The 72,089-nt window shown below is 27.7% G+C and overlaps 5 protein-coding genes across 8 annotated transcripts; 4 read left to right on the plus strand and 1 right to left on the minus strand.

The window, feature by feature from the left end:
* The first annotated feature begins 16,465 nt into the window (after positions 1 to 16,465).
* LOC111276006 (ethylene receptor) lies at positions 16,466 to 22,392 on the plus strand. Of its 3 annotated transcripts, none has more exons than XM_089754735.1 (8): positions 16,466 to 16,577; positions 17,396 to 17,542; positions 17,622 to 18,561; positions 19,487 to 19,855; positions 19,945 to 20,211; positions 20,300 to 20,427; positions 20,566 to 20,763; positions 21,720 to 22,392. In XM_089754735.1, exons 3-8 carry the CDS (start codon positions 17,659 to 17,661, stop codon positions 22,054 to 22,056), a joined length of 2,202 nt encoding a protein of 733 aa, XP_089610861.1. In that variant the 5' UTR covers positions 16,466 to 16,577; positions 17,396 to 17,542; positions 17,622 to 17,658; the 3' UTR covers positions 22,057 to 22,392. The 3 variants fall into 3 exon arrangements, with proteins under 3 accessions (XP_089610861.1, XP_089610860.1, XP_089610862.1); XM_089754734.1 differs by having other exon boundaries at positions 17,396 to 17,524; XM_089754736.1 differs by lacking the exon at positions 17,396 to 17,542.
* A 6,046-nt stretch (positions 22,393 to 28,438) lies between these two features.
* Positions 28,439 to 34,540, plus strand: LOC111276005 (polyadenylate-binding protein-interacting protein 9-like). Its single transcript, XM_022861704.2, has 10 exons — positions 28,439 to 28,941; positions 29,490 to 29,600; positions 29,695 to 29,739; positions 30,162 to 30,234; positions 30,328 to 30,440; positions 30,607 to 30,666; positions 30,811 to 30,858; positions 30,966 to 31,034; positions 34,073 to 34,134; positions 34,219 to 34,540. Exons 1-10 carry the CDS (start codon positions 28,675 to 28,677, stop codon positions 34,274 to 34,276), a joined length of 906 nt encoding a protein of 301 aa, XP_022717439.2. The 5' UTR covers positions 28,439 to 28,674; the 3' UTR covers positions 34,277 to 34,540.
* A 1,551-nt stretch (positions 34,541 to 36,091) lies between these two features.
* On the minus strand, positions 36,092 to 39,071 carry LOC111276338 (Pectin lyase-like superfamily protein). The gene is made up of 4 exons (XM_022862082.2): positions 38,931 to 39,071; positions 38,507 to 38,812; positions 37,005 to 37,520; positions 36,092 to 36,788 (listed from the first exon to the last, which is right to left on the minus strand). Exons 1-4 carry the CDS (start codon positions 39,069 to 39,071, stop codon positions 36,561 to 36,563), a joined length of 1,191 nt encoding a protein of 396 aa, XP_022717817.1. The 3' UTR covers positions 36,092 to 36,560.
* A 12,059-nt stretch (positions 39,072 to 51,130) lies between these two features.
* On the plus strand, positions 51,131 to 51,774 carry LOC111276588 (VQ motif-containing protein). The gene has a single exon (XM_022862341.2). It carries the CDS (start codon positions 51,318 to 51,320, stop codon positions 51,621 to 51,623), a length of 306 nt encoding a protein of 101 aa, XP_022718076.2. The 5' UTR covers positions 51,131 to 51,317; the 3' UTR covers positions 51,624 to 51,774.
* Positions 51,775 to 59,089: 7,315 nt separating this feature from the next.
* On the plus strand, positions 59,090 to 65,042 carry LOC111276004 (E3 ubiquitin-protein ligase DA2L-like). 2 transcript variants are annotated; one of them, XM_022861701.2, is made up of 8 exons: positions 59,090 to 59,525; positions 59,748 to 59,799; positions 59,883 to 59,928; positions 60,028 to 60,109; positions 60,214 to 60,358; positions 60,467 to 60,557; positions 61,447 to 61,513; positions 64,221 to 65,042. In XM_022861701.2, the coding sequence occupies exons 1-8, from the start codon at positions 59,334 to 59,336 to the stop codon at positions 64,806 to 64,808; spliced, it is 1,263 nt and encodes a 420-aa protein (XP_022717436.1). In that variant the 5' UTR covers positions 59,090 to 59,333; the 3' UTR covers positions 64,809 to 65,042. The 2 variants fall into 2 exon arrangements, with proteins under 2 accessions (XP_022717436.1, XP_022717435.1); XM_022861700.2 differs by having other exon boundaries at positions 59,199 to 59,525; positions 59,883 to 59,940.
* The last annotated feature ends 7,047 nt before the right edge of the window (positions 65,043 to 72,089 follow it).

The following is a 72,089-nucleotide window of genomic DNA, read 5'->3' on the forward strand; positions in this document are numbered from 1 at the left end:
GGTGTTATATGCACTCATTTCTCACATTCATTTTTTATTTTAGGAATTAAATTAAAAGTATTACAATTTTAAGGGACTACAATAAAATTTTAAAAATTTATATATTATCTAAGCGTGTTAAATGAGTGTACTAGATGAGCCTATATAGTCTTTTTCTTTTGTTAAACATTGAAAAAATTTTACTTTTTTTTTTATTATATATGGGAATAAGATAGTTTAACCACCTAACTAGGGCATCTTTCTAACTTCCTTATTTATTCGTCAACATTTTTTCTACCATTTTCAAACATTTGCTTTTTCCAAGTCTACATTTTGATTAATTTAATGCAACGTGAACACTATGTTTCCCAAACTTATAATCATCTACTTGCTTAATTAATTAAAAAGAATTAGCTAAAATAATGTTAATTGCCACCTAAAACCATGTTATTCAACCCACCATATCTACCTTTTTCACTAACTTATGTTACCATTTGATATAGCATCAATTTATAATAATATATATGTGCACATGCACGTACACGTCTGTAATTTTGGTGTTTTTGTGTAAACGTGTACGCATGTTAGATTTTGACAAACATTTTTTAGTAAAACTTCATTATATAACCATGACTTTATTATATAACCATGTTTGTTCTTTTTTTTATTATTTAAAATCATAAATAAACATTCAAACATACGCGTGAAAAAAGAAAAAAAAATGAGAGAAATTACCTTCCCCAATTGTATAGCTCATTCATATAAAATTAGCAATAATTATAACTAAGCCATTAAATATTTGCATTATTGATTGAATTCATGTTTGAAATCTTCTTACATAAGGATTTAACCATAATCATAGACGAAAAAGTTGATCATAAGGACGTCCATGATCACAAGAGGTGGGAAACTCTCATGGTTAATATTATATTATATTAATGTTGTTTTGTATATGATAATTTAACTTGGACCTTTGTCATACTACAAGGAATAATTAGTTAATTAACTATATGATTGACATTAAATTACAAGAAAATCAAGATTTTAGTTATTTGATTCTATCATGTTACAATTTCAAAATAGAATCCCAACCATGAAAATAATTTTGAACCCAAAGTAACCTAAAAAGAAATTTCATCTTGAATTTCAAGATAAATTTACAATCTTTCATGTGAAACAAAAGAGATCTTTTTAAATAGAGAAAATAATTGCAATTTTCTTTGAAACTTCTTAATTTAAAATCTTTTCAATTGATGAATCATAAGATTAAGAACTTATGCATATATACACGTATATGCATTAATTCATGTTAGTGTTAACCGTCTATGCTAACCCCCAAAGATACACATAAATAGGTCAAAGGTTTTTTGCTGTTCCCAACATCGTACTACATATACTTTTTGTGTACTTATTGTACTACATATACTTACTTTATACATTACAAAAAAAATTTTAATACTTGAATTTCAGGTCATTTATATTTGAATAAAGCCATGATTGGTTATTTTAGAAAGAACTGGACAAACTTAATTGAAGAAATTTTATCTGAGTTTTGCTACATTATTATTATTACCTTAAGATTATCAAGATTTGAATCATAATTACAAGAATTAAGAATTAAACACTTTATTTACAAATCATATGATTGTTGACATAAGACAATAAAAGCAAATTAAAAGATAAGAGAAAATTCAAGAACAAAAACCAAATAATTGTTCTTGGCTCAAAGTTGGATTTTATTTAATCCTCTTTCTTTCCATAAAATTTTTTTTTAAAGAAACATGTAAATCAGTTTTGCAGATGTAGTAGTTAATGTTGCACATGTAAGAGGCACCTCTCTTAGTTATAAGAGATGCAAAAGCAACCATTGGATCACATGTACACATGGTGACATGTGCTAAAATGCTATACTTCAACATAATTATTAGTCTTTCAATTATTGTCAAGTGGAAATTATAAGCTTATATAAGCATGTTAAATCCCAAATTGGGGTGGGTAGAGAACTAAAGAAATTCAAATGAAAAAAAAAAAAAAAAACGAAATCACATGAAATAGTAATTTTTTAAATAAAAAATTACTAGTGTACTTAGCTACAAGATAGTTTAAATCTCTAATCTTAACCTCAAGACAAAGTTCATTAACAGCTATGTTAAGATTAAATCTATGTTACGATTAAATCTTTTGGTTGAGAAAGTTACATCTGATTATCAAAAAGAGATATTCATAGGTCGGATTAGATAAATTAGGCATAGTTGGCATTTGGAAAAATTTCTTTAAGACCCGGTTAACTCTGAATAGACTCTAAAATATTAAACTATTAAATTTTTAATATTTTAAATATATTTTAAAATTAAAACTAACTCATAATATTTTATTAATTAAATAATATTTTGAGTTGGTTCGAACTCGAAAAATCTTATCTAGGGCTTTACTTGAGTACTCAAGTGAGCCTGACCTATGGGTCCGGTTCACCCTGTGCGGATAGGTCTAATTTTAAATTAAAATTTCATTATATGTAAGTTTTGTTCCATTTATATTGATTTATTTAGTTTGTTTATTATTATTTTTGTTAATTATAATAATTATGTATGTGTTGACTGATACTTCAATTAATTATAATTGTAATCTCATAACAAATTATACTTGTCTTCAAATAGATATCTCAACTTTTTAATTTCTAAACTTTTAGTTTTTTTCAACCGAATGTCTCATTTTCAAATATTAAAAGGAGGAAGGATTCATGAAAAGAAAAATAAATAACTCAAAGAAAAATAATCAAAAAATTTATTTTGTTGCATTATAAAGGATTCGATTCGAAGAAAACTCGAATTCAGTTCGATTATTATCGAGTCGAACTTAAGTTCGAGTAGTTCGTATTATCGATCGAGCTAAATTCGAGTATTTTTATATCCGATTCAAGTAGTTCGCGAGTCTAATCGAGCTTTTTATTTAAATATTTTTTTATTATTTTAATTAATAAATTATTTCAAATTCGAGTTCGAGTATAAATAATCGAATTCTTATCGAGTATACGAATCAAGCTTATTTTTACATATTAATCGAACGAGCTCGAGTAACTCGAATTCGATCACTAATCGAACTCGAATTTAAAAAATAAAACTCGATCGAGTTCGAATTCGAGTGAAATGTCGAATCGTAAGTTGTAAGTCGAATTCAAACTCGAACTTTTCATTATATCAACTCAAATCGATTCGATTACGTCTTAACTCGACTCGATTACGTCTTGACTCGACTCGATTGCGTCTCTATTGATAGGTCATTGAAGAGATTCGTCTCACACGTACTATTTCAAGTTCACTCAACAACTCTTCAACCAACCGACTTTACCTGAAAAAACTGCCAACTGCCAAAAGGCCACCAAACTCTCCATTTTTTTTTTTTTAGTGTTGCCTTTAATCTATCAAATAATTAAATTTTGTTTTTTTATATACCCAACAATGGTAAGGCTACAAGCTTCAAGAAAAACACTGACACAAACATTTCTTGGATTCTTTTAGCAAAGTGCATGCACTTTAATAAAAGTTAATAAGCATTAATTATGATTAACCCAAATTTTAAATTAAGGGATTTGTTAATGGCGGTGTTCTAAGAGCATTAAGATAATTAATGTACTATTGCTAATAATAATTTTACTTTGAATGCAATAGCACACACTTAATTTCTTGATTTTCAATATATTAAATTAAGATATTATTAAATTTAATAATCTCAAAGAATGCTTTTAGTCCTCATTACTTGACTTAATGGCTAAAGGGCTCTCTCGCCCCCTTTCTCATGAGTTATACCGTCTTATATACCAAAAAAAAAAAAATTTTCTCTTAAGATTTTCATTAGCAAAATTCTTAAAGTATTTTTTACTTAAAATTGTGAGGATTTGAATCCTAATTACTATTTTTTCGGATTACTTTATTAATTTTTTTAAATGTACTGTAATATAAGATTAAAAATTATATAAAATTAATTAAGAGAGGGGAAGGCTCCCTGCTTTGATAATTAGTCACTTTTATATGGCCCCATATGAAAAGGATGTGTTGAATTGAGGCACATGCAGGGCACATTCAATGGGAGCAAAACAGAGGTGGTTGGGTATCTCAAACAAAAATGGTGGGCACTCTTTTGTGCTAAATTTTGTAGCAATGCATTGAAGGGGGACAATTTTAATGAGAGAGAACCTTCATTTTGTTTTTGCTGCTTATGCAAAATTTACTGAATCAACTCAAAAATTAATGACCAATAATTAATAAGAAAGTGATAAGTTATTATTCATTGAGTTAATTTTATTTTAGAGAATTCAAAACAAAATCAAAGCTAAAATTAAAGCTATTGAATGCGTGGCCAATAAGATTTTTATTGTAAAAAAATATAAAGAAATATTCATATTTAAAGTTAAAAAAAAAAAAAAAAAACTAAAATTAAAGCCATTGAATAATTAACAATACTTTTTGTACCATAATTGAAAAAATATTTAAGATTAAATTAGTCTGTAATTTTAAATTTGAAATTTGAATTGTTGATTATGATCTAAATACATGACATTATTTGACATATTCATGCATAAAAAATATATAGACTTCTTTCCTTTTTTTTTTTTTTAAGTTAATATATTGAAGTTATCTTTTGTGTGTTGTGTGTGTATATATGTATATGTATATATATATATATATATATTAGATTATTCTAGCAAATTAATATGTTTATATAATCATAAATAATGATTAGTAAAAATGTAAAATTATTCATGATTAATTAGCTTTTTATTTAAATTTAAATTTTTTAAATTTAATGTAAACAATGGATGTCATAAACCTGAAAGGCTCTTATAAGGGATCAATTCTTTGTTGCATGAAAATTAAAATATGCAATTAAGAGTTTAATTTAATTAGTTGAAGTAAATTTATGATTTAAATTTAAATATTTATAATTTTTTTATCTTTAAATTATATTCTCCTTTATAAAAAAAAAATTGAAATATGCATGTCAAAGAGCTTGAAACATGTGCATATAATTGATGTGGTAGACAAAAACACATATAATATATCCTTGTCTAATGCGTGAGGTGGAACATCCAGAATGTACCAAGTTAAGGCCACCGTGCAGAGTGTAAGACAAGTTGACATGGTCCAGGTGACGAGCTATCACATGTCATCAATGTCCTTTTGGATTGCACATCATGTGAACACTTATTTTAATATATTTATTAAGATTATTATAATAAATAATTTATATTTTTTAAAAGAGAAGAATTAAATTATATAAAAAAGCTTTATTTTTTTATTTTTTTTAATTATTAATTTTAATAAATTCAAAAGATGAAAGAGAAAAAAATAATTTAATTTAATTTTTTGAATTTATTAAAATTAATTGTTAAAAAATATAAAACTAAATATTTTTAAATTGATATAAGTTTATTTTTTAAAAAAATATATATTATATATATTATAATTTAACATAAAATTGATATATATTAGCATAATGTAATAATCATTTCATATGATATTTTTTTCATATAATTTGGGTGTGGAAAAGCATGAGAATTTAGACAAAAAAAAATGTGTACGATAAAGTGGACCATTAACTAGTAGCCAAATGGGCTTTAAAAGCGTGGGTCCATTTTTTTTGTCAAATATCTGTCGGGGGCCTTACCAGAATCTGTTGACCCACAATGGACGCCGTCCTACCAATTGTTAATGAGAAGGAAATAGTCATACAGGTTATCAGTGGTTATCTCCGGAACATGTTTGGAAAGTGTCAAATCAGTCGACATTTGAGGCAAACCAGGCGGCAGTCTCCGTAAGGATAGAAAGCGTGGCAGACTCAACTCAATGCTCCACTTTCTTCTTTCCAAACCGGCCGCTATTGTACGTGTCTGAAGTGATTTTGGGTCGTACACTCCATGACCAATTATTTGAGGTTTTACAAACTTTTTCACAAAAAATCATGCCACGTGTAAAATGTATTACTTGAGTCAGTTTCCTGGAAACCTTCTATTGAGGGGATATTTGCCGATTCCACCATTTTTTAATTCCCATCTTGACCTTAGAAGACTTGAATTTAGCTAAATTTAGGTAAATTATATACTTATTTTAAAAAATAACATTTAATATTTAAATTATAAAAAAATTTAAATAAAATCATGATGACCCAACTTTAAATGGAACAATATACTTTACAGTTGAATATAGTTCAAAGATTCCAGCATTAATATTTATATATAAATTATATTGTAATTGTATAATAAGGATAAATTAATGATATCTAGGTTTATTTTCTCCAGTGATATACACATGAACTTTGACGTTTAAGACGATTGATATACCAATCCTTTTAAAAGAACCATTTTTATAAATAAGAGAATGTTTCTACAAACAATAGACATGAAAATAATGTGAAGTAGACAAGGTGGGGCAAGTTTTGTATGGATAGCTTTTAAATTTCAAGGAAAATAATTGTCTATTGAACACCGTCAAAAATTTTGCATGATAAGCCAAAAATCAAGGATTAGATCAAATCAAAATTTCTTTCTTTTCTTTGTTTTTTTTTTCCTTTTCCCATGCAATTATGCAGTCATTTTACCGGATGCAAAAAGAAGAAAACAAAAAAAAAACAACGACCATCTTCAATGTGACTCCGAGTATATCTTGCCGATGCCAATCTAATAAGGAAAAATGAGGACACGTGGCACATCTTCTTCGAACACTTGTACCTTTCTCCAGACAAACTCATCAGACTTTGTTGTTCGTGGGACAACGTTAATAAACAATGGTCAAAGCCAATTTATTTTTTTGGAAAGAAATAGTAAGCAGTTTGATAGGTAATAAAGAAAACGATTATCAATGATATTAATTTTTAAAATAATTGTATAAGTTTTATTGAATTAAATTTTGATTTTTTTTACTCTAATTACTACTTCGTAGTAGATTTATAGAATGATTATATTCTTCGTATAATGTAAAATAAAATGTGTTAAATAATTTGAATTCGAAGGTATATAGTATAATTTTAAGGTTAAAATTAAATAATTTATGTTCGAATTATTAAAATTAATATATTTTTTAAACTCTTTAACATCTTTCTTATAATATAACACTACAAAATTTTAATAAAAATACGATTACTTATAAGAGAACTCCTAGAAATCCAACTTCTAGAGTTCCATTCAACATTAGTTTGTGGGTGTTGCACGTCTTCAATGTTAGATAATCATGAGAATGTCTACTAGAATTTTAATTTTTTATATTTAATATATGAATTTGAGATTTCTAAATTAAAATTTACAATATTCCTTTGTAAATTTATAATTTAGTTGCGAATTATAACTATAAATATCTTACTACACTTTGAGAATATTTTAGTGACTTTTTCTTTTAGTGTTGAATTTGGTCACTCTAAGTATATTTTCAAATAAATCTTATAATCGAAATTTGAAATTTAATTTAATTTATTTATATAATCATCGTTAAGAGATGACATTCAACAAATTTAAAATTTTAATTTCAATACTTACAATTTTTTTGGTATTATCTTCCTGCGACATCCTATGTATAAAAGGAATAGATCTTACAACCATAGTTATATTCACGGTTGAAGTTTCACTAAAGTTTTCAATTAGCCTTTTTTATATATAATAAAAAATACATGCATTCTATGGACTCTCAGTTTTTTTTTTTTTTTTTTTTTTTTTTTGGAAAAAAAGTGCATTCTCTGGACTGTAAATTTGAACTTTTAGTTATAAATTTACAGTAATTAAAATTCAAAATTTAATAATTTCAGACAAAAGAAATACATGCATCCTAATTCTTCAGGTCCCAGATATTGATGATTACAATTAGATTTTAGTCGGCATATAGGATCATCATTCATTGTACCCGAAAAAATCACATGTGAGAAAACGCGTGAGCTAACATTGGCTAAACCTTATCTTAAAAAAATCGAAAGAATGAAATTGTTAATTAATTATTTCTATGCTATTGCCATTCCACTAAAAGAGCAACAAATTAATTATAATATAAATATTTTGTACCAAACCCTAATTCCTCCAAATTGAAGTTTCCATTAGAAAATGTGTGGAGGGAAATTTAGGTCGTTCAAGTGATCACATTCCACATTTGATGACACGGTTTAAGCAACAAAGGTGTTGAGATTTAAGAAGCTTTGCCTTTTGAATTAATTAATTATTTATTTATTTATTTATTTAATGCATTTTAACTTTAATTGGATTAGAAGATAAAATATTGAAGAAAAAGACTAAATGATAATGTTTATACAAGCCGTTCAAGTTTAAAACTTCTAACGTAATCAATGACCAAAGTTGGTAAAGATATATTTAAAGCACATTTTGTTCAAACTGTGAGCTTTTTGACGCAATCATCATCTCCACATTCCGATGATCGTCAATTTAACATATATAATACTTACTAATATTAAATTCTCCACTGAATTGCTGTCACAAGTTAACAGTCTTCAACTCTTTGATAAATTTACATAAAAAAATCCAATTTTACTTATAATTATGAAGTTAATAATATGTATGTAATGACATTTCAAATTTTTTTATGCAAATACATTTTATAAAAAACCTATCCAAATTTTTTTTTTTAAATACCACAATGGTAATCACATCTTTTCTTTTTTAATTTTTTTCAAAACACCCACTTAATGAATGACCAAGTTCTACCATATATAATGTATTTAAATGGATTTGGTATCTAATGTATTTAACTAGATTTGGTGTAACGTGTCAAGTAGAAAAACTTCTTAAAGGCAAAATTAAAGGAAAAACAATATTTTCTTTCTATTTTTTTAATAGAACAATATTTTTTTTCTTTCACATGCATTTAAATAAACTTGAGAAGCCAAAGCATATGGATCCCTTGTTTTCCTTTTTATGATATGTTAAATTTTAATTTGTTTTCACATGAGCAAGTCGTAGGATGTGTGAGTATTTATTTTGCATGATTTTAACAAATAATGTGTTTTATCTCTAACTAAAAAAGAATAAAAAATTAATAGGTACTGTAAATTTTTTATAAGAAGAAAAAAAAAAAAAAATATATATATATATATATATAAAACTTGGATAAGTTAGTTGTTTTTTTCAACCGAAAGAAGCAGATCAATCATAATTTAACTTGAAATGACACAAATAATCCCATCAAAGTTGTTTTCTTTATCCTTTTAAGTTCTTAGTTTCTTCCTATTTTCTTTAATCATTTTCTTTCATCGATCCTCGTAACATTTGGAAGATGATGATTCCAATCAAGATTCGTCATTTTTATTTCTTGGCATCGAAACATGCCTGTAATTATCGACATTATTCCTTTGATTGTCACGTTTTACTGCAGAAAAAGCAAATAAGGATAACCTTAGATTTTTTACTCCAACGTAACAGTTGCAACAACCTCAAAAACTGCCACGTAACCCAAGTTTGGATTTTCCGACAAGATCTTCCACCTGATACGTGTTAATTCTTTGTCGTTGTTCAGATACCGTTTGATACGTGTCCGACACCGTGCTTTTGACTCGGTATAACCGACTCCTTCTAGCAGTCAAAAGTGAGAGCTTTCGGCTTTCCCTATTAAACCAACCGCACAAAAAATTTTTTTTTCTCAATTGCATGAAAAAGTTGATTATGACAAAAACGAAAAAAAACGTGTTTCTGTATCCTTTATGGTTTTACCTGACTCAAAGAGTAGTCAATTGTTATCTTTTTGTTGATATTTTTTTTTGTGTATTGGAACTACATGGTTATGGAAATTTCTAAGAAAGAACATATGGGAAAAAAGAAGTTGGAAATTAATGTCGAATTCCATTCCAACTTTTGCTTTGGGCGGAAGATATGGAATTGTGGTTGTTCATTTCGTATTGTAAAAGTTTTACAAACATGGGTGGTCGTCTTTCCACTTTCTTTTTGTCAAACTTCATATGTTTTTCCTTTCGTTGGTCAATCCATTATTTTTATTTGACTCCCCTTTTATTATCGATATTAAACATTAATTATGTTAATAATTATATAATGATGTATTGATAAAGTATTTAATTAAAATTTTAATTTTAATAATAAGAACTCAATTTTTAAAAATTTTAAATATAAAAAGTTTATGAATTCAAAGAGAAGTATCAATTACAACGATTTCATATTTAATTTATTAAGGCATGCTTACCACACCAATTTTCGTTTTTACATATATATTTTCTCCCTTTGACCAAAGCAAAATTATAAGGAAAAAAAAAATACCTTTTGAACCTAAACTTTAATAATTTTATAAGAGTAAGGATGTGAGTTTTATCTCTTTTTTTTTTTTTTTTCACAATTAAATTCATAACTAACTTGAATCAAAATAATATTTTAATATTAATTATTTTGATCCAAAATTTTAAAAAAAAATTTATGCATGTGTGTTTGTAGAATTACGTTAAAAAATGAGATGTTAATCCAATTGTCAATAACATTATGATGCTTTGGCTTAGTAGCAAGGATGAAACTCTGGAACCTATAGGTTTTAGATTCAATTTTTATAGTGTGCGAATTTACTTCAATTTTATTTTATATGTTCTAGTAATTTGTTAGTTGATTTAATAATTTCTTATATATGTATGTAATGCTTAATTATGATTATACTTCTAATTTCATAAAAGAAATATTCATCCAATTATTTATTTATTTATAATCTATAATTTATATTTATAATTTATAATATATATTTAATTAGCGTTAAAATTACTCAAAAAAAGTTCTGTAATTCTTCTTTCTTCGATTTTTAAAGGTAATGAATTTCATTAACATACGTAATAAATAGTCCAATGTGGAAGAATTAGATGTTCAAATCTTAAGAAAATCAGGCTGCATCAATGTGGAAGAATTAGATGTTCAAATCTTAAAAAATTAGGCTGCATCCAATTGAATAATTTAACAATGGCAGAAATTGGGGAAAGAAAATTCCAACTTTAAATTTCTTTTGTGGAATTTTTGGGATTTGGATTATGATTAATTAGGTCGGCCATTTATTATAAAGTAGTTTAATTTTGTCGCATATTTAAGGGTTCTTTTCCATTTGATTTTTTTTTTTTTTCTTCTATATGGCTGAATGAATCCAAGGTCGGTTTGGAGAATAGATGTATGAACTTAACACACGCAAAGTTATGTGGTTGATGATTCAAACTACATAGTTGACTCCAAAACCAGTTCTCTCTTCATTCATCATTAATGCATAAAAATTCTGAGATTTGCAAGAAATTAGAATAAAATTCATATGGTGATGTACCACACAAGTTGATGGGTCATGCCACGTATCTCTATCAGGTCACATGGACTGACAGATGGAGGTTGCTTGAACATTTTTGGTAGCTTTTGATGTTTGATTTACAGAGAGATAGTCAAACTTTTTACAATGTCATTTTTGTAAATAATTTTTTTTTAGCTCATGAAAGGAAATAATACATTTATAAAAGTTATGGATTATTAGTGAATTTTACTCAAAAAATTAAGTAACAAAAATTTTTTTTTTTTTGCTTATATCTTATTCCTAAAAAAATATATATGGTTAAATCTTTCACTAGAAATGAAAGGGTTGAAAACACAACCAAAATGAGAAAAGCCCATATATAGTGTTTGGGGATTATCTTTATTTTTCCTTTATTTGATAAATAATTTGTTATCATAATTATACCCTAATAAGGAACTTATTAATCTTTTTACTTGTTCAATTTAAAAATTTTCACTGGCATTTTACAACATAAATTTTCATTTTGGTAACTTTTTTTTTTGTCTTTTAAAAAACTTGGGTCACTAGTTTATAAAGTTAGGCCCATAGACTGATTTACGGTGTGGCAACTTGCAAGGAAGGGGTTATTGTCGGGCTTTTCTGGCCTTAAATTGTAGTTTTATGGGTTTGTTTTGCTGGGAAAATGGGCCAGTCTTTGCCTATTTCTTATGTGTTAAATCTAAAGCCCCCAAAAAATTTTCACTCATTTCTTGAATTTTTCTCCTTGGTGTGAATACTTGAAAACCAAAGATGCCGTTAAGATTTACATAAGATTTTAATCATTTAGTTTTTATACGTTAAAAATGTAAATTTTTTTTTAATTTTACAACCGAGAGACTATCATAAATCCCATTTTTATAATTTGTTTTTAATTTTTTTATTATATTTTAAGAGGTATGTGTGATTCTATTAATTTTGAAAATAAAATTTTAAATTGTATTATAAGTGATTATGATAATTTTTTAACTATTATACATTTTTACAAATACACCAACATTTGATTCAAAAATTAATAAATAATTGTTTACCAAAGAGCACTTGCAAATCCTCTTTCCTCAAATAAAAAAAAAAAGATTTTTATGATACTATGTTCTTAGATGTTATATCTACTTATGTTGAGGAAAATTGCATAAAATTTTTTTTTTTTTATTTTGTGTTTTTTTAGATTTCCCTTTCCCTTTGTTTTATTTCAAAGAAATAAGAATTCTTTACTATTCACATCATTTTTACTTTTCTTTTTCTATAATGCTTAGTTCATTGCACTTTGATTTATTCTTTAATCTCTTATTTTCCTTCTCATCGGTTGCTTATAGTTATTCTTATAGTTCAATTAAAAATTTTAACATAGTAGCATAATAAATTTCATAAATCTTTTACATTTTATAAACCAAATTTATCTATAAAATATATAGATAGATAGATAACTAATAACTTAATTATTGATTCGAGAATAATTAAAATGTATAACTATTCCGTTACTTATAAGACATAGACATTTATGATTTTTTTTTTTTTGCCCTTAAATTTTTTTTTTGGGTTATAATTAGAGATGTTAATAGGTATGAGATGGATTATATTATATCTATTTTTATAATCAAATCTAATGGATATTTGAAATCTATCTCCATCCTCATCCCTACTAATATTTAATTGGTGTAGATAAAATTTGGTATGTGTAACTTTTTTTAAAAAATAAAAATAAAAATTATTTTTTAGCTTTTTTTAATTTTCATATTTATGTAATTTTTTTATAAATATATATTAATATATTTTAAATAAAAATATATTATTTTTAATTAATTTAAAATAATAATTTATATTATTTAATAAAAATTATTACTAAATATATATATATATATATAGAAAGTATAGGTAAAAATACAAAGCAAGTGCCATATTATTTGTTCCTATTTTCATACGGATAACATAATTTAAAATTATACTTATCTCATCTCCATCTCTATAATATAAATCCATTTGCATCCACATTCATATTCTAATAAAAAATCAAATTTTCTATTAGATACGAAAAAAATTAACATCTTTAAAATTATTTGTAAATAGTTAGACAATTTAATTCTTAGACCCTAGTAATTGATATTTTGAGTTCTAATCTTCTAGATTTGATTTCATAACATTCAACGCGGAATATCGAAATAACTTAATCAATTAATTAGAGTGACAAATTTTTAACTGAATCCAAAATTTTAATAAAAAAGTATATGTATTTAATTAAACTATTTAAAATAAAATTTATTTATTTATTACTAATTTTAAATCCATACCATGCACTGAATAAACAAACAAATTGTAATTTTATTACATCCAATAATTTTATTAAAAAAACTCAATATATTAAAAATTTCTATAAAATCAAAATTTTGTTTTCATAATAATATAATTTGAAATCTAATTTCAACAATGGGTGATAAATCAATGTAACAAGCAATCTTTGACTTGTTTTATAATAAATTTATAAATTTATTAGGTACAACTGGATTATCAATTTGCATTTTTAACCTTTGAAAATAATATAGTACATTTTCAAAGAAACTCAATGTGAAATAATTATTATAAATGCAATTAACCATATTAATTTCATTGGTGCACTTTAAGTCATAATACGACAATCATATTTGTGTGGCTTTGGAAGGATTTATTTAATTTTTTTTTTTAACTTTAAGTATTGTTTACAAAATTAACTTTATTTCCTAATGTTTAGAATATGTTTCAATTGATAAAAAGGAAAAAAAAAGAAAAAGAAAACTATTAAGTTTTCATGACCATTTTAATTGTTGGGAGTTTTACCATTGAAATATGACATTATTAAATTTATTTATTACTAAAATATTGAATAAATTTATTTACTATTTTACTTTCTTATTTTAATGCATTATTCATTACAAAAAAAAATCAAACTAAAACCAAAATTAATTAATTTAGAATGTAATTATGCAATCTTATTCCTTTTCGAATTCAATTTTCACACCCTAAACCATTAATATAAACAAATAAAAAAAAAACCATTAAAATCAAAATCATAACCGAAGTGCATAAAATAAATATGAGTATAAAATAGTGAATTGATATACATATAGTACAACCATCCAATGCAAAGAGTTTAGGAACAAAGATTATCTAATTTAGCAATTGGAAATTATTTTTTAAGCATTTTAGGAGCGGTTATAAGTAGAGGCACATACCATGAAATTTCTGTTGTCAAAGCTATTACCATAAAAATAATAAAAATTTTTATACAAAATTTTTTAAGTAAAGTTTGTGAAATTTTTTATTGAAAATGATTAAATAAAAACTAAATTCAAAAATAAAAATTGATAAAATTAAAAAATTTTGTTACCTAGATTAAGTTTACAAAATTTTTTTAAAAAAATTACTAAATTTTAATATATTTTTTAAATAATCATTTTTAGAAAAAAATTTTTGATAAAACATTTACTGTTGAATAAATATTGATTAAAATTAAATTATAAAAAATATTTTAAAAATATTTTTATATATTATTGATATTCTATTAATTCAAATTATTTATTAAAATTTTTTGTTAAATTATTTTTTTTAATTTGACAATTTTTACTTAAAATTTTCATTTAAATTTTATTGGAAAGTAATTTTCTTTAAGCAGTAAACTAAATTCAAGGAATAGTTTTATTTCCAGCCCATAATTACTTTATCACGTAAACACTGAATATACCCCATATTTAAAATTCAAGAAGCAAATTTTTTTATTTACACTCCATTCCCCAAACCCTAACACCCTCCCATTCCCCGACATGAAGGCGTCAAATTTGACAATCACAAGGCCTTCCTGGAAAACGTGATATGATGACCGACAACCGCCGTTAACGCCAAGATTATGAAAAGCAGCAGAGTCATGGTATTGATTATTCGTCAGTAAGGGACAAAACTCATGTTCGAAGTAAAATATATTTTTTATAGGCGGTAGTTTACTTACAGGAAAAATTATAAGTTCTAAAAATTAAATTTTAAATATATTAAATCTCACATTTTAAAAATAATTATAAAAATCAATCGATATAAATTTTAAATTTCAAATTTTTATTTGATAGAATGACAATTTTGAAATATGATTTACTTAAATTTTTATTAAATGTACACATTTAGAGATGATAAATTTATCCGTGATCGACAAGTTTCAATTCGACTTGATTGGTTAAGATCAAATTTTTTTAAATTAAGTTTTGAGTTGAGTCAGATTAGATAATAATAAAAAAATTTTAAAATCAAAATTTAAATAAATTCATCCTAACTCGATATATATTTTTTAAAATTATTTTTAATTAATTATTTAATTTTATATTTTTATATATTTATATTAAAAATAATATTTTATATTTAAAAATATTATTTTATTAATTTCAAATTAAATCTGATTATGTACAGTTTTATATAATATCAAATCGAAACAGATTCAAAGCGAATAAAAATCAATTTTGATTCGACCTGTTATTATCAATAATATATCAAATGTAATTAATTTGAAATTTTAATACTAATTTTAAAAATTTTTATTGTAACTTATTTATAGAAAACAAACATATTAAATGTAAAAAAATGTAATTAATTCAGTCATGTAAATTATTTTTAAAATAAATAGTATTTTAATTCAAATTAAACAATTTAATTAAAAATACATGCCATCAACTTAAGTAATTCATATGTCAAGACGATAATTTGTCAATTTAATTTTATTAAAAAACTGATTTTTTTTAGTATTTATATTAAATAAGCTAAATTTTATGATTGTAATTAAACCACATATAAATTTCATAATAGTTTTTCCAATGGAATCTTAATAATCAAAACTCATTTGAGAAATGCTAAAGCATGGATAATTCAATTTATTAAAATATAAATATCCATAAAATTATTACCTGAAAGGTTAGACATTACCCTCTTGATATTTACACGCAAAAACAATAAATAAATACAAGTTATCATCCACGTTGAGTGGCCTTTTACTGTAGGCTAGACTGAGAGAGTTACCCATCTGTAATAGTCAACATAATCTCCATCGTACATCATGTCATGAATGGGGTCCCACTTCAATCAAGAATAAGTAAGTGAGTTATAGCCAACTTGATTGGACCGTCTGTGTCTCAAACAAAATTGACAGACATGTAAGAACGCAACATAAACCCCCCATGTGTTTCTGGTGTCTATTTTCTACTCCCTACACTAAAGGAAAAACAAAGACAACCCCCGAAAGGGCAGATCGTCAAAGGTTGTCTTAATAGAAAAAAAATAGCAATTAACCTGCCATAAAAAATCAACAAGGTAAGTTGCTCTTGCTTTCCTTTTTATTGTGTTTATGTTCATGTTTTACTTGATTTTTCTAAAAGTTTTTTTTTTTTTTAATTTCGACTTCTATTTTTTTGTGCCGTGGCAACTTGTTGGGGAAATTTATGTTGATGTTCCAGCTAGTAGTTTTCCTAGCTTGATTGGTTTTTTGGGCAAGTTTCTGTTTTTGGAAATTTGGGTTTTTGCTTTTTGTCTAACTTGACTGAAGATTTGTTTATCATTTTCATGATATGGTTTTCATTTTATGTTGTTTTTACAGTTTCTGGAACTTGGGTATGTCTTTTTAGGATTGACTGATATAATAAGACTTATGTAAATTGCGTAATTGTATTGGCCTCTGCTTGTTTTTACCTCTCACTTTGTTTGTTGGAAGGGACCCTTTTGTTTTTTTTGGTATTTGTTATCATAAAATTTAGGTTATGAGAAATGGTTTTCCTTTGGGTTGAATTTATTGCGTCTTTCACTGCATAACGTGATAATTTAGTGTGTTTTTGTTTGGTCTTGCAGAATCTAACTTGTCAGAGTCTCTTTATCGTGATTCTATTGCTCGGCTTAATCTTTACTTAACTGTTTTGTTTATTTTCGATTTCACTGTTGTTTATGCTTAAGGATTGTTTGGTAAGCAAACAATGGGGAGGATTCTTTGATCATATCTTTTGTTTATGAAACCAAGATTAACATTAGGATATAGTAGTAATTTTTTCATATGTCACCTTTGGTGTAATTTTGTTATCAAATATAAGATATGATGATTTTTTTTTGTAATCATTAGTCTAAATTAATCAACATTATAGGGTAACATCAAAATGAAAAATTTTGGAGAAAGATGCAACTTCTTAGGGTAAAGCGGGAAACATAAAAATAGAATTTAATCATCCTACACCTGGAAGTCATCCAATTTCACATCTTGCATTCCCCTCCAAGTAAATATCAAACACTTTGTGTTTTATTCTATCTTCCTTGTTATCTTGTAAACCAAACGGATTTGTAAAATTTTTATAATATACCTTTTTCCTTCAGATAGTTGAAGAAGCAAGAGCTTGGTGTTTCAGTCAGAATGGAGTCTTGTTACTGCATTGAGCCACAATGGCCTGCAGATGAGCTGTTGATGAAATATCAATATATTTCTGATTTCTTCATTGCACTTGCTTATTTCTCAATCCCTTTAGAGCTTATATACTTCGTCAAGAAATCTGCTGTGTTTCCATATAAATGGGTCCTTGTGCAGTTTGGTGCGTTTATAGTACTTTGTGGGGCAACACATCTTATTAGCTTGTGGACTTTTACAATGCACACAAGAACTGTTGCAGTAGTAATGACCACTTCAAAGGTTTTGACTGCTGTGGTATCATGTGCAACTGCCTTGATGCTTGTACATATTATTCCTGATCTGTTGAGCGTAAAAACTAGAGAGTTATTTTTGAAAAATAAGGCTGCAGAGCTTGATAGAGAAATGGGCCTGATTCGTACACAAGAAGAAACAGGTCGACATGTTAGGATGCTTACTCATGAGATCAGAAGTACTTTGGATAGACATACAATACTAAGAACCACTCTTGTTGAATTGGGTCGAACCTTGGCTCTAGAAGAATGTGCATTGTGGATGCCAACACGTACTGGGTTAGAACTCCAACTTTCCTACACTCTTCGTCAACAGAATCCAGTTGGGTATACCGTACCAATCCATCTTCCTGTGATCAATCAAGTATTTAGTAGCAGTCGTGCAGTAAAAATATCTCCAAATTGTCCAGTAGCAAGACTAAGGCCTGCAGGAAAGTACATGCCTGGGGAGGTGGTTGCTGTTCGTGTCCCACTGCTACATCTTTCCAATTTCCAAATTAATGCTTGGCCAGAACTTTCAACAAAACGATATGCTTTGATGGTTTTGATGCTCCCTTCAGATAGTGCAAGGCAATGGCATGTACATGAGTTGGAGCTTGTTGAAGTGGTTGCTGATCAGGTAAAAATTGCCCTGTTTACTTCTTAACTATGTGTTAAATATTTTCCGCCACCCCTTCCCAATTTATAATGTTTTTCAATATTTTGTCTGGTGAATGTTAAATTGACTTCAGTTTTTTTGTGCATATCCATTTGTAGTATTCCATGGTCATTTTTTTTTAAATGACCTATTGTAATTGACTTGAGGTAATTATAATCACTATATGCACTAGTTTCGAGAATTTATTGTAGTTGACGAAGCTTTCCCTTTTCTTCTGTAATTTGTTTTCACTTTACCAGAAGCGTAGGTTTTCTACTGTTAGGAATGCATTCATACGGGAATATTTCTGTTAATTGTGCATGTCGTTTGACACTGTTGTTGCAGTAGTCATTTATGGATTTTGGAGAGCTGGGTTGATCTTGGGGTTTATTTCTAAAAACCGGACCAAAAAATGAAAATGTGTTTATGTAAATTATTTTCTAGGGTTTAGTTATTTGCACGGTGTCTCAAAATGACTTCAAATTGACTGGTTTACCATAAAGGGAAGACAGACTATTACATAAGAAAATGCAATGAAAAGCCTTTGTCAAAAGATTTTACATGCACTTATTTTAGAAGAGATATTTTGAGGTTTTGTTATGGGTGTGCTTATTTGTTTTGGAGTTAGTCTGCAAAAATACTTATTATTGTGATTAGCAAACGTTAGATTTAATTATGGAATTCAAAATCAGAGATTCTTTCTATCTATATTCTTCATCTGTTACTTTTTGCTCCCTTAGCTCTTCTCTGTCTCTTTCCATTCTGTCCTATCACTTGTTGCTGCATTCTCTTGTTTTTCCTTATAGCTACCTGCAGTAGATAAGTTTCTCCCTCTTGATTTCTGCTTATGTTTCCGATATCAATGTTGGTAAAAGCACTTATTTGTGAATTTGTGTAATCAACTCAGGTGGCTGTTGCTCTTTCACATGCTGCAATTTTAGAAGAGTCAACAAGGGCTAGGGATCTTCTTATGGAGCAGAATGTTGCACTTGATCTGGCCAGAAGAGAAGCAGAGACAGCAATCCGTGCTCGAAATGATTTCTTGGCTGTTATGAATCATGAGATGAGAACCCCAATGCATGCAATTATTGCTCTATCTTCTTTGCTTCAGGAAACTGAGTTGACACCTGAACAGCGTTTGATGGTTGAAACAATTCTTAAGAGTAGTAACCTTCTTGCCACTCTAATAAATGATGTATTGGATCTTTCAAGGCTGGAAGATGGCAGCCTTCAACTAGAACTTGGAACTTTTAACCTTTATGCTGTATTCAGAGAGGTAGAATTTCGTTTTCCTGTGGCTTTTGGAAATTTCTAAAGTGCTGCCGGTGTTTGTCATTCTACTGAAGTGCATTTATTGCGTTGTAGGTCTTTAACTTGATCAAGCCCATTGCGTCAGTTAAAAAGCTTAATGTTTCATTAAATTTGGCTCCAGACTTGCCAGAATATGCCATTGGTGACGAGAAGCGCCTGATGCAAACAATTTTAAATGTTGTTGGTAATGCTGTGAAATTTTCAAAGGAAGGCAGTATTTCTGTCACTGCTTTTGTTGCAAAATCAGAGTCAACGAGAGATCCACGAGCCCCTGAATTTTTCCCTGTGCCAAGTGATAATCACTTTTATTTGCGTGTACAGGTTGGTTCCATTGTTGCCAGTTGTATTTTCTGCCTTATTCAGCTATCACCTTATTGATAATGTTTATGCTTCTTTGCTTCTGGTGTAGGTAAAAGATTCTGGTTCAGGGATTAGCCCCCAAGATATTCCCAAGTTATTTACCAAATTTGCACAAACTCAATCAACAGCAACACGAAATTCTGGTGGCAGTGGACTGGGCCTTGCAATTTGTAAGAGGTACTTTTTCTGTGTACTTGCCATCTCAGATGTTGTTGTTGTAAGTTGGCTTCATAGGCAGCTTTGGACCGAACTTTATACTGGTGTTTTGAAGTTTCAGCTGTCCTGATGTTTTACTTTTTTTTATCATATGATCAGGTTTGTAAATCTAATGGAGGGACATATTTGGATTGAGAGTGAAGGTCTTGGTAAGGGATGTACTGCTATCTTCATTGTAAAACTAGGTATCCCAGAACGCTTGAATGAACCTAAACTTCCCTTCATACCTGAAGTGTCAACAAGTCATGGTCTGACAGCTTTTCCTGGGCTTAAAGTTCTGGTTATGGATGAGAACGGGTCAGTTCCATTGTGTTCATTTTAATCCTTATTTATTTAGTTCATATGTTTTCAACCATATTTCTAATTACAGATAATAAGATCTTTCTGTTAGTCATGCTTCTTTCTTGTTTAGTTACATATTCTTTTCATGTATGTTTATTTTATGCATTCATTATAAATTTGTAATGTTGAAAATCTATAGTTCTGCATGCTATTGTTATGGTTTGCACATATATAGTCTTCATGTGAGAACAAGCATGAAAGAGTTTAAAATATCTGACAAGTAGGTTTATAATGATAAAAAAAACGTTTATATCACCAAGCCGATAAAATCATTACCATAAGTGGGATGGGATGTTTCAGAATTATCAGTGATTATGAATACTTTGTAACGACAGAATAATAAGAAATCTATTGAACACTTTGAGTGTGGGATGCCTTTTGCTCTCCACCTAAAATGCAAGGTCCATACACTCCTTAAAAGGGAACGTCTCCTAAGATATATGATTATATGCCTAATATAGAGCAATATGGAATATTGGTATGCAGTTCATGTGACAAAGCTTCTGTTAAGAGTTGAGGTTGAACTTTCATATTCATTTTTCTCCCTTTTTCTGCTGAGCATATCGTGGTAAAACTGTTTGACTGCACATATTAACATATTAACTTTTTGTGGTAACATTTTCATGAGACTATTCATTTTATAAATCTAAAAATACTATTAGCTTATACATATGATTCAGAAGTAGGATTCGCCTCCTAATAGGAGTGTTGTTTCAAATAATTATTAGAGTCAGTTTTAAGTCTGAGAATATATTGATTTAATTTTTTTTTTTTTTTTTTTTAATATTCTTCTATCCAACTTGTGAATGCTTATATAATGTAGTTGTGGTAATGGTAAGTAAAGCTTTTTCTGGATTTTTTTTTCCTGCATGCCTGTGAATGAACATTGAGCTGTTTATGTGGTAATGCAGGGTTAGCAGGATGGTGACTAAGGGGCTTCTTGTGCACCTAGGGTGTGATGTAACAATGGTAAGCTCGAGTGATGAGTGTTTGCATGTGGTTTCTCATGAGCACAAGGTTGTTCTCGTGGATGTTTGTGTTCCTGGTATTGATGGTTATGAAATTGCTATCCGCATACATGAAAAATTTACAAAACGCCATGAAAGGCCATTAATAGTGGCGCTCACTGGATATACAGACAAGGTGACGAAAGAGAAGTGCATGAGGGTTGGTATGGATGGTGTTATATTGAAACCTGTTTCACTTGATAAAATGAGAAGTGTTTTATCAGATCTTTTGGAGGAGTGAGTTCTTTTCGACGCAACATAAACACGAAGAATATCTCATGACCAACCGTGTGACCGGGAAATGAATAAAACGAGGAAGGCGATGAAAGAAATTCTCTGGATGGTGTAGTCTGTGTATGGAACCAGGCGAAATCAGAACACCACAAGGAAAGGAGCAGTTGGTGCAAATCGTAAGGTATGTCAAATGAATTTTTGTGTGTTCTCTTGTGCAACAAACACACTAGTGAATGAAACAACAGATTTATGAAATGGTTTTCCAATAGGTGGTAAGGAACACAACTTCTTGTGATTTTATTACATTAAAACAGAATCTTGTAAATGCTTTTATTGTGTCAAAGTCGTGCGATCTCTTTCCTATTAAAAAAAAATTGCAAAATAAAGCTAATGCTAAAAATAAAATTTCCACTGTCATTTCTACGACCTTTTATTCTAATGAATGAACAAATTAAGAACACTAATAAGTATATATTCATGCATAAATTTTGCTTCTAAAAGTTTTTAGTTTAAAAGGTGCCTTTCATCTAACCAATATTCTTATTTTATATTATTTAAGTATATATTCATGTGTGTACGTATTACACGCGCATACACACATATATATATATATGTATATATACATTTCAACGCATCACATGATCTCTACCTACCAAATTTTACAAATGAATACAATATATAATAACCTTAAATATTTGTTGAATACATATGCTGAGTGAATATAATATTTTAACTTCAACCTTGAAGCACCTTCTGAGAAAGACGAATGAATCATTTAGATTAAATTTTTACTTTTATAACATTTTTATTTATGAACAGTGCTATATGGTTAGTTTTGGATCGAAAAGTACTTTTGTTTATTTAATTATTGATATATTTAATCGAAAATGTGCATCACATGGTCTCTACCTAATTTTTAAATATTAATTCTAATATCTTACTAATTGATCCAAAAATCAATGGACACTTATTAATTTATTAGTTATTAATGCCTATGTCCCCTGATTCCACTTGCTTACTCCAATTATTAAGAATAGGACTTTTTTTATCAATCAAATTTTGATTTTTACGAAAAATATTTTTAAAATAAAATTTTGAATATATTATATTGATGTGGGAAAGTGTATTGTTAAAATTATTTAAAAATTAAATTAAACCCAAATAAAATTTGAAGATACAAATGATCGAATTAAATAAAAATAAAATGTCCAACGAAAGGGAAAAGAGTTATGATCCTTGGGCTTTAATCAAGCCTCAATTGTTTTCGTACTTTCGGTTGTAGCATCTAATTGTAAATTTATTGTTGCATTTGTACTTGATCCTGTGTGTGTGTGGTAAAATCATGATATTCAATCAATTAATAACAAAATTAAATATTAAAAGTTTCATTATTATTATATTATTTTATATAATGAAGTACGTACAACCGACAGAGAAAATTGAATAAGCATTTGTAAATAAATAAATATATAAACAAAGGTTTATAGTAAAAGTGAAGGTGCCTGAACGTATCTTACCAATATACAATATAAGCGGATTGCATTAAGAAGAAAAACAAATCATTTCTGCTATCTTTGGTACGAAGGAAGAAAAACTGAGAGAAAAAAAAAAAAAAAAAGAAATGAAAGAAAGTTATTTCATCACTTCAAATCATGGGGTTGGGATAGCCATTCAAAATTTCCTCATCCTTATAAACCACATCCATGCTTCCTTTCTGAGCTAACTCACTTTTTTAAACAAATTAGATTTTTTTTTTCACTTTTTTTTAGTGACGACTTTTAATGAGAAGTGAAGAGGAAATTTTAATTATGTATTTTTATTAAAATCTTAAAAATTTTCTCATCAAAGGTTTATTAGATTAAAGGATTATGCAATCGTCAAATTATATTAATTTAATAAAATGTATAAAATTTATATATAAATAATTATTATTAATTATTTCATTTTGCATTAATTAAATTTATCAATTTATTTTATTAAAATTATAAAATCATTAATTAATAATAGTCCATATTATAAAAAATTATACTATACATAACTCACCTTATTTTGCTTTTGTTATTTGTATCCACACCACAAGACATATCAAGTCCATCAATTCCCGTTTTTTGAATTGAATAAGAACATCAACAACTACGATTTTTACAACATTGTTAATTCTTGATTTGATTAATGTCACTTTAGCTTAATTTTATCTTAATTATTTTCTTATGATCCTCCTTAATTTACTTATAAATATAAAAATTTAAGCACCATAAAAATAGATTCATCCCACTCTCTTTTTTTTTTTTACTTTCTTACAAATTTAATTTTTATTGATTTATGCATTGAAATATAAATAAAAAAAATATTTTTACATTTATCTCTAATTAGTTTTTTTTTACAATCACAAAAATATTCTTATATCGAAATTCAACACCAACAAAAATAATTCTAAATCATAATGATATAAATTCTATATATCCTAATTTTAAAATAATTTGAATTCAAGACAACCACTCAATGTCCACTCTACATAAAGTGAGAGTGCCTTTATTATATATATATAAGGAACAAAATAGTTATGGAAGACAAGAAAGAAGAGTATATATAGAATGAGAATCTTATCTAGCTAAAGGTAGCCTGTGTAAAAGGAGGTGTTGTTGGTGTGTTATATTTTGGACAAGCACCCAACGAGTACAAAAGTAATGATAAAAAGTGAAACAGAAAAGATATCAAAAACTGAGAAACTTGATGCTAATGGAATAAAATTTCCTTTACGTTTTATTTATGGCCCTTGAGATAATATTGTTGCTTTCATTACAATTTGCAAGATTACAAGTGAATGATGCTTGTTTATTTGTGCCCGACCATCTAAATAACACAGTTCGCACTCCATTATTCAAGGCAAATAAATAATATAATAATCATATAGAAAATATATATATATATATATAATTTATTTCTAACTAACACCTTTGGGCAATGCAAACTATAATAAAATATATATATATATATATATAGATGCTAGTAGATTTTAATATTATGCTATTTAATAATAAATGAATTAGTGACAACAAAATTAAATTTAGTGCATGAAAAGCAAACCCTTACGAAAAAGACAGATGATTCTCGATGTAAGCCCTTCTTTTAATTATCTTTGGCAGCTGCATCAAAGTCCCAATTCTAGCCCTCTAACCACCAAAACTTTTTGTATTTTTCTTTTTTTTTTCTTGATTAGAACTTTAAAATGTTGAAAATCAACATGTTTTTAATTTGAAAATATTATTTTTTTATTATAGAAAATATATACTGTTCATATGTTTTAAAATGTTGAAAATGAAGTTGATGTGATGCAGAAGCTGCAAGTGGAGTTTGATTAAGAGGGGATTTGATGGGAGCCGGTGTTTGTAAGTTTAATTACCAAAAAAAAAAAAAAAAACAATTTAAGCTTGGATGGAACAAGTCAAACGAGGAGAAAGTTGGTCAGAAAAATCAATGTTTAATTTTTATAGTTAGATTGAATAATTTATTTATTTCAAAATTTTTTATAAAATAATTATTTTATGTAAAATATTAATATAAAATTATTTTTAATATTTTATTAATTAAATTAAATTAAACAAACCTAAATGAATTTATACGACGAGCAGAGCTAAATTCCAAACGAAATTTCAAAAATATTGATATGATCTATGGACATCTCTAATTTACATTAACAGTGATTTTTTTTTCTTTAATAATATTAATTTTTTTTAAGAATATTAATATATTCATTTAAAGCTTTTAGGAATATTAAATAAAACTATTATTTTTCTACACTATAATTCAATCAAGTATGTGATAAAATTCATCTCGAATCCGATTCGATTTAATGTTTTATTAAATTCGAATTTGATTTTATTCGAAATTTTTTTTAATTTTTTATACTCGAATTCGACCCGATCTTGATATCATGTAAATCGTACTCGACCTAAAATTAATAAAATATTATTTTTTTAAATATAAAATATTATTTTTAAAATATAAATATTTAAAAATATTATTATATAAATATATATAATAAAAAATTAAATAATTAATTAAAAAATAATTTTTTATATAATACCAAATCAAATCAAATCAAATCAAATTTTAAATAAATTTAAATTCAATCTAAATTTAATTATTTTTTTATTTTATTCGATCCTATTTAAAATTCGAATTTAAAAAAAAAAATCTATTCCGTGGGGTCGGGCGAAACCCATCAGGGACAGGTTAGTTCGCCGTCCCTATATGTGATTTTCCATGTACTGTGCAGAACTTGTCAATGGTAGGCTCCAAATTTTCCACTCAGTGATTTCGTAATAATTTAGCATTTGCCGCTTTGTTTACTTTTTCCCCTTTCAAGAAAATTGCTTCATCAATTGATAGCTCAAAAGAAAATTAAAAAAAAAAGACACAAACCTTTTTTAAAAATATTTCAATAAGATAAATGTATGAACTTTTTGGTTTTTAAAAATGTTTTAATTAATCTCCTTTTATTTTATACTGTTTTATTTCAAGAATAGAAAGTGGAATAGTTTTGTCAATAAATCTGAATTAAATGATTATGGCAGACGAATTGACTTTGTGGAGATTGAAAATTTTTTAACCACTTTTGAAGACAAACATCAGCATTGCATTAACATAATCGAATTGTCAAACACACCTAAATCACGTTGATTTCTTCTTATCACATGCCACCAAGCACTAACTACGAGAAAACAATTACAAGTTTGATTTTAAAATTATTAAATTGTAACAACAAAAATAAAATAAATTATTTTCACAATGATTTTATCAATAGGGTTCAAAGTTAGAGACCATTTTGAAAAAAAAAAAAATTAAATGCATCTATGAAAAGTTATGCTTTTAAAATTATTTAAAGGGAGATTAGACTCAAATAAAATATAAAAATACCCTAATCATATAAAAATAAGAAAATTATAAATAATATTTTGCACTTATTTTTTTAAATATTATAATAATCAAATTAATCAACACGATTGATCTAGAATTAGCATTAAATTGCCCAGTATGCAAGTTTTTTTATTGATAGTATACATCTTTAAAAATTTTTCAATCGACTTTTAAATCAATTGACATATAATTAGAGTTGATATTTAAAAATTATGAATTTAAAAAAATTTATGTATTTAATTAAAATAAGTATTAAAATAAAAAATTTAAGGGTAAATTAAAAATTAAAAAAATACTTAAAAATTTAAATCTTGTAATAATTGACATAATAAATTGAGGTATTTTGGCACAATAACTATTAATAAAACATAGTCAATGTTTGACCCAATTGAGCAAATATGTGAAATAATTAAAATTATCTTTTGCTATTTAAATTTTTTATTATTAAATTTGTCCATCAATTTTGTAATAAAATTTTTTACTAAAACTTTAATTAGGAATTTCAACCCATTAAACCCTACCTTTTTTTTTTTTTTCAGTTTTTACAAGAGCTAAAAGCTGTTTTTCAAAATTATATACCAAAAATGAAATTGAAAACCCATAATTAAATATGATTTATTAAAACTTTAGGCACAAGTACCAATTCTTTAGTAAAAATTTAAATGTCACCCTCAATATTTATAAAAGTATGTTAAAAAAAAAAAACGATGTGATTACAACTAAAATAAAGTTGTTTCATGAAGTTAAAAAAAAAAGATATTTTATTATTTTATTAATTTTCAAGTCAACATTGTTAAAAGAAAATTCATATATATATTTATATGATATTGTTTAAGAAAGAGTAAAAAATTAGGAAAAAAGGGGACAATATTTTTCTCTTAATCCTACCAAAATTGAATTTTTAAAATTGACTCTATTTATAATAATAATTCATAAGAAATTGAGAAGGTTGCTTCTAATATAATAAAAAATGAAAAATAAAAATTAAGAAATTGTGAGATTTTTGAAAAATAAAAAGAAAAGAAAAAATGTGAAAAAAAAGATTAATAGGGATTTGTAATCCCAACAAAGCCTAAAAAATAGTAGCTGGATGATGCTGACATATCCAAATCTACCAATTATTATAATTATAAAAAAGAAAATATTTTGAGAAAAATAGAAATTAACAAAAAATCTTAAGTCATTTTTACGTTATAGACCGTCCTACCCTTCCCTAGTTTTGACGTTCCTTACTTTATTACTCTCTACCAAATTCCTTTTTTTAGTTAAAAAGATAATTAAAACCCCCAAAAAAACTGTTGTTCTTTTTTCCAAATTTCTCCCTAATTTTTCTCTTTCTTTGATCATTCATTTCAGTTCCTTCAAAACCCTAATTCTTTTACTTTCCTTTTCCCTATCTTTTTTTTTTTTTTTATAAATAATTTGAGATAATTTTATCTATTTAATTTACACATCCAAAAGGAAAAAAAGGAAACCCAATCTGCATTTTCACCATATTTCCGTTTATAGACAAATTGTTTATTGTTAGGCATCAGCAATCATAAAAAAATGTTCATATTTTCCATCTAAAGCTCTCAACTTTCTTGCTCTACAGTAAGAAAGAAGAAATAAGAGAACAACTTTACAAAAGCAAATTCCCAGTTCTTCTTATCATTTGCTTTTTTTTTTTTTTTTTCTTGTGTGCCGGGTTTGGGGCTTTGATTCTATGGCTGCAGTTGCTGACAAGTCAGGTGAGGCAGCAGCAGCTGCTGCTAATAACACCAACAACAATTTGGTGGTGGAAACAGCTAAATCAGAAGAAAAGGAATTCAATGTGCAAAAGCTGGTTGATATGTTCACTAAGTTGAATCCTTTGGCCAAAGAATTTTTCCCATCATCTTATCATCATAATCAGACCAAAAATATTGATAATTTTAATCAGGTTCCTTTTAATAAGCAATCAGATGGGGATGAGAATTACTCCAACAGAAGGGTATTTTCTTTTCACTGATCATTTACATTTTCTAATCGCTTTTTTTTTTTTTTTTTTTACTTTTATGTTTTGAACGATGGGTATTTGCTAATTTTTTGTTTTATTTGTTTTATGGATTGTTTTTGTCTCTTGGAAAAATGGGTTTTGGGGGTTTTGATGAATATGATTTTGATTCAATAGCTAAATTGGGGTTCTAGGATTTACTTCGTTTTGTATCTTAATGGGTTTAGATTGACAATTTGATTCCTGTATCTTTGCATATTGAGTTCTGCATTTTGAATTGGTCTGTGATTTTTTCCCTTTGGATTGAGAAAGTGTTGGGTTTTGCTGGCGTTTATGATTTTAAGGGCTTGAGTTGGCCTAGTTATTGTCTAATTATTTACTTGATTGACTTTTGGGAACTTTGATGCAATTGAAGTTAGCTTTTCTTCCTCTATTTGTCATATTTGGGATATGCTATGCTGAATATCGACACGTGACCATCTTGTATTTGTTCTTTTCTTTTTCCTTGATTACATTTGGTAAATGGTTATAATTGTGCTTTTCAGAAAAGAAATAACTTCAACCAGGGTAGAAGAAGGCTTAATGGTAGAGCTTTTCGAACTCAAAGAGATGATAGTATTAGGCGAACAGTATATGTTTCCGATATTGATCAGACTGTAAGTTTAAACAGTGGCAACATTTAGTGATTTTTGTTGTTTAATTCTGATTTGGAGAAGTTACTTCTTAAAATCATTTCTTTCTTTGTTTTAGATTACTGAGGAGCGACTTGCTGACTTATTTAGTAATTGTGGACAAGTAAGTTAAAATTTTGGCTTTAAAGCTTTTGTTGTAATTTTGCTTTCTCCTGACTAATGCTGCGACTTGCACAACTTCATTCCTTAGAGTAATTTACAATAATATTCTAGCTTTATCATTTCCATCTATAGATCTCTCTCTTTGTGCGATACACACAAAAGACTTTGATTTTCCATTTTCGTATCTTGTTAAAGCATGTTTCTTTATTTCTTATTTTGGTTCTTCATTTAGAGCCCCCTTAAAACGCCAAAAGAGCTTTCAAATTTGATTTTGAGAGTTTGGTATCTCCTTTCTCGTTGAGAAGAAAAGGATGTTGTGGCTTTGGTTGATACTACTTGATTCGATAGCTTTCTACTTGATAGCTTATGTGACAGATTAATGTGTATATGACATTTCTGAAATTTTGGGAATGATTATTGAAGGTTGTTGATTGCCGAGTTTGTGGTGATCCACATTCTGTTCTTCGCTTTGCATTTGTGGAATTTGCAGATGAAGGTAAGCAGCTGCTATGGACTGAATTTAAACTTCTTTTTATATCGATGTACATTTATTCACATGTTACATTTTATATGAACCTTGTTTTCACAGAAGGAGCAAGAGTTGCTTTGAACCTTGGTGGGACAATGCTAGGGTTTTATCCAGTTAGGGTTTTGCCTTCAAAAACTGCCATCCTTCCTGTGAACCCTACATTTCTCCCTAGGGTATGGATGAATAACTTTCTGGCTCTTAGCTGTCTCAGTTTTGCATAAGGCTTCACCGTATCCCATGCTGTTTCACCATTACTAAATAGCTCTGGGAGTTTCTCTCTGATCTCTATAGTTTTCTTTCTAGCCTCACTGTTGATAATTATAATAACTACAATTGCAGTCAGAAGATGAAAGGGAAATGTGTTCCAGGACTGTTTATTGTACAAATATTGACAAGAAGGTAACCCTTGAGTTTGCTCAGATGAATTTTTGAGTTCTGGACTGTTATTACTGAAGTAATTGGTTATCATCACTTCCACAAGCATGTACATTATTAATGTTACTTAGTTGATCTAATACTCAAGCATTTTCACTTTTACTGAAGGTTTCTCATGCTGAAGTGAAGACTTTCTTTGAATCAGCGTGTGGTGAGGTTAGTACAGTAAAAGTTATATGCATGCCTTTTTCTAATGGTTTTAAACAAGAAGATTAAAGGTAGATAGCTTTTGAAGGTTGACATCATTTTCTTTTAATTCTCAGGTCACTCGTCTGAGGCTTTTAGGGGATCAAGTGCATTCAACCCGTATTGCTTTTGTTGAATTTGCCATGGTAAGTTTATGTTTATAGGATTGATGTTGAAAAAGATTTGGGTTGAAAATTATTTGAGATAATGTTATGATGCTTTGTAAACTATGTTTCTGGCTTTGATTCTAATCAGTATAACATTTTATATTGTTAAAATCATTTATAATAATATGTCATCCATGTCTGTTTGTAAACTATTTGCGCAAATGTAGCCTCCAATTTTTCCCTATATGCTTTAAATCACGTGATATGGTTGACTAAAATTTGCCTTCATTTATAATTTCTTCCTAAATTTTGAACATATTTGCAATTGCTTTTTAGTTTTTTTTTTTTTAAATCTCTCTCTCTCTCTCTCTCCCTAAAAACAGCTGCCACCCATTCTGCTAATTCTTGCCAAATGTTCGTGCTATTAGTGAGCTTCTTGGAGTGAAAACTTCATCTCTATCTTCAAGAAATTTACATTAAAAATAGAGATGATTAGTAGATTAAATGAAGTCTATATAAAACTTGAGTTTTTCTTGGAACAAGTCTTCTATCTATATACAGATTTGTTGCAGCCATTGAGCATATAAAAACATGTTTAGTAATAGCAATAGCACATTACAGAAATTTATGCCAATAAAATACGTTGAGGCTTGTCCTGACCATATGACCCTACCTGGTCTTTTCAAAGGAATGTTTTTTTTTCCATCACTAGGCAAGATAGGATCCTTCAAGTAACTTATTTTATGGCCTTTTATATTTGGCTGTAATATGTTTAGTTGGGGAAAAGACATTACAATCTTTTCCATGCAGAAAAAACAGGGGTTAGTTCTCATTTTTAGCCCATGAATTCACCTTTGTGATGATAGTATTCGGACTTTGGCTTTGAGAAATAATAATCTTACTTCAGCTGTCAGATTCTCTGAAATTAGTTGCAGACATCTGGAAGCTGTTCTCTATTATTTACTTACTAACAAAAAAGAGTTTACACTACAAAATCCTGAGATTGAGCACGCCATGCAATAGGCTTTGCTTTGAAGTATTTTTACAGGTTGACATGTCTTCGCTTCTAACCTTTCCTTCTTAGCCTGTGCTGATAAACATGAAGAGTAGCCTAGTAGTCTATCTTTTCATGATCTATTCCTTTGTTTTTGGTATATCTAACTGCGGATTTAATCCATCTATCTAATGGCAGCAGGCAATTGAGCATCAGTAATGATATGAAGAAGATTAGATGGTTGGGTCTCCATACTAAAAAATATTCTAGTAGTGATAGTTGTATCACCTTTAATGTCAAGAAGTTTTACGGTTCTATATTTTGCTTTGTTGGATGGAATCATGTGACTGTTTTGGACAACGCAAACCTTTTGAGTGTTTTCTATGATTGTATCTCTGGGTTTAGGTTCATAATCTAAAACCTGGCATATGTGTCTTCAGGTTTCTTACGTAAAGCATTTTAGGGATCTTTCTTTTAGCCTAGAGATAGAATTTTTGTAGATTATGGCAACTTATGTCATGCGTTGAACCACTATTGACTGAATGGAGTGGTGTAAGATATATGATATGTCTTTTTTTAGTCATGTTCCAAGCGGAAACAAAAATAGGAGGATAAGCCATTTTAATGTGAAAGGAACCGAAAACAAGTTAAATAATATTGAGTATTGAGGGGATGCTACTGCAATTGTTTCAGAATGATGTTTAACTTTCCCATAGCTAATATTCATTACCAGAGCTTCCTTATTTTCCTGAATATTTATTTTGAGTGATTTGCATTTAGAATGTGACAATAGGTATTATTGGATTGATTAATCCTATAACCTCATGTACTTTTTTGGATTTTAGTTTGGCCTTCGAGATTTTTGCTACAAAACCTTTGAGCATAACATGTTTGATGATTATGATGGCCATATACTTGTCATAGGAACTAAATAAAAAAGGTGAAGATTCAAGTGGCTCAGTTTAGTAAGTCTTATGTATGAGATTATTGTGCTTTGCCTATGAAATTGTATCTGCGTTACCCATTAAAGAGTGCTTTATGACAAACTAAATTACCGGCATCATTTACACAAGTGAATATTAGGTTATTTTTATATCCTTTTTGAATCTTGATGTAACTGTTGCTTGCTAGACATGAACTATTCAACTTTAGAGGACGGGAAATCAATTGGATCAATTTGAAGTTTTCTAGAGGATATGAATTGACAAATTTAACAGCTTTGAGCTCAGTGCAGAGTTACTTATTTCTAAACTTAGTGAACATATTTTCAGTTTATATCTTGCTATGTATTTACATTTTGTTTCTCTTCTCTTGGTTTGCTTGCATGTGAAAGTCAATTTGCTTGTAAGTAAGTCTGCTTCCATAATAGAAAATGGATTTAAACTGAGTCGCATTCTTCATAATTTAGCTTTTCCATGGGTAATCTCCATCCCACTTCTTAAGTATGTAATTGCACACTTGATATTTGCTTTGCTCAATTAATACTTTTCTTAAAACTCTTTGACTTTTCTGAGATCAGCTAAATGGAGTAGGAAGTTTCTATCTTCCTTGATTTTCTTTTGATTTTATATACTTTTGTAAATTTTTGGAATCTTAGAAATTGTCTACTGTAGTTACTAAGCAGTTGTGCATATATATATATATATATATATATATATAATTCCAATAAGCATTTTTTTTTTTGTTTTGCTTGTAAGGGTCGTTTGATCATGTGAGTTGAGTGACTTCTTTCTTAGTTCATTAAAATATTGCAGATCATCTCCATAGATGTTGCAGGAAATGGTTGCATGATCAAACTGTCTGTTAACGATGGAGTTCTTTTGCCACATAACAGCTTGTTTTTGCTATGATATGCAACTGTCCATCCACTTTTGCATTACATCAGCTGTCCATTTATACCAGATCCATCATCATCAGCAGAAAGCATGATGCCTTTATGCATGTATTTTTGCATATATGACATCCGTAAAGATTTGATGATGCTTGATGAGTTAATGAAACCAGTATTCTATTACTTTTACTAGTTACTTCTATGATGTTTTATGCCTTGCCATGGACTGATAATTTTCCCCTTTATTGACAGGCGGAAAGTGCCATAATTGCACTGAATTGTAGTGGGATGGTGCTAGGAACCCAGCCCATCAGGTGTGTCCCCGAATTGTTGCTCTAAACTCCATGCTTGACGTTCATTAAGCTAATGCTGCTATGTTTAAATTCTTTAACTTTCAGGGTAAGTCCTTCAAAGACACCTGTGAGGCCGCGAGTTACCCGTTCAACATTGCATTAACCGATCAACCAAGCCTTTTAAGATCCTAGGATGGAATTGGGTGACTTCCCAATGGAGAGAAACTTTGTTGTGTTGAAGGGATGGTGAAACTTTCCTTGTTTCCTTATCTCCATCTTTTCTGTCGCAACAGTTGCCTTTTTTTTTCTTTTATATATCTTTGACTGAAGATATCGTGACCATGCTTCGGAATGAAGCTTGACCTTGAGAATTTTTTTACCTTATTCCATCCCTTTGCTTTGACAATGTCATGTTGAGTTTCTTCGATTCTGGTTTCCATATATTTCTAATGATGGTTATAGGCATGCTGATTAGGTGGAGAATGGAGATAGCTGGCAAGTTAGCTAGAGAACTGGTGCAAGTCTACTGTCTTTAGGAAGGACACCGGATCAAATTCCTCCAAAAATACTAGAAATTTGGAAATAAATTCTTTTTTTTTTTTTTTGGGTATAAAGGCCGCAATATGAGAATAAGGTAACGGTTAAAGGTTTTAAAATTTAAGTTTAGATTTATTAGATGTTATTTTTTAAGGACAGTTATATGAATCATTTGAATTAAGTTTTAGATTTAAAATTTGAAAATAATTTAAAAAACATCAATAGTTTATCATTATATTTGAAAATTATTAGTAATTAATGAATAATGAATTTTGAATCAACTAAATTATTTTTTAAATAATGAAAATGATTTAATAAAAAAATTTTATCTATGCATCGGATAAATCTCATTTTATTTAATAATCATTATGTTTGAAAATTTAGAACTAAAATGAACAAAAATGTTTAACCATGAATCCATGGGAGACGGCAAATAAGGCATTGCCTTGTGGGTTGATGGGGTTCTTTCTTGCATGTAATGATCAATTTTTTTTTTTTCTGTAATTATATCTCATAAACAAAGAAGGAAAGAAACAATGTCTTGATTTACGTTTTGGTAATGTGAATGATACAATTCTTTTCCTACAAATCATTAAAAAAATTTACTAATAAATTTAAAATTTAACAATTTAATATGACTCGTATTATTGGTTTAAATAAATTTTTTTATCTCTTTTTCTGTTCTATCTAATTTTTTTTTTTAATCTTTGAATAATGTATTTAAATAAGTAGACTACTGAGAGTCAATATATCTGTACACTTCGAATTCAGCAAGACCCAAAAGGCCGTTGTTTGGTTTGCCCAAGAATGTGCCTTTTATTGGATACAAATGCAAAAGAGTTGCACAAGACCTGAGAAGGCCAATACTGTTTACCGGGCTTTTATTAGAAAAACTTAACAGGTTTAATTCTTATTCTCTCGATGTATGTCTCATGGAAAATCTCATCCGGGATGATAACTGGTTGGGTTTTAATTCGATTTTGATTTAATTTTTAAAAAATATATTTGATTTTGATTTGATATATAAATGTATAATTTGCGTTTGACTTGCATTTGATTTAAAATTAATATTATATTTATAACAATATTATTTTTTAATATAAATTATATTTTATTATATATAAATATAATATTTTAACAAATTAATATTTTAAGTTAAAATATTAAATAATAATTCTATTAATATATAAATATAAAATTAATATATAATAAAAAATATATTTATATATATTTAAGACAAATCTAATAAAATATCTTAAAACTTGCTTTCAATTCAATTTTTTTTTTTTTTTTAAAAAAGAACACTCATTTTCAACTTGATTTCAAATTAAAAAAAAACACCTTATAAAATCGTTGAATACAAATTATTTTATTATCTTTAAATTTAATTGATATTTTGGTAGTATGTCCATTATTTTTTTTGGGTGTACATAAGAGCGGATTAACTGCTTTAGTTAACAACAGGCCGAGGCCTAAGTTTCACCGAATAGGTCATCTAGCAAATGCCGAACCAACTCATCGGGGGATAGAGGAGTTTGGTTACCTCGAATGCGCGACTACCTCTATCTCTTTAATGACAAGCAAGTGATCTCTTTAATTTTATCATCAAGAGGTTATTTTTTCCCACTGATAACTTGTTTTCCTTTCTTTCTTGCTGAGTAAAATAATTTATTAGAAGCAAGTACTTAATTTTAAATATAAACCCAAATTTTTTATGGGCAAAACCAAATTCTAAAACAATCACAAGTACAATTTTCTAATTTTATAGAAAAGGAAAATAAAGAAAGCTAGATGCTATATTTACTGAAAAATATTTGCAACCAATTCTCTGAGGACAGAATCACATGTAGAGAGTGATTAGAAGAGTAATCCTAAAGAAATTATGAAATGGAAATGCTGCAAGAGTAGTACTAGAAACAAGGGGGAGGATTCTGTCGGCCATAGACACGGCCATCTACATTGGAGCACCAAGATTTTAAAGGTCCTTCGTTTCCAAGATGAGCCAAATCGATGTCCTTCATCACTATGTTTTTGCATGGGAAATTTTTGCTGCATTGCATAGAAACTGCAATCTGTGAACTGGATGTACCCCATATGTTTCTGTATGTGACATCTTCGATTTGGACATGAGAGGCTGTCTGCAAACCAACAGCAAGATTAGTTCATTGAATTTTGATGCAAAAATATATCAATTGGCAAAAAAAAAAAAGCATCAGGATTAGCCTTTGTTATCCCTTCTCTTTCATAGGCAACAATAATAATTTTGCTTACCATAAATTGATGTATCTCATTTTTAAAGTATCCAATGAAATTTTGATACATTTAAGAGGGATAGAAGGCACAAAATAAATTACCTGTTGATTGCATGGAGGATGAGGGCAATATGTCTGATCAACAATAATTGGATTGCGAACTTTGTGCATGAAAATTTCTTCAAATATGAAATTGGAAGCAGAGCTTCTCCAGGGAGATTCCCAAGTTTTTATTCTAACCCCATTGTCTGTTCCATTGAAAGTACAATGCCTTACAGCCAACCCATTGACATTGTCTTCACCTTCAGACTTGCCAAGGCTTCCTACACTGATTCCATGTCCAGGGCCACAGTAAACGTAGGAGATATCGATGTTTGTGCTTCCAGGGAGGATGGCTATGCAATCATCGCCGGTGCTTATTCTAGAGCTGGCAATTCGGATATTAGTCGAACTTCCAATCTTGATTCCATCTGTGTTGGGACTTTCGGCTGGGGCTGATAATTCAATTTTTGACACATTTACATTCTCACAGGCGAAAAATGAGAAATGAGCATTCTTGCTATTGATTGATCTTATGTTCTTAATCCTGGAATTCGTCACGAAGTCGAATGTCATTGACTGAAATCAGGGTATCAGAAAAAGTTAGATATCCATTTTTCTATCAGCAAAGTAAAATTACTAAACAATTTCAAACAGTTGGCCCAAAAAAGTATTTGAATGAAGTGTTATTGAACCTAAAAATAGTTTTTAGCATGCAATTTGGGATGAATCTATTCATCTAGACATATATGTGTAAATGGTTTGCTTGATATCAAAATTTTTTAGGGAATTTAGTTTTTCCTTTTTTTTTATTTGTTTGGAATGATTTATTTTTGAATACATTTCAAGTGATTATTAATTTTAAAATATTTTTTTAATAATTGAAATTAACAGAACTTTAATCACTAGAACTAAAAATCAAGCACTCTAAGAAGATAAGAGTTAATTTTTTTTTCGAATACATAATAAGTATAATAGATATTAATTTAAAATGGTTTTGTTTTAATTAAATATGAGTTTCTGGTCAGTGGTCATAATTAATTTATGAATAGTAATTGCTATATTTACATTTGCACTTCTGTTACAAATTTATTAATAATAATTGCAATATTTACATTATTATTTATTTTTCTGTTACAAATAAAATACTTCTATATTCTTTGTTAGGAATGAAATTATGTTCTTGGAAATAATGAGCAATTACTTCCTTTTTCATCCTAAGCGGATCCCAACTGATTTCTTCCTTTTCAGCCTCTCCTACCACTAAAATTTTTTACTTAGATTGTTATTAGGCATAATGAATACCTAAATTATTTTTTTTCAAAAAAAAATTAGTCAAATTGCACACAAAGACAACAGTATAGCAATATTTAAAAAATGCAGCCAAAGGGAAAATAATTAAAAACCTTCCTCTAAAAAATAGTCATTTCAAAAAAATTCTTTAAAATTTTTCATCCAAACTGAGGCTACAAATCCAAGAAAATATATAATAGAAAAATAAGTTTCAACAAACAACAAATAAAGAACCAACGATAGAAAAGAAATGTAGTAAAATTTATACTTACAATAGGAAGAGACTGGCAATTAGTGTTCTTGTCACAATCATTGAAAGGCCAAGCAGAGGCTCCTTGACCATCCAATGTTCCACCACCTTTCACTATCAACTTGTTTAAATATCGAAAAGCTATCCATTCCTCAGTATTTAAAGAAGGTCCCCCTGGAGCCTTTAAATCTCCTGTTATCAAAAATGTTATTGGACCTTTGCATGGACCTGAAAATTCCACTGTTCCCAACATGTAAACTCCTTTAGGGATATATACTCTTGAAATTCCTTTCTGGTTGCAAGCGTCGTTCCATGCTTTCAAAAAAGCCTAAACACACATGCGTATGCATACACATGTAAAAATTACTCAGAGAAAGAGTGAATAAGAAGAAATTGCAAAAGAACACATAAAAATGCATATTAATATTTCCGGCATTAATACTTACCTTTCGGTTGTCTGTCCGGCCATCGGCAACGGCACCATAATTTCTGACATTGAAAATCTTTGCATTGTAAGCTCTGGTGAGGGATACCAACAGGAATAACATTGCAAAGAAAACTCTAGCACAACCAAACTGCGGAGCCATCTCTACCAATGTCCCTATGTTTAATTTTGATGTTCTAATAACAAAATGGGTCCAATTTAAATGTGGCTATTTGTATGGAGTTGACAAAGGAATTTTATAAGAAAGTTTTTGATTCCTGTCCAAACTCAGGAGTAGAAAGTTTTTGCCTTTTTGGGTATGTTCTGATATTTTTCCTGATTGATTACTGTCAGGGATTTCTTACCAATTTTTACATAAAAAAAGTTTCAATGAATCTTAATTTAAGTTTTAAGGTGATTCTTAGAGGTTCTTTTACTGTTACACTTTAATTTTCTTGAATTTTGTAATTAAAGCCCTTAATCAATGATTAAGATTAAGGCATAAATGTCTCTCTTCCATCTTTACTTTGCGTGAAAGACAATGCATTTGTCCCTCCGAATGTCTTACTCATAAATAACTTGATTTTTTATCCGAATTGTGATGGAGATATGAATGGATGTTAAATTTTGAGAACAAGGATAGATATAATTTTAAATTTTTTTATTAGATGAAGAAATGGAGATGATTAATATAGTTACCATATACTCGTACTTTATATATTTATATATATTTAGTTAATAGATTTTTTATTAAATACTATAAAATTTTATTTTAGATTAATTAAAATTAATATATTTTTATCTAAAAGTATATATTTATAAAAAATTACATAAATGTGAAAAATAACAGTAAAAAATATAAAATTTTATTCTTTGAAAAAACCTACAGTCATAAAAATTATTCGTGCATGAATGAGAATGAAGATAAATTTAACATTTTTATGAGGAATGCATGCTGGAATATACATAATATAAAAATTTAATGATGAAATTAGAGAGTGATTTACCCATCCCATACTTTATCTATTGATATCTCTATTTGTCCTCTCAATTTTCTAGAATCAAGTATTTCATCTTTTTTCTTTCTTGATACAAAATTTCATTTATATTTTGGTCAAGAAAAAAAAAATGCTGAATGGTCTTTTGTTTTAATTTTATATCTATAATCTATAACATAGACAAAAGTAAGTATGTGAAAAATCTTTTGAATTGATAAAAATGTGCATGTTTATTTATTATATTTCTAAAATGCCATTTGTAGCATGGATGCAGAGAAATTTATCAATGGATGAAAATAGATATATTTATTCATTATATTTTCAAAATGTCATTTTAAAATATTTTTAATTTAATATTTATAAAAAAATAATATTACAATCAATTAAAAATTGTATTCAATGCTAACTTTAATTAACTAAGTTTTAATCCAATTCACATGTTAATATTAATCAGGGTTAATTTGAAACAAAAGTATAATCTTAATAGTTATAATTACTATTTAATTTTTTGAAAGAAATTACTATTTAATTTTTATTAACTATTTAATTGTGATTATTGTCAAAAGTTAGACAATCGATTTAATTATATACTACTTTTGTGTTTTTTTTTTTGTTTTTAATGTTTTTCACTTTTTTTTTTTGAAAATTCTTTTTAATGTTTTCAATTCTTAAATTTAGAGGTGTTTAGTTCATGGATTTTAATTTTTTCTTTTGGAATCTAATTTTTCGTTATCTATTTCTTAATTTGGTTGAAAAATTTTCCCCCAAAACATAAATCTTACATTTTCAACCTGTCAAAAAGGAAAAAGATTAAGGGAATTAAAACCATCATCTCCTTGAGTTTTTTTACTAAGATTTAAGAGAAAAAGTGAAAATGTTTTTTCATTTACCTTCAGTAAATTACATTTTCAAATTATATAAATAACGTTATTTATCTTAGAAATATAATAATTTTTTATAAGATATTATGAAATAGTTTTTTTCTTAATTTATATTAAACTAAGATCATATTTTTTGGATTAAAATCGTGATCTTCATTATATTTTCAACAAAAACCATGAGTTTAAGATTAAAAACGTGATCTTTATTAAAATTATATTATGAAAAATTATTTTTTTATAGCTCAAACAAAGACCATGGGAAAAAATATATCTTTGTTGAAAATATAACAAAGATCATGTTTTTAATCTAAAAAATTAATCTTTATTTAAAATATATTAAGAAAAAATTTTATTGTTTAGAATTCTATAGTTTCAACAAACTTAATGTTTTCAAGATTAAAAAAACGACCTTTGTTGAAAATATATTATGAAAAAATTTTAGATACAAAAATTTATTTGCTTTTAACAATTAAAACGAATACTTTTTTAAAAAAGACGACGTTTATTGCAAAAGAAAAATAATCTTTTTTATATTCAATACCTTTTCTTACTTCAAAATGTTATCTATAAAAATGTTTCTCTTCTTAACCTTTATGGCCATCTGACATCATTTACGTTGAAACAATTAATGTTAGAATAGTAATTAAACTCCATGCAACTTAATAAAATCTATATAAATATTTTTAAAATATTTAACTAAATATATATAATTTATAATTAAAATTTTTTATAAAATGTTAAATAAATAAGTTATTTTTATATTTTCATGTTAGTTAAGTGTTATTAAAGATGATAATGGATCGAGTCAAGACGAGTTATTTACTTGTTATTAAGAATAATATATAAAGTAAAAAACTTACATCCCTATACCCAAATACAAAAATTTTACATTCTCTAAATAAAAAAACTCTAGGAATCACCCGTTACCCTTCAATATCACTTTTCCTCTAAATCTAAAAATCTATGAATCAAATGCCCCCTTAATGTTGTCTGTTTATATATTAACAGTGATTCTTATTTCTAATTAGAAATATTGTATAGACAAGACTTGTCATTGGACAAGCTAATTTAGTTAAATTGATTTGATTCAATTTAGGTTATTTTGGATCTTAAAAAATTTCAATCAATTTCGAATTTAGATTATTTTAAGTTTGGATTGCTTTAGATTCAGATTATTTTGAATCTCAAATCATTTTCAATTTTGATAATTCAAATTTGATACTTGTAGATATCGAATTTTGTTTGAATATACTAGATTCAATCATGTTTTCAAGTTCTATTTATTAATATTAAAATTAATAATTAATTAAATATATTAATAAAAAAAATTTAAAAAGGGAACAATGGTGTCGTTCACGGCACCAGTGAACCCATACCCTATCTCTACTAGCACCATGCCCCATGAAACCATCAGCCGTCCACTCTCTTGTAGCCTTAGCCACACCTTACCAAACCATCTACTCCTCCCTTTGAAGCTCTTAAATACCACACATTTTTCTCTAAGCTGAAAGAACCCCAAACATCGATCCCTCTCACCCCAACACTTTGCACCTTCATACCAAGTGCTCATGCGTTCACTCGTGTGAGATCAGACCTCTATTCAACCTTCACCAAGCTTCAAACATCCCACTAGACCATAGTTCCACCCTTAGACAGATCTAACACCTAGCCTCGCACCTCACCACCCCTAGCCTCGTTCCTATGCACCACCAACCTTTACCTTAACCCAGGCATTAACCAAACAAAAAACCACTAGAAAACAAACCAAAAAAAAAATCAACCATAAAAAAATAAAAAAACATAAAAAAATTACAAACATAATCCTTCTCGTAGGAAGGAACCATTAATGCCAAAGCCCTTGTAAAAAGAAAAAAAAAAGGTTTAGTTTATAAAAAAAAAAAAAACTAAAATTTCAAACCTTGATCTTTGTGGATTGAGACTATTCTCGATAAAACGGAGGTCGGATTAAAGCTCATAAGGATAGAGCAAGCTTTTTGGCAAATTTTACAATTTTTTGATGACTGGACTGACAGCCGATGTCTGTTGGTGGCAAAACAGGGAGTGGCTGACAAAGCTACCGAGGACCCTCTCCCCATTTAGAGAGAAAAAAAAAGGAAAAACGATGCCATTTAGGAAGAAACAAAATGATGTCGTTTTGAGCCCTAAAAGGATCCGTGCATTAGCTCTAACCCGATTTGGGCTCTGTGCACCCGACCCGACGACTGAGCATTCCTTAGCCTTTAACCAGTTTAGTTAAACTAGATTGGACTGGACCGAACCTCCGCACCACCAATCTTACCAAATTGGCATTGATTGGACTGTTGATCGGTCCAGTTCTGATTTTTTTTATATTTTTTATATTTTTATATTATTTATATTATTTTAGTTTTATTATTGTTATTTATGCATGTTTAATACCTTTAAATTTTTTAGAATAAATATTTGCTGTTTTATAATAATAATTATTAATAATATAAATAAACAAAATAAATAAATAAAGAGTAATAAAGTTAAAGTTTTTGATAATTTTATAAAATTTTTTAAAACAAACCTTATTAAATAATATATAATAAATAAAATTATAATAACTAAATTATAATAACAATAATAAGAATGAAAAATGATTTCAATTTTATTTTTTAAATAATAGTAAAATAAATTAAAATAATAAAACAATAATAAAATAAATTAAAAAATAAATAAAAGAGAATAATAACTAAAAAATGCTAAAAAAAATCTCTAAAAAAGTGATAATAAGAATAAAGTGATAAAAAAACTTTTCCTACCTAAATTACAAAGGGAATAAAAATTGTCTTTTAAAAAAATATAAGTTTACCTAGATGTTGAGAAATTATTAAATAATAAGAATATAATATAATAAACAATAAATAAATTAATAATATTATTATTAATTAAATTTTATAAAAAAAATATATGAAAAGTTTTTAATTAATTTTTGAAAATCATAAAAACTGAACTTAATTTGAAAGTCTGCTACATGTTAGGAATTTTTATAGATGTTCACGTTTTTAAAATTAAAAAATCTAAATCCTAACCCTCTAAATCTTAAATTTCAAAGTCCTAAAATCAAAATCCTAAAATTTAAACTTTAAACATCCAAACTCAAAAATCAAAACCCTAAAATCAAAACCCTGAACTCTCAAACTTTTAAAACCATGAAATCCAAAACTCTAAAAATTATTAAACCCTTAAAACCCTAAAATCCAACTCTAAAAACTTCTACCTTTAACTCTAAAATCTGAAACCTTAAACCCTTAAAACCCTAAATTCTAAACCCTAAAACTCAAAACCATAAATCCTTAAAAACCCCAAAATTTTAAAACCCTAAAATTCAAAATAAAAAAAATCTCAAAACCTTCAAATGAGGCCCTTAATTCCAAAAGTTTATCAGGACCCTAAATTTAACCTAAAACCCTAAATTTGGTACACAACCCCAAATCATCATCCAAAAATCATTCAAATTTTAAAATCTCGACCTAAGCTTAAACCAAGACCATTCCAAAATCCTAAAGATACGTATAAAAATCACATTTAAAATAATTTATTCTCGAATGTCGCTTAAACAATGGGATATTTAAGAAACTTTATTTCATTAAAATTTTCATGTGAGTCCTTAATTCGCATTAATAAAGGGATTAAACAAAGAAAAGAATAAATATAATAAAATCTTAAATATAAATAGTCGCACCTAAACTCTACCTATTTGTTGGAGAGTTAATGTGGTCTTATTATATTTAAGAACCTAAATTTCAAAATTGCATTTCATCATTACACATAACATCTATTAATGTATCTATTTATTATACTCAATTCGTATGTTTATCCATTTAATTATCGTTTGTTATCTAATAATACTATTATTGATATTTTTGTATAAAAATGTTTTTAATTTAAAAATGTAAAAGAAAAAACAAAAATAATACTATAAAAGAAATAATTTTTGGTACTCTGTCTAGATGTTAAAGAGTCACCAACAATGATCTTTTACAAAGAGTATTATTTTTATTTTAAGGAATATTGTGTTAAATCTTAAATAAAAAGAGTTATTTTAAATTCTACCTAAATATTAAAAAATTTTAAGATAATTCTTTAACTTAAAGATTTACTCAATATTCTTAAATAAAGAGTTCTAGCAAAAATTTATGTTTTAAATGAAGAGAATTAGTATTAAATTTTAAATCAAAATCATTTCATTTAATACCGAAAATAACGTATAATTAATTAGTACCAATTTATAGAGGTTGTGGAGGTGCTAATCTTTTTTCACACGTAATCAACCCCTGAGCCCAATTTAATTTTTCGTAGATCAAAATTTATCTTTGTGATAAATTTTAAATTCGTTTTTATAATTTTATTAAAAAGATAAATTTTTTGGTAATCAATCATATCCTAAAAAAAATTAGTGACGATTCTTCTTATTTTTCTTGATTTAAAATTTTTTTTGTCTAGCAATTCCAAAATCATTATAATAATACTCAAATTATTTGAATTCAAGAAATTAAAATTCAAGTAAAAACTTTTATTGTACCGCTTCGTCCTTTCAAACGAGACTTAAATTACTTAAATCTCAAGTTCTATGTCCCCTTGAAAATGATGATTTTTTGAATGCTACCTACAATGAGATATAATATTATTTTATCCCATATATTTTGTTGAGGAAGGCTAGGTTGGATTCTGGCTTTGCTTGGCTAAATACTTAAGGATTTAACATTTGGATTAAATCTCAATTAAGGATATAAAATTTAATTTGATTCAATTTAAGATTAAATTTTTTTAAAATTACTCAAATAAAAATGTTTTAACAGTTGTGATACACACACGCCGTTAACTCCATTAATTAGAATAGCCGGCCAAAAAAAAATAATAAATGGTAAAAAAAAAAACACACGTTTGATAGCTGACTTAAAGTAAAAACTAAATAAATAAATAGAAATTTTTAATTTTTTTCTTTTATTTTCTTCTCAAATACTTTTTTTACCAGTTCACCCTTTCTCTCTAAATCATCGTTTATCTAGTTTTAGATCCTACCCAAAACACTTTGAGAACCCAAAATTCGATGTCCGGCAATGGCTGCTGCCTCCAACCATGATCACCTAGCGATGATACAAAATAGAAACAAGAGGCTTCAATTCTTTCTTGGCATTAGTATTTAAGAAAAAAAAAATACCACTCTTTTGTTTCACTGAATCCTCACACGCACGACACACAACAAAAGTAAAGACCTCATTTTCCATATCTGACTAAACTAGACCAACACCAATTCCCATTTTTTTGTTTTTGCTTTGGCTTCTCAATTACCGTTTCTTTACTCATTGCAAATCTTTTATTAGATAGGCTCAAACTAAGAAAAGAAACCAAAAAAAAAAAAAGTTTTTATTGGATAGATTCAAACTTAGAATAGAAAAAAAAATCAGTTGTTAATTTTTTTAAGGAATTATATATAGTTTTAAAGTTGAATTATTTTAAGTTAAAAGAAATTTGTTGGTAATTTTACATGATTGGTCCGATTATGTGGGATTTAAATGATTAGATTTGGAAAAAAAAAAACAGCTCATGGGTGATTTAATCCTTTACAAAGAGAAAAAAATTGGTATATTTTCTTTCTCTCTCAAGTTGATTTTTTTAATTTTGGATTCTGAGATTTGATATTTGGGTATTATCATGTTTTCTTTTTATTTTCTAGAAATTGATTATATTTTGACAAAGAAAAACAAAGAGAGAGTAAAAGACATAGGGTTTTTTTTTTCCATAAATTTAGGGTGATTCAACAGCACAACCTTTCTATTCATTTTTGTGATTTCTCTCTATTTATTTAGTGTTTTTTCGGTTTCTCTTTTTTTTTTTTTAATTTATGTTAAAAAACAACCTTGAAAGTTTCCTTTATAAATTTTTTAATTTTTTATTCAATTTAACTTCTTTTGCTTCTACATCTACGTTTTGTTTTGGGTTCTAGTTGCTTTTGTTTTTTTTTTAGTATTAATTTCTATTTGTTTCTCAAGATTATTAATAGAATTAGTTTCTTCATTAGTTTTTTGTTTGAATTCTTTTTGAATTTTAATTTTGACTTAGGGTTTACAATGTGTTTACCCTTTGTCACACCACTTGTCATGCCACATGTGCAAAAATAACATGTCAGTAGTACATTTCAATATATCAAGCTATTAAAGGTGAATGTAAGCGTATTTCTGTCTAAAAATTTTTCTTTGAGCAATTTTGAAAACATTTGATCTTAAATTATATCAAATTAAATATTATATCATTAATTAAGATTTCATTCAAACGTTATATCTTAGTGCATTTAACTGGTTTGCTTATTCAAGAAGTATTAGATTGGGCCTCTAACGTGATCGACTTGACCTATATAAAGAGGAGCATCAAAGGTTTTTCGAAGATTTTTTTATGATCAAGTTAATATGATATGTTAGAAGAAAAATGAAAAAAAAAAAAAAAGAGGATAAGATAATAATATCAGATATTATACCTATTGCAATCCTTACTTGTCTGTCTTATTATAAATGATTGACAAACATTAGAGATTTTAATCTTTCAATTGATTATGTCTTTGTTAGATGGTGTCAATCTCTCATAATATCACTTACAATAATTATATTATAATTAATCAATTAAAATTTAAAATTATATAAGATCTACATAACTAATGTGTAAAATCTATATTTACAAATGAACTTTTTCTATAATTATTAATTATGATTTGCTAATTACCAAATTATAATAAAATTACGGATAAAATGCTGTCCCGCCGTTGAGCTGCTGTGGAAATATACCATCTCTCATTTGAACCAAGTAGGTTCTAAGGGAATTGGGCTTTAGGTCCAAAATTTCTAAGGAGTCAACTGGAAAGTGCCAGTCTCAATGCAGTGGAAGTAACTTCTCACCGTTAAGATCCTCTAAACGTGATTGGATTTAGGACTCATTGTATCGCCTCCCCTCTCAAACGAGGCTTAAATTAATAACGAGCATGATACCTTCATAAGGAAAAAGTAAGAACGCTTTAAGGTGAAGTAGAGGAAGGCTTTGAACAGGTTCACTGTCGGTAATAGTAATACTAGTACAATTGACCCTTTCTAAATTTGAACACGCGACGATATGCAATTATCGTTGCCTTTTCTTTCTTCCTCCTTTTCCTCAACATGTACATAACACAATGACAAAAAGAAATTTTATTTTTTTAACTAGAAGCTTCTCGATGAAAATCGGTCGTAGCATTGTTGGCAAGTCCCGATCTTCCTTAAAATAATATTATTAATAATAATTTAAATCTAAAATTCAATTTAATTTAATCATATAATTACGTAATATTTAATAAATTCAAATTTTAAATCTAAGCATAAATAATTTTTTTACATAAAAATAAGAATATTAATAATAATTTTAATTTTAATTTTAATTTAATTAGTTTTTATAATTTTCTTTTAATATGTCACATTCAACATATTTATGATTCAAAATTTAGTATTTGTAATATTTTTTTTATCAATAAATTATAATTTTTTTACCAAAAATATAATATTAATAATAATTTCATTTTAAAAAAAAAATAATAATAATAATATTCTTCTTTGTTAATTAAAACTATTAATTTCATTCACCCCAAATTAGACAATTTATTGTGGCCAAAGGGGCAGTTTGCGAGACCTTGACTTTAATTAATGCAATACTTTAATACAATTAGGTCAGCCCTAAAAAACGCGTGTCCTTTGAGCTAAAATAGTGGGAGTTGGGAAACTCACTAAATATTCATCAAGGATTCGGACATCCATTCATGATTTAGCAAAAGCTTTGAAAATCTGTCATTGAAAACTCTTTGAAAGAAATGTAAATGAATTAGAGCATGCCGTCCAAAACAAATCACATATATATATATATATATGTATATGTACCCAATAAGATTTATCATATAAAATTTTACGGGGATAATTTTTTGAATGATACATAAAATAATTTTTTTTAAAAGGGTATGATGACTTCTTATAGTTACAAAATAGAGTATCTTAAATTTATTTAAATATCAAAATTATTTAAATTATAATTAAAAATATAATCAATTTAGAGATATGTTCTTAAAAATTAAAAATCTGAACTATAAATTTTATCTTCATAATAAATAATTTTAATTGTTTACCTAATAACTTTATTTAAAAAATTATTTAATTATGAAAATCTTTTAACATGTTTAAAAATTACAAAAATTATAAATATTTTTGCAGATAAAAATGATCTAAAACGAAGACATATCATTTTTTTTCTTTCAAAAAAGTTTATTTTTTATGACAAATGTTTGAATATAATTTTGAGAAAAAAAACTAATTTAGATGTAAATACCCATATTAAATGGGTAAAATTATTCAGAACCTTGGATCGCAATCTAGTAATTAAATAAATAAACATACTTATGTGTATGTTATTTGCCAGTTCAAAATTATTTGAGCAGAGATTTTAATTGAAGGATAAGGCTTTTTATTTAAAAGAAATTTTTTTATAAAAAATATTTATATAAGTATTTAATTTGTTGATAAAATATTAATTTGATGATTGATGATAAGGTGCGAAATTGCCTTGATTGTAAAAATCTAGTTTTAAAAAATTAATGTTGATAAGGTGCAAAATCAAGTCATACACTCATACCGCTCTCCATCTGTATCAAAGAAAAACTCTTTAAATATTTGAGTAATTTTCGTTATACTCTAAATTTCAACTATGATTAGTCATATATTTGAAAAAATAATTATTGCAAAAAAAAAAAAAAAAACAGTTAGAGCTTCTAGCCAAAAGAGACCTTTTCATAACGGAAGTCTCTACGACCATCATTATCCAAAGCATCAGTCAAAGATTTGCGGTCGTATATATTATTTATCTTTTTTTTTTCTCCTTCCTAAAGTTGGCTATACTAAAACTACTTTGCATAGCGATGTTGACTTTCTTACTAACATTTGTTTTCAAGGAATTCTTATGGGCTCGTCAACATATGATACTCTAATTAAATGTTTAATTAAGACTCATGACCGTAATTTTTCTAAATTTTATAATTAAGAAACAAAATAAAATAAAAGAATTGGACTTTATATCCCAAATAAACATGTATATAAATTATGTTATGGAAGCATCACTCACATGTAATTTTTTATTATAATTTTACATTATTTAATCATGATAAAGAACTATATAAAAATTCAACTTTTAAATATAATTAGACTATAAGATTCATATAATATTTTGGAGATATTACACAATTCAAAATTACGATTCATTAATTTTAATGCAATAATTATAAGTGGTATGCTCTCATTATATATAATTATTTGAAACCAAACATCTTAAAGTAAAACTAAACCTAAAAAGCTAATGAGATCTTATATTAATAGAAAAGAAAAGACAATAAAATTTTGATATTTCAAGTTCAAATCTCATTAATTGATTAAATTTTAAGTTGGATTTATATGATTTATCTAGCTACATATAATTACTTAATTTGTTTGGTTAATTTAATTTATTTATACCTATAATATTTTCCACTATTAACATAAAAAAATATTAAAAACGTGTGAATTCAATTCATATACTTTTTTTTACTAATAACCATACGATAAAGTCATCTCCTTCCAAAAAAATAAAAATAAAAATCATCCAGAAAATATAGATATTATTGTGTAAAATATGAAATTCAAATGGGTTGAGGTCAAATCATACACCATTAAATATATATATTTTTTAAATTATAATCTACTCTTAACCGAAATCTCTATGTAAATGATTAGATAAAATGAATTTATTCTCAATTTTAAACAGCAAAAAATTTGCTTTTACAATTGCAATTGCAGTCAATGGTATCATAATGGTCAATCATAATCACATTATCAAAGTGGACGCCAATCACGACCAATATTTATGACTTAATCAGTCCGATAATCAATCTTTTTACGAAATATTAATTGGCATAAATATTTAAACGACGTGATAATCGTTGCTCTGAACTCCCAACTATTTTTCATTCGTCAGCCTCAGAATTGGAGACGAAGATTCGGGTCATGTCAAGCGCGCAGCGCCAACAATTGCATACACGTGGGTTTGACTGACTACATGTATAATACATACATTGCATTTCAGCGGCAATTTTCTGTCATGTGCAGTTGAATTAATAAACACATATACTTTTGACCCAATCAATTTTTTTTTTCAAATTTTGGTCCTTCTAGACTGCTTAGAAAGCATAGCGGTCAAACAATCTCATCTCTCTCAATTCTTCCTTTAGATTTCAACCATCGTACTAGTTTGCATTCTCTCTTTCTTCTTTTGGTAATCCACTTCTATATAAGTGGATGTGCAGAAACTACCCAAATCATAGGACAAAAACAATTAGATTGTTTTCTTTTCAATCTTTGTTCAATATAACAATTTTAGTTTCGTACATACGAAAATTTCGAGTGCCTAATTGTGCAATTCAAGCTAAAAAACTCTGAGTTTACACTTGTTGGCTCGTGCAATTTTGATATGGCAAGTGGTAGAAAGCCAATGAAGATTGTGATCATCAACACCAAGTATGTAGAGACAGATGCTACAAGCTTTAAGTCAGTGGTACAAGAGCTAACCGGTAAAGATTCAAGAGTTACGAGCAATCCATCGAAGCCTAGAAGCCGGTTTTACCACGAGCAGATAAACAAGAAAGAAGGGAATCCAGGTGGTGTTGGCAGCTCTAGAGGCGATTCAGTTTTGATGAAAAATTTGTCGTTCAGGGAATTCGAAAGGTTGCTAAAGGAGATGCCTCCGGTGGATGATTTATTATGGAATATGGACTGAGTAACTTCAATTACATTCACCTATATTTTCATGTGGGGAGGGCTAAATTACAGCGCCAGCTTGAATATATGGCCACTTATTCATTCATTATTTTTTATCCTGTATCCTATATATTCCTATGTATATTCTAATAAATTATACAGTTATTTGATCTCTTGTTCTCTTTTTCTCTCTAATTTCTCTCTTTCCTGCCCTTTGTCATGTGATTATAAATTATGGGGGCTGCATCTCCCAGTGTTTCATATATGAATTGATTGATAATCGTTCATCAGCTCAACTGTTAATGATAGGAAGGTTGTTTGGAATCCTGGAAAAGGGCTAAATACCAGAAGCTGAAACTGTAAGCCTGTACCAGTAGCTTAAAAATTTGACAGCAGAATCCTGGAAAATCCAGACAATGAATATTGGGCGAAAATTAACTCATGAAATTTGCAAAAATAAATATAGAAACGAAACTTAGCCAAAAATCATGTCATCTGTCATCAGAACACTAAACTTTTAATTTCAATTATTAAAATTTAATTTTTATCAACCTCCATTGTAAAAAAAAAATGATAATAATATTTTTAATTTGCAGATTTCCTTTCGATAGGAAGTATATATGTAATAATTACTGCTGCAAAAGTCAAAAAGTTTGTCAGAAATTGCCTTGTACTAGAAGCAAGCCTTTCGTGTTACTTCATGGGTTGCTTGTTCAACTGGTAACATGTTTGAAATTGAAACATATATCTATCTTATCTTAAACTAGAGACTAAGACACTATCTAAATGTAAGTTTGCTTTGGCTTCCTTTGTGGACCAAGTTAACATGGCAGAAAATTTTGAAATTTTTTATATTGGCATCTCATCACACCACGATATCACCAATACGGTAATTCGTCAATAGTTTTCCTTTTTTTTTTTTTTTTCAAATGCAAATTGATATATGTAGAATTGCAAAACAACATGAACCACAGATAATTGGATATAGTTTAACCTATAGAGAGAGACTGAAGAACAAAGCTAAGAATAAAAATGGATACAAAATCTTAATAAATTGAGAAAAGCAGTTGGAAAAAAATTAAGTGTCAGCAACCGCAATCATTGACTCTCTAGAAAATTAAAAAATTATTTATTTTTTACAATTTGTAATGGTTGACGCTCTGAATTGAATTCAATAAAGCTGGAACTTCATCTGTAGCATTTACAATTTTTCCTTATTAATTCTCTAGATCTTCAAGTTTTTGTACTATAACAGAACAAATTGTTTAAAATTACGTACATATTGCACTTTTAATCCCAAAAAAATGTTTTAAATTGATGCCGCAACAAAACGATGCAGCTTTGGAAGAAAGAACCACTAACCGGAAAAGATCGGCCATTGAATTTCGAAGTCTGAATAGTTCATTGTATAAAGGCTTTACAATTCGGCCTTTCTTAACGTTGCTTACTGTTAAAATGGCCCAATTTGGTTGTGCCAATTTGAAATCCTTTCTTGGCATGAAATTCATTCAGTGGTAAGTATTTTTTGAAAAATAAATACAAGAAATTATAATAAAAAGTATATGAACTTGATTATTTATCAAAAAAATATTACATTTTCTTTGGTCCAAAATTTCATTTGGAGGGTTCTTCTCATTTGGAAAAATTAAAAGCGATTTTGTATTCTAAGACAGATGAGTAGAAACTAGAAAGTGTAAAGAAGAGTCAAATTCAGATATTTTCACATGCCACTTTAAGCCCTAATAATAGATAATATATAGATCTACAATTTTGGATATGATCTATATATAATGATATAAATGAAAATGACACACATTAAGATTATATATTATAATGACTTTTGATGTAAGAGCCATTTATATGCTTATTATATTTCATATATTAATGGGTGTATTAATTATCGAATAATAATAGAAATATAATTTGAGTCCGCACATGTAAAATTTAGAAATATAAAGTTGTCAAGTTCTTTAATATTTAAAATTAGACACATTATCAATAAGTGATTGATTCAATCGATTAAGATTCGTCTTTTTCGAGGAAAAGATCTTGAATTTGAGTATTGTCAGTGATAACTTGTTAGGATCATCTCGAATGCATGACTTGTAGTTACTTATCTTAGATTGTCAGGTACAGCATATCTTATTTTGATCTGAAAAACTGAATAATCTATTTATCCTCAAATTTTTTCTACCACAAAATTAGATACATTGATTTAACCAAAAAAAATACATTTATTTATTTATTTATTTCATCATAAAAGATAAAATGAGAATAAAAGTTACTTCAAAAAGCAAACATATATAATTTGACTTTTATAATTTACAAAATTCTTTAATATGATATATGTAATATTATAATATAATATAATATAATATTCGAAATTAACACCGTTAACTGAAATAGCTAGACTAGCTTCATATGTAGCATAATGATATAGCATGAAATGTTTCATCAACACGAAATAGTTATATCAGCATAAATAGCATAGTTGATATTGATATAGAATTCACGTATCATACTTTTTAAAAATATAAAAAGTTTTTATTTTTGAAAATAAAAAATTAAAAAAGCCTATAAAATTTTAAAAAATCTAAAAAGCCTATGAAGTTTTATTTATAAATAAGTATAAATTTTTTATCCTGTATCCTTTATATTCCTATGTATATTCTAATAAATTATAGAGTTATTTGATCTGTTGTTCTCCCTTTGTCTCTAATTTCTCTCTTTCCTGCCCTTTGTCATGTGATTATAAATTATGGGGGCTGCATCTCCCAGTGTTTCATATATGAATTGATTGATAATCGTTCATCAGCTCCACTGGTTAATGATAGGGAGGTTGTTTGGAATCCTGAAAAAGGATTAAGCACCAGAAGCTGAAAATGTAAGCCTGTACCACTAGCTTAAAAAATTGACAGCAGAATTGAAAAATCCAGACAATGAACGTTGTGCGAAAATAAGCGCATGAAATTTGCAAAATAAATGTAGAAATGAAACTTAGCCAAAAATCATGTCTTCTGCCATCCATAAAATACTGAATTTTTAATTTTAATTATCAAATTTTAATTTTGGTCAAACCCAGATATTAAAAAAAATATATTAATATTTTAATTTGCATATTAGATTTCCTTTTGATAGGAAGTATATATGTGATCATCACTGCGGCAAAAGTCTAAAAAAATTTAGTCAGAAATTGCCTTGTACTAGAAGCAAGCCTTTCGTGGTTACCTCCTGGGTTACTTGTTCAACTAGTGATCATAATTAGTAACAGCTAACATGTTTGAAAGTGGTTACCTCCTGGGTTACTTGTTCAACTAGTGATCATAATTAGTAACAGCTAACATGTTTGAAATTGAAACATACATCTTATCTTAAACTAAAGACTAAGACACTATCTAAATGTAAGTTTCCTTTGGCTTCCTTTGTGGAACAAGTTAACATGGCAGAAAATTTTGAAAATTTTGATATTAGCCATCTCATCACACCACAAATATCACCGATATGGCAATTCGTCAATAGTTTTCCTTTTTTTTTTTCAAATGCAAATTGATATATGTAGAATTGCAAAACAACATGAACCACATCTACAGATCATTGGATATTGTTTAACCTATAGACAGAGACTAAAGAACAAAGCTATGAATAAAATAGATACAACATCTTAATAAATTGAGAAAAGCAGTTGAAAAAAAATTAAGTGTCAGCAACCGCAATCATTGACTCTCTAGAAAATTAAAAAATTATTTATTTTTTACAATTTATAATGATTGACGCTCCCAATTGAATTCAATAAAGCTGGAATTTCACCTGTAGCATTTACATTTTTTTTTTTATCAATTTCTTTAGATCTTGAATTTTTTGTACTATAATAGAACAAATTGTTTAAAATTACCTGCGTAATTCACTCTAACCCCAAAAAAATGCTTTAAATTGATTCCACAACAAAACAACACAGCTTTTGGAAGAAAGAACCACTAAGAGATAAGATCGGCCATTGAAATTCGAATTCTGAATATTTCATTGCATAAAGGCCTTTATAATTCGGCTTTTCTTAACGCTGCTTACGATTAAAATGGCCCAATTTGGTGGTGTCAATTTGATTGGGTCCAATTTGAAATCCTTTCTAGGCGTGAAAAGTCCTTTGGTTCCTATTTCCTATTATCATTTCGAGTGACATCAAATTTATTATTTTTGAAAAATAAATACAAGAAATTATAATGAAAAAGTATATGAACTTGATTATTTAATATAAACAAACATCGTATAGATATACAAATAGTTACATCTAATAATATATAAAGTACTGTTATAAAAAAAAAAAAAACCAACTCTGTTCAACTATCTTCCTTAATTTGAGCTGAGATATTAAACCAAGTGTTTGCTTTTAATAGTGGTTGCTTAGTTAAGAATGCATGAATGGATAAAGTTGACATGTGAATGAATTGTAATTGAATAACTTTTTTACGTGACGAAGCTAAGCAAAGACATGAGTCAGATATTGAAGATTTTTGGTCAGCCAATTGAATGGGAGTTAGTACATTATGGTCTACCCTCTCTGGTAGATCTCCATAAAATCATCCACTATTTATGGCCCATCCATTTTGCTTTTGAGAATAATTAGTTACCCACTTTTGTCCATGGAGCTTTTGATAAAAAAATATTTATTTTTATCAATTTAATTCATGTGTTAACTAAAAATATATACTTGAAAGAAAACCAATTTGAATGCACGACTCTCATAATTTGATCTTATCCTGATTTTGGAATTGAAAATTTTTTCTATTTCTAGATTTTTAGCTTCCGAAAAAAATCTTAAGTAATGACTTTTGATGTAAGAGCCATTTATGTGCTTATTATATTTCATGTTTAATGGGTGTATTAATTATCGAATAATAATAGAAATATAATTTGAGTTAAACACGTGTAAAATTTTGAAATATAAAGTTGTTGAGTTCTTAATATATAAAATTAGACGTATTGATTTGATAAAAAAAAATTAGACACATTTATTTATTTATTTCATCATTCAAAAATATAATATGAAAATAAAAATTATTTGAAAAAGGAAACATATGCATCTTTAATGTCATATTTGACTCTTATAATTTACAAAATTCTTTAATATGATAGATGTAATATCATAATATAATATAATATAATATAAAAAGCCTATAAAGTTATATTTTAAAAATAAGAATAAATTTTTTAAAATATTTTTATTTGAAAAAATAAATAAATTTTAGTTTTATACAAATAAAAAATAAACAAAATTAATTTTTTTTAGTTGAGGAAACTATATATTAGAGGTGATAATGATTTAACTCAATTTCAGTTTATTTATTCGAATAATGTATAATATATAAATTTTTAAAAATTTATCTGAACTGAATTTCTTTGAAAAGAATCTAATTTGAATCATATTTTATTAATTTGATTCATTGAATTTTAAATTTTAAAATTTTATATTATTTTAATACAGTTGTTAACATATTTAAATAAATTTAAACATAAAATAATTATTTTTATTTTATAAAAAAAGTAAAATATATAACAACTAATAAAAATATATAACTTAACTAGTTTTTTTTATCCATGCCATGCACATAATTTTTTATTGTATTTTTCATAATTTAAAATTTTAATTTATACTAATTTTTATATTATATATATAAATAAATAAAAATATTTGTAATCATCTATAATTTGTTATTTAAAATTACAAAAATCATCTATATATAAATTTTTATGAAAGAATCCAAATAAGTATTATAAAAGTTTTGAATTATAAAAGTAAAATTACATACAAATTTTAATGAGAAAGTCAATCTCTTATTCACAATTATATATATTCTTAAAAATATATATTATTTTAGTATGTAAACTAACATATGATATATCATAAAGACTTTCATATTTGATTTTGAATCTATATAATACCAAATTTTTGTAACGAAAATTTGATTGCTCTATCTTTATAAAAAAAATATTGATTGTGAGAATAAATTCTAGATATATATTTGATAATTATTTAATTTTAAAATTTTTTAAAGTTTTACAAATGTAATTTATCTAAGTTTAATTTTAAATTAAAATAAAAGATATTGTATAATTTTAAATTGAGATAAATTTTTTTTTATTTTAAATCATAAAAAAATAAAGACAAAAATTGATAAATAACATGATTCAACCCTAAACTTTATTTATTTAAATTTATGTGAATATTGATTTATATAGCGTGAATTTTTATGATTTCTAATATATAGGAATTTAACTTTTAAAAACTATTTAAATTTTGTATTTCATATTCATGAGTAGAGTGAGGTATGCCAAAATTTTTTTAGATTTAAAATAGGATAAAATTTGTATACTTTGAAAGATTTTGATAAATATAAATTTTAAAATTTAAATAATTAATGAATAAAATTATTTAAAATTATTTTACATATCAATAATATAAGTTATTCACTTAAATATCAATGTAAACAAATCTTATCATATTTTTATTTATATTATAATATAATATTATAAATGATATATGATTTTAATATTTTCAATATTTCATCTTTTATCTAAAATTTGATCTAAATTTAGTAAAATATTTAGTATTTATACTTAAAAAGAATCAACAAAAAAAAAATCAATTCAAACCAAACAAATCACTTCCATTTTGAATCTTTTGCTGATTTTTTTTCACCGTTTTACATATGTCATTAACACTTTTCTATAAATTTGGATTATGAAGAAAAAGGCGTTTGAAAAAGACGCGTGACAGGGAGCGAGTGAGGAAGAAAAGAATGCTTTGGTGAATTAAACGTGATTGGTGGGACGGTGATGATTGATTCTTCTCTCCTCCACTGCTCCACCCATTTCTTGATAATCCCCATCTTCCCCACATCCTCTTCATACAAATTGTACCACATTTAAAAAAGAAAAAAAAATTAATACCAACAAATATATATATATATATAAATATTTGACTCAAGTACGAGTATAAATATTTCATAAATTAGAAAATTATATATAAATAAAACAAATTTATTTAATAAATATGTAAAAAAAATCTAAATATTTAATAAAATTATATTTAATATATTATCAATATATAAATTTTATATATTATTAATATATTAAATAATGATATCTCATTACTAAGTAAATATTAAATTTTAAAATTAATATTTAAAAATTAATATTTAAAAAAATTATTTATTAATGAGATATTATGATCTTATTTACTAAAAATATATAAAATTTATAAATTAATAGTACATAAAAAAACTCAAATTTAATTATATAATTATCCGATTATCATAATATATAAAGTTATTATTTATAAATTTTAAAATGTCATTTTGAGTAAACAAACAATTTAAGTATTAAATAATAGTATTACACTTATATTAATTTGATAAATTTTTAATTATAACATAATAAATATATAATAATATTTGTGAAATTAAAAACTTTTTTTATCCAATAAAAAATGTTATTCATTTTCTCATTTTGTTTGTCTTTTATCTAAAAGTTTCCGTCCAAACGACGGAAAGAAATCAAAACATTAAAAAAAAAAAAATCAAAGAAAATGATAATATAGACAAACAAATTGGAAAAAAAATCTCTTTTTCTGAAAAAATGTTCTGATTGTGTTTACTTCTCTATTTTGGTTGGTTTTGATTTTGGAGAAGAAGAAGAAGAGCGATTTTGGGAAGACAAATTTGAGATTTTTTTTATGGGTAATAAGTTGGGAAGGGGAAGGCAAGTGTTGGACGAGAGGTATACGCGCCCACAGGGGTTGTATGTTCATAAAGATGTGGATATCAAGAAGCTAAGAAAGCTGATACTTGAATCGAAGCTTGCTCCATGTTATCCTGGCGATGAAGATTGCTGTTGTGATCTTGAAGAATGTCCAATTTGCTTTTTGGTTTGTAATCTCATTTCTGTGCCTTTCTTGTATAAATTTCATACTCTTTCATCCTTTTGCTTTATCGATCACTGCATATTTGGATGCCTTCTTCGTTCACTGGTTTACTGGTTTTTTGTTGAATGTTACTTCATGTGTAATGATCTTTTGAATTAGTTGTGGTTGAATATAGTACCTTCTGATTACCTCAATGTGAATTCCCTTTTTCCCATTGTATTTTAGTGTTACCCAAGTCTCAACAGATCAAGATGTTGCATGAAAAGTATTTGCACAGGTAAACTATATGTGAATTTTTCTGGCTGATACTTACTAATATCACCAGTTGCATGAAATTTTGACACATTTGGTTTGCACCAGAGTGTTTTTTGCAGATGAAGAATCGGAATTCTACCCGTCCTACCCAGTATCCTTCACAGTGATGAAATTGACTGTACAACTTTTCAATTTTGATTTGTTGTCTATGTAATTGTATTCCAATGTTTGCATTCCTTGACATTTTTAGGTGTCCTTTCTGTAAAACCTCAAACTATGCTGTGGAGTATCGAGGTGTGAAGACAAAGGAGGAAAAAGGGATCGAGCAAATTGTAAGTTCACTCCCTCTTTCTGAAACAAAAAGGTTGTAAAGCTTCTGATTTTAACTAGATAGAAAATGAATTCAATATTCGTTTATGCTATTTAAATTTTTCAGGAAGAACAACGTGTCTTAGAAGCACAAATTAGAATGAGGCAGCAGGAACTTCAAGATGATGAAAGGAGAATGCAGGAAAGACAAGAATTGAGTTCTTCAAGCTCCGGTGTTTCACCAGGGGAAGTTCAATGCAGTTCTGTTGCAGGTATCAATTTATTGTGATTTTTCATTTCTTCTTATTTATTGATTCTTCATTTCCTTTGACATTTTTCTATCTTGAGGAGTTTTCCCTTATATTCTCTTTTATTTGCAGCTCGATCCTCTGATGAGGAGGAAATAGTTTCTTCTCAAGATTCACAGGCTGGCTCAATGATTAGACAACCCTCGCATCCTAGGACAAACAGGTAGGAAGGGTTTTGCTTTTCATCCTCGATAGTATTTGCAGTTCATATCTAATGAGAAAAAAAAAAGGTGCATAGAGCATAGTTGCTAGTTGGTATCCGTGTTAAATTGTCTAATTTGTATTAAAATCTCAAAATTCATGTCATAAGATTGGTCTTAGTTATTAGAACATGTGATTTAATGGACAATACTCATGTCATGAGAGGAAGTTCAAAGAGGATATGGACTGAAACTATAAAAGAGACCTTAATTTTACTAAGATTACTGAGAATCTCGTTGTAATTACAGTGGCATATGTGATCCATATATCTGAGACTTATTTGTTTATTTTTGTTGTTGTACCTTTTTCTTTTTGGGAAGGAGGAAGAAAATCTGCTCATCTATCTTAGATGGCGCAAAGTGGTTAGCGGATGCACTGGACTTTCTTGACTTTTTGCAAAGAATGATACAATCCTTCTTAGTTGGTTCTGAAAGTTCTATTATCTACAAAATAATTATAGTACATAGCAGTGAACCTCTACTTTTCTTTTTGAATGTGAAAGAATGGAGTCTGGTCAGTGGATGTAACAACCGCTTCTGTTGGGGCAAAAGAATGATGCCAACCATTCATAGTTTGTTAATTACAATCCTGTTTTCTATGAAAGAGTTATGGCATAGAGAAAGTAATTAAAAAAGAAAGATATCATGTTTGGTGCATTTTATTGGGGTGAACTTCTGTCTTATTTGCTTTTGAATGAAAAGGATGAGACAATATTTTGTTTTCCACTGCACAAGTACCTACTCTCTCTCTCTCTCAGGCCTAAACGAGGTTATACATTGTTGATTTTATGTTCCAGAAAAATTGTGATTGGATCTTGTTTCACTATCTTGTTTCAAATGCTTAAATTGCAGGGATGATGAGTTGGACCTAGATCTTGAGGAAATAATGGTCACGGAAGCAATTTTGCGGTCAATTCAGGTATGAAACTAATTGCAGAATTTAAGCATTGAGCAGATATAGGGAAACTCATACTCGTCAGTTCAAGTAAAGCATGCTTTTTACTATTGCTATTCTTTCATTGAAAGTTTTTTTTTTTTTTTTAGTTGTTAAAGAAAGAGGCTATTTTTCACATATTAATATGTTTGATCTTTTTAATGGTGTTTACATAATTGTGCTGTGGGAAGATGTACTTGAATAGCCCAACTAAATAACTCATAATGGTGAATAATCTGTAAACTTCCATCTTGACAGAAGCCAAAGGCGTTGTATTTGATTTGAACTTCAATAAATCCATGTACTTTTATGAGGATAAACTAGATTGAACATAGTTGTCTTGGCTAAGCTTAGAGCATCAGATAGGTGTGTGCATATATATTATTTTCCTGAGAGGATTATAGGATGATGTCAGAAATAATCTTAAATTTTAGCATCTAATTTATGAAAGAAAGGTTCTTAATGGAAGTTCTTTTTGAAATTTGTATTTTCTCTTTGGCAGTCCTGGTAAGAGCATGAACCTTTTGAGATCCAGCTCTGTTCAAATTTGAAATCTCATGAGATTGTTTTACTTAGAAGGGTAAAGTAACTCTTGAAGTCCCCATCTTATTTGTGGGCCTAGTCAATGTTGAAATAGAAACACTGCAGATCATACCACTTTAATCGATCCACATAACCCTTCTGTGAGCTATAATTCTGTGTAATTTAATATATCCTGTGGTAAGGTTCTTATTAGTTGATCTTGGTTGGTCTTCAAACTATATGCAAAATCACTATTGTAAAGTAAGCCAGTAATAAAAATTTTTAGTTGATAGGTAGGGGGTTAGGGGGTTTTCTGTGGCTGTTAGTGGACCTGGGCTTGGCAGACTAGTCTATCTGTTTAAGTTTACTTGGTTATCAATTTATCATCTGACTCATAAAGTATTATCATTCTACTTTTGTTATTCTTTTTCTTATAAGTTACAATGGTATCATTAGTAGACTAAGGAATGTGTGCTATTTTGAAAAGCAAAGTAATAATTTTATGTACATAGGAGGAAGATGTCTATCTGTATGTTTTTTGCAAGGAAGTTGGGGTTGCATTTATGAAAATTTATCATACAAATGTTCCATGTGAATCCAGTGCGCTTCAATTACTAGCATTGTGTTTCACAATGGCAGTTGTGGGGAAATATTTTTTCAAACTCTTCCAGCATTCTTTACTTTGTGTATCTCTGTTATAAGTTTCGGTACCGGTAGGCAGGCCTTTTGGTAGAAATTTATACTAATGATTCTTTTTGCACAATATAGCTGGCACACCTGGACAATATTATGTTTTAGGATTAGTTTTATTTTTACCTTGATATACTGGTATATTTTCTTGGAAGACTTGTAAGTTGACTGGCTTAGCATATACCGTTGCTATTCTTTCCTTATTAGTTGTTTGCAATGAGTGGCTGACAAGTTTCTTTCTGATTTTGCCTCATTGTAGCCTTAGAAACAAATAGTCTCAAATTGGCATTACTTATCAAATATCAGTTTGCCAAGAATAAATCACTCATCAATTTGCTGTTCAAAGCCTTCATCTTCAGCAACTAATTGTATTAATTTGCTTATTTTGGTTCTTATTTCATTTACTTTTTCCTGTCCCTTGATCAAGGAGTTATATTAGGCATAAAGATGACAATTTGAAGTATATTTTGGTACAGATAAATGTTGCAAACACATTAAGAAGGCATTTTTGACGTTTGCTTTGAGTTGTTTATGATTTCGCCCTTATTCATAAAATTACTTTGTGGTTGACTCAGATGCATACTCTAGAAAAATACACTCAGAAAAGAGAAACATCTTGATTGTTTATCCCTGTCATATCAGATGCATTCAAAAGTAGTGTGTAGTTGATGTTAGCTGATTGTTGGTTTAGAGAAGTTTTGTTGATCAAGGCCCTTATTATTATTTTTTTGTTTAAAATATAAATTAGTAGCAGACCTTTTTGGGATTGTTTTCATTCAAAAATTCTAGTTTCCCAATGGCTAATATTAGCACAAGTTGAAAGGTATTTTCCGGGTGGAATAAATGAACTTTTCTCAGATATGGAGATTGTTAATGATGTCTAGATGGTTTACTCAATTTGTGTTTGGAAATCCTTGCTGTTGCTCAATTTGATAGCTCCATTTGTAGTCTCGCTAAAATGTTGAATTTCCAATTCCTCATAATTTGTTTGTTTTGTTTTTGGAGAGGTCCATCATTTAAGTTCTGAATTCAAGGTACTACCTGCTATAAATTGCTTTGAGATTTCCCGTCTGGTATTGCTCTTTGATTTTATGTGCCGATATTTGTTCTTTGGTGTTCTAGTTTGCAGACCTAAATAAGTTCCTTGTCTCTCTCATCCACGATGTATTGCCTATAGTTATTAGGTTAGACACTGATTTTACTTTGAGATGATAGACAGAAAACTTTGTTATTCTTACAGCACCTAGGTATCTATTGCACTAGCATGTGCCTTGGATGGTAAGAATTTCATGTGCATTGAGTTAACCGGAAAAGAAAAAATGAGGAAAGCTTGTAACTTACTTTAATTGTAAATTTTTTTATCATCATCTTGATATTGTATAGAATCTCCATTTTACCTAGCTATATTACATATGGACTTTATTTGATCTCATTTTCATGAATTTGGTCCATCTGACTGTTGATTCTTTGACTGTTACAGGACAACAGCAGACAGAGAAATTCTAACTTTGTAGATGCTGCTTCTTCAGTACAATATGTTTCAGGAGATCGCTATATCTCACCAGTTGTGGCCACAATGTCTGGTTCATCATCATCTCCTTCTGGAGGTCTTGCTTGTGCAATAGCTGCCTTTGCTGAGCATCAGCAGATGAGTGTAGAATCTTCTCTCAACCATGATGGAAATATGCCAGCATTTGATATGCTTCCTAGCAGCAGCAGGCTTTATAATAGGTTGGACCAAGTTTCTGAGAACTATCCTCCTGCTGAGAGTCCGGTTGACATGCAAGCTGATGGTGGGATGACATCAGCAAGAGATGAAGGGGAATGGGGCATAGATCATGGATCAGAGGCAGCTGAAGCAGGAACTAGTTCCAGAAGCTCTGATGTGACAGAAGATGCTGGTGGGATCTCTGCAATACCACAACCAGATGAAATTAGGGGCAGCTTTCATAATGCCCTTGGACCCATTGTTCCAGAGAGTTATGAGGAGCAGATGATGCTGGCTATGGCTGTATCTCTTGCTGAATTTAGAGCTATGACAAGTGGCCCTGGAGTTTCATGGCAATAGTTTTATGGCCAAGCTACCAGTGATCATCTTTCTCAAACAGATGATGCTGGCCGTGTTTGCTAGCTAGCTGAGTCTGGAGCCAGGACAAAGTGCCTGAGTAGCTCCATGCAACTGTTTTAAAGGTCAAGGTAGTGATGATCCTTTCTCTTCCTCACACTTCTATCACTACATATATAGATGTTAAAAAAAGTAAACCAATTATTCTAGCAAATGAAAGGATTTTTGTTTGTCCTATTCATAATGTTTTGATCCCCTTTGCTAGATTGATTTCATTTGTTAGCATGTTCATATCCTAGAAACAAATCATATTATAATGCTTCGTTTAGTACTATTATTTAGCTTGCATGTGTTAAATGAAAAGAAGCCTTTGTAAAAATGAAGTTCTTGGCGGCTACAGGTGAAAAAAAGAAATTAATTAAAGAGTCTTCTACAGATACTGTGGTAAATGCAGTCTTACCTTTGGTATATGATGTAAGCCATCATTCTCTCGGTTGCCGGAACTGTTTAAATCACAAGCCTATTAAGGGCAAATTTGGTTGTTAAAGGTTTTCGAGTCCTATCTGCCCTGGTGTCACACAATCCATGAACCCTGAATGGATGAAATACCTTTGTCAACTAACCTATGCTTCATTGAATGCCTAGTTTGAGCCGTGTTTGCTTGCCTTTAATGCCTAGGTCGCGAAAGAGGGAAAAACCCCTCACATCATTTATTTCCTCTATGCAATATGCAGACTTTGAATGACAATTTGCATGTTGAGGATGAAGCTTGTTCAAAGTTTTAGTTGCATGCAAAGTTTTAGAATTATAGTTTTAAGGTTGTGCTTGATTTGATCAGAAGGATGAAAAGCTTATGATGCACTAGCTCCGCTATTGCTCAGCTGATTAAATTGTTGTACATTTTTCTTTCTTTCCCTCGTTCTTCATATCGGAATCAAATCGTTTCATTTGCTCATTGGTGAAGGAAGGGATGAAATTTATAAATATTTTTCATTTCCTTTTTTTTTTCCCAAGATAAAGCTGTAAAAAGGATACATGATACAAGTGAAATTCTGCTTCTTCCCTCAATGAGAAAGAAACATCATCTACTTTCTCAAAATTCAGGCACATTGAAGTCCATGGAAAAATTCAACCTCTTTTCTGAACATTAGGATCCACCATCTTTTTGCATGTGATGCCACCAGCAGCAAGGTCTCGCATTTAGTATCAATTGTTTTTGGATTTGGGGAAGAATAATCAAAAGTGATTCGAATCCAATTCTTTAAATAAGATAATAGTTACACCTAGTATAAATAATATATTAGTACTCACAAATTACTTGAGTTTGATTCCAATAAAATTTAAATTCGATTCGATTGTTATCGAGTTGAGTTCGAGCTTAAGTTGTTTGACTTATCGATCGAGTTAAACTCAAATATTTTTATATCCAGTTTGAGTTACTCGTAAGTTTAATTGAGTTTTTATATTTTAATATATTTTAATTGATAAAATATTTTGAATTCAAGTTCGAACTTGAACACAAATAATCAAAATTTTGTTGGATATAAGAATTAAATTTATTTTTATATGTTAATCGAATATAATCAAGTGAGTTTGAGTAGTTCAATTTTTATTTTGAGTTGAGTTTGAATTAAAAAAAATTAAACTCGATCGAATTCGAGCAGAATTTTGAACTTTAAATTTAAAATTGAGATCGAACTTGATACTGTATCAATTCAAACTTGATCAATTACATTTCTAATTACACTTATTATTAAACCAAGATTTCGAGAATTAGCATATTATAGGGTTTGTCATAACTTATTGTGATCGGATAATTATAGGATTATAATAAAGAGAATTGTAAGTGAATTGTTTACTTTAAAAATACATTTATTTTTGCCAACAGCTGTGTGCTTTGTTAGTAAAGAGTATTGAACTCTTAGTTTGAGTGAAAAAACTCAAATTTTGATAGTTTCAAGTTAAAAAAAATGTTAATGTCATAAATAATTTTTAAATTATAAGACAATGTTTAATATATTACTTGAATTTTAAAAAATTTTAATATAATACAATAACTATAAATTTATTAATTAATATTATACTTATTTTTAAATATGATTAGTTTTAAATAATGATACGCAATATAAAAACAAATTTTTAAAAATTACCTTAATTAATAGATTGAGTATTTCATTCATAACATTATCTCAAAAAATTAATTAACTCATCATATTGTCAACCGTAATCTTTACTTTTACCTTTTGTATAAAAATTAAACCATTAAAAGGGAAGTAAATACTTTGCCTCTTTTGGTGAAACACTACAATTATTAACAAGTACATTACCAAATTTATTCAAGGGCACCAGATTTCTGGTAAAGGAAAGGTGAGGGGTAAGCATAAGTTGAAATAATTTTTTGAATATGCTTGCAAGGTATAAAGGGTTAAACAATTAAAATGAAGATGGCCTAGGAGAGGGCCATAGTCCCTATCCCAATCTTCCTTCCCCCCTTTTCCCTCAAAGCAATGCCTTGTACTTTAAATGGTTGGTGAACCACCTCCTAACATAAATTTAATTGTTGCCATATTGTTAGGTCAGTGAAGGAGATAAAAATTCTTTGAAGTTTGTAGTAAATTCGAATTAGAGATGTTTATGAATCGTATCGAATTCAATCAGTCTTTTAAAGGTTTTCTTCAAACTTAGTTGTTGTTTAGAAGGTTTAAATTTTTTTTAAATATTTAAATGTTTAAAAAATTACAAAAATATTAATATTTTTAAAATTAAATTTAAATTTAAATTTTTAAATAAAATTTCAACTTAATCGAAAGATAAGCATGCCACGTAATGTTACTTGGTTATTTTTACATGTGCATTTCATTAATAAACTTTTTTAGTAATTAATATTAGAAAAATCGATATAATCATATGATAACATTTAGAATTGAAATAACAATTTTCAAACGTATAGGACTGAAAATTAAAAATATGATAACGTTAAAGACTAAAAGTGTTGTTGTTTTTTATATAACGCCATTAGATATCATTATTTTTAAATGTGCATTCCATTAGCAAATCCATTTGGTATTTAACATTAAGACTATCAGTGTATCCTTCAGCTTCTCGGTACACTAGCTGAGAAGCTTTGAGGAAGGCTTGTAAACATGGATTCTAATCTCGTCGTTCACTTCCCTTTAACTTAGTAAACAAAAAAAAAAATTGTTATAATTATTTGATAATGTTTACGACTGAAATAACAATTGTCAACGTTTAGAACTGAAAAAAAAAAAAAACATTTAAGATTAAAAATGCAATTACTCTTTTAATATTATTATATTAATTTTTAATAAAATTAACTTAAAAATGCTCAAATTTTCTTTGAAAAAAGAAAGGGCAAGAATTAACTAAAATCCCATTGTTAAACCCACATCTTGTCCTACCCTATGAGTTGAAGCAATCTATATCTATCCAGAATTTTCTTCCATATAAAAAAAATAAAAATTGGTACAATATCCTTGAAGTCTAGCTTATATTTATGGTTTGATCAAATGATCACCATGGAATCTCGATCCTGTTCCATAAAAAATGGTCAACTGTGGGGCTTTACATTCAAATTTATGAGCTGGGATTGGGTAGGGACGGCCTTAAGAGTAGTTGAAAAAAATATCAAAAGCAATTAAATTTCACATGCAATGTCTTTCCCTAATACAAGGGAAACTCATCTGCATGAATTGGTTTCACATGCTTTGTCAATTGTCATTGGACTAGACTTTGTTATTATTAACAGCTTGGCCTCCAAATTTTTCATTAAATTACGAAAATATATCAAAGACCACATCGACCCACATTCCTTCTATAATTTGAATAATAATTCAAATACTCATGCTTTTTTGGATTCTAATTTCAACGAGACAAGAAAAATTCAAAGCCCTAAGTTGTTGTTTAGTGGCTATTGGGGCCACTTTAGTTTATATTTGACTTTGATTGTCTTATGATTTTGACTCTCCTAAAAGTCTTAACCACAACTTTTTTTTTTTAATTTCCATTTTTAGCAAGTGAATTTAATAGGAAGCAAAGTTGGTTGTCAATCATTTTTATGGTAATTGTGGCTAAAAACATACCTTTTTATGAAATCCCATCAATTTTTTTAATTTCCATTTTTAACAAGTGAATTTAATAGGAAGCAAAATTGGGTATTAAGCATTTTATGGTTATTGTGGCTAAAAACATACTCTTTTTTTTTTTACGAAATCCCATATCTTTTTTTAATTTCCATTTTTAACAAGTGAATTTAATAGGAAGCAAAGTTGGTTATTAATCGTTTTATGGTTAAAGTGGCTAAAAACATACTTTTTTTTTTTTTATGAAACCTAATATAAAATATAGATATAAATATAAAAACCAAAAAATAAAACATGAACTAAAAAACTTATTAAGTTGGTTCATGTAATTATTTGATAATGTGTCATTCAAAAGATTTAAAAATTATAGAGCCTACAATCCATTCTCCTATATTTATTATGCTTAGGGATGACAATATATCGAGTCGGGATGAATTTTTATTTATCATGATCTAATTTTATACTCATAATATTCGAGTCCGACCTAACTCAATGATTTTTTTTTTCATACTCGAGTAAATATTATATAAATAGTACTCGACTCGACTCAATTCGAAATTAATAAAATATTATTTTTTAAATATAAAATATTTTTTTAATATAATATAAAATTAAATAAATATATAAATATATATTTAAATTTAAATAAATAATTAAAAAAATTATATATATATCTGGTCAAGTTCGGTTTGCCTAAAATTCGACTTCGACTTTTTTCTATTATTACTTGACCTGAAACTCGATTAAAAAAAAATGAACCTTAAAAGGTAAGATTGGGTTAGAACCCGTTGAGAGTGAGTTGAACTGTCATCTCTAATTATGCTGCCTCATTTGTACAAGAAAAAAAAGAAAATGTATAATTTAGATGGTTTATATTATTAATATAAGGGTAGTCATGAAAAATCATCATGTATCTTTTTATAATTATATTTTATTTATTTAAATTATTTTTAAAAAATTAAATTAAATTTATTTACTTTTATTATTATTTATCTTAAATCACTCTCAATTAAATTCATATAAAAAATAATAAAACTTTACTTACCATCGTTAATACATTTTTCTTTTATTTTCACAAATAATTAAATGCCATTATAATTTACATAAAGGGCTAATTTAAAAATAATTTTTAAATTATAGTGAAATATTTAATATAATATTTAAATTTTAAAAATTTATAATATAATACTTAAATTATTAATTTATTAATTAATATGATATTTAAAGGATTATTTGAATATCAAGTATCATTATTTAGAGTTAACCATGTTAGAAAGAATATCACATTAATTAATAAATTTATAATTAAAAAATCATATCAAAAGTTTTTAAACTTTAAATATTAAATTAAAAATTTTATTATAATTTAAGAACCAATCATAATATTAATCTTTTTTTATTATTATTTGTACCTTAAATTTGACCAGCCAATTCAAAAATTTAACAAATTTTAATGAAATCAAATAAAATCTCCATTTAATATGTCATTCTTAATTAATCACTCTAAACTTAATTATAGTCAATCTTTCATTTTCTAGTTCAAGTTTATTTTCCTTTCTTTTAACTCAAATCCGAAATCACATTATATAATCCGAAGGGCCATGAAACATGAATGACATCTCTAATTTTAGCCACAAAAATTCTTTTCAAAGGTAATTCAACCGATTTTTCTATTTTTCACTTGTTTTTCCTCATTTTAGCATAAATATTTGTAGACATCGGTTTTGTCCAGTTTTTTTTTCATATATAACAGTAATGATTTTAATATTAATAATAAAATTAGTTTAATTAAAATTAAAAATCAATTAATTATAAAAAAAATAGAACATAACAAAAAAAAAAATCAAGGATGGCAGTAGTGCCTTCCCCGACACCACTACTACCAGACCCTACACTCCACCCTTCTGATCATCATACCTTACCCTCCACCCCTCTAATCACTCATCCCGTTGATAAACTGTCAAATAAGACAGAAACAAATAATAGGGCATGGGGCTCGTGCTTACACCCCATGTCGAGCCCTGTGCCCTTCCCTCAAGCACATGCACGGTCGGAGTTCTATAAATATAGCTCCTAGTCAAACCAAAATACAGACAGAAAGGAGGAGGGGAAACATTGCAAAAAAGAAAAAAAACACTGTAAAAAAATTAAAAAAAAAAACACAATCCTTTCGTAGGGAGGAACCCAGCGCCGAGCTTCTTGCACAAATAAGAAAAAAAGTCAGTTTAAAAAAAAAGAGTTAGAATACAAAAAAAAAAAGTTTCACCGAAACTTTGAAAGCAAATCTAGGGAAGTGGAGACTCTTTTTGGTGAAAAAAAAGTCGGATCTGTGTTCAGGAGGTCGAAAGGAGTTTGTGGGTACTTTTTAAAATTTTTCGACAAGGACTGCGACGGTCATTGCGACAGATGGCTACTGGCCCAAGGTTCGCTAAAAAAAAAAAAAAAGAGAAAAAAAAGCATTTTTTTTTCCTGAAGAACAAAGGAAATGAATGAAATTTTTTTTAAAAACTTTTATATAAGCTGTCAATAGTCAAAACGACGTCGTTTCAATAAATGTTCAAAACGACGTTGTTTTAAGCACCCAGGATCAGCGCGTCAACCCACGACCCGACCCGCAGTCTGCGCACCTGACCCGCGATCCATTTTTTCATCAGCCTTTGACTTGTCTGACTGAATCGAAACTAAACCGGAACTGAACTGGTATCGAATCGCTGAACCAATCAGATTGCTCCCAGACCGAGCTGAATCGCACCCAAACCGCTAGACGAAACTGTCGACCCGAACCGCCATTGACCAGACTATTGATTGGTTCGATTCAGGTAAAAAAAATTTTTTTTTTTGAATTTTTGAATTTTTTATATATTATTATTTTGTTATTTTAAGTTTTTTTTATATTTATGCATGATAAGTTTTTAATTTGTTACGATAAGTTTTTTTAAAATTGTTTTAATAATAATAAAATGAAAACAAAGCAAAATAATAATTAAAAAATATATTAAAAATGCTTAAATAATAACAATAATAGAATTTTTTCCCTGCCTAGATGTTGGAGAGAATTAAATCATATTTCAAAAATAATAATTTCGCATAGATGTTGAAAAATTATTATTATAAAAAAATACTAAATAAGTTAATAATATTTTTTATAATAAGTCTTCATAAAAAAGGAACCTTTTTTTTTAAT

This window comes from Durio zibethinus, chromosome 25 (genome assembly GCF_047325235.1).
Source record: "Durio zibethinus cultivar Kanyao isolate XHJ-2024 chromosome 25, ASM4732523v1, whole genome shotgun sequence".
NCBI lineage: Eukaryota > Viridiplantae > Streptophyta > Magnoliopsida > Malvales > Malvaceae > Durio > Durio zibethinus.

Coding starts and splice junctions, on each gene's coding strand:
- LOC111276005 (XM_022861704.2), top strand. CDS start 28,675: ATGGCTGCAGTTGCTGACAAGTCAGGTGAGGCAGCAGCAGCTGCTGCT. Junction 28,942..29,489: donor AGAATTACTCCAACAGAAGG/GTATTTTCTTTT, acceptor TGTGCTTTTCAG/AAAAGAAATAACTTCAACCA. Junction 30,235..30,327: donor TGTGGAATTTGCAGATGAAG/GTAAGCAGCTGC, acceptor TTGTTTTCACAG/AAGGAGCAAGAGTTGCTTTG.
- LOC111276588 (XM_022862341.2), top strand. CDS start 51,318: ATGGCAAGTGGTAGAAAGCCAATGAAGATTGTGATCATCAACACCAAG.
- LOC111276338 (XM_022862082.2), bottom strand. CDS start 39,071: ATGGCTCCGCAGTTTGGTTGTGCTAGAGTTTTCTTTGCAATGTTATTC. Junction 38,813..38,930: donor GCCGGACAGACAACCGAAAG/GTAAGTATTAAT, acceptor ATGTGTGTTTAG/GCTTTTTTGAAAGCATGGAA. Junction 36,789..37,004: donor ATCCTCCATGCAATCAACAG/GTAATTTATTTT, acceptor GTTGGTTTGCAG/ACAGCCTCTCATGTCCAAAT.
- LOC111276006 (XM_089754735.1), top strand. CDS start 17,659: ATGGAGTCTTGTTACTGCATTGAGCCACAATGGCCTGCAGATGAGCTG. Junction 18,562..19,486: donor TTGAAGTGGTTGCTGATCAG/GTAAAAATTGCC, acceptor TAATCAACTCAG/GTGGCTGTTGCTCTTTCACA. Junction 20,764..21,719: donor CTGGTTATGGATGAGAACGG/GTCAGTTCCATT, acceptor GTGGTAATGCAG/GGTTAGCAGGATGGTGACTA.
- LOC111276004 (XM_022861700.2), top strand. CDS start 59,334: ATGGGTAATAAGTTGGGAAGGGGAAGGCAAGTGTTGGACGAGAGGTAT. Junction 59,526..59,747: donor AATGTCCAATTTGCTTTTTG/GTTTGTAATCTC, acceptor ATTGTATTTTAG/TGTTACCCAAGTCTCAACAG. Junction 60,558..61,446: donor TCGCATCCTAGGACAAACAG/GTAGGAAGGGTT, acceptor CTTAAATTGCAG/GGATGATGAGTTGGACCTAG.